This window comes from Akebia trifoliata, chromosome 14 (assembly GCF_017979445.1).
Source record: "Akebia trifoliata isolate Shusen 1 chromosome 14, ASM1797944v1, whole genome shotgun sequence".
NCBI lineage: Eukaryota > Viridiplantae > Streptophyta > Magnoliopsida > Ranunculales > Lardizabalaceae > Akebia > Akebia trifoliata.
In genome coordinates this window covers 11,906,464-11,978,552 of record NC_141388.1, presented here as the reverse complement: position 1 = coordinate 11,978,552, position 72,089 = coordinate 11,906,464, and the positions used below count along the sequence as shown (strand labels likewise).

General features: G+C 35.2%; 5 protein-coding genes across 6 annotated transcripts; 2 read left to right on the top strand and 3 right to left on the bottom strand.

Annotated features, from left to right (window-relative positions):
* Positions 1–5,675: 5,675 nt before the first annotated feature.
* LOC147386286 (trihelix transcription factor GT-3b-like) lies at positions 5,676–7,504 on the bottom strand. Its single transcript, XM_086423959.1, has 2 exons — positions 7,081–7,504; positions 5,676–6,329 (listed from the first exon to the last, which is right to left on the bottom strand). The coding sequence occupies exons 1-2, from the start codon at positions 7,330–7,332 to the stop codon at positions 5,799–5,801; spliced, it is 783 nt and encodes a 260-aa protein (XP_086280085.1). The 5' UTR covers positions 7,333–7,504; the 3' UTR covers positions 5,676–5,798.
* An 8,911-nt stretch (positions 7,505–16,415) lies between these two features.
* DPMS2 (dolichol phosphate-mannose biosynthesis regulatory protein-like protein) lies at positions 16,416–28,531 on the top strand. 2 transcript variants are annotated; one of them, XM_086422960.1, is made up of 4 exons: positions 16,525–16,571; positions 26,085–26,168; positions 28,042–28,153; positions 28,243–28,531. In XM_086422960.1, exons 3-4 carry the CDS (start codon positions 28,064–28,066, stop codon positions 28,393–28,395), a joined length of 243 nt encoding a protein of 80 aa, XP_086279086.1. In that variant the 5' UTR covers positions 16,525–16,571; positions 26,085–26,168; positions 28,042–28,063; the 3' UTR covers positions 28,396–28,531. The 2 variants fall into 2 exon arrangements, with proteins under 2 accessions (XP_086279085.1, XP_086279086.1); XM_086422959.1 differs by lacking the exon at positions 26,085–26,168 and having other exon boundaries at positions 16,416–16,571.
* A 4,611-nt stretch (positions 28,532–33,142) lies between these two features.
* LOC147386284 (putative calcium-binding protein CML18) lies at positions 33,143–34,697 on the bottom strand. The gene has a single exon (XM_086424120.1). The coding sequence runs from the start codon at positions 34,054–34,056 to the stop codon at positions 33,565–33,567; it is 492 nt and encodes a 163-aa protein (XP_086280246.1). The 5' UTR covers positions 34,057–34,697; the 3' UTR covers positions 33,143–33,564.
* A 10,518-nt stretch (positions 34,698–45,215) lies between these two features.
* On the top strand, positions 45,216–58,149 carry LOC147386283 (calcium-dependent protein kinase 13). Its single transcript, XM_086423045.1, has 8 exons — positions 45,216–45,357; positions 45,504–46,223; positions 51,426–51,569; positions 51,770–51,922; positions 52,541–52,656; positions 52,754–52,921; positions 57,170–57,400; positions 57,682–58,149. Exons 2-8 carry the CDS (start codon positions 45,608–45,610, stop codon positions 57,838–57,840), a joined length of 1,587 nt encoding a protein of 528 aa, XP_086279171.1. The 5' UTR covers positions 45,216–45,357; positions 45,504–45,607; the 3' UTR covers positions 57,841–58,149.
* A 2,331-nt stretch (positions 58,150–60,480) lies between these two features.
* On the bottom strand, positions 60,481–65,294 carry AL1 (alfin-like 1). The gene is made up of 5 exons (XM_086423046.1): positions 64,985–65,294; positions 64,836–64,868; positions 64,403–64,625; positions 61,054–61,174; positions 60,481–60,983 (listed from the first exon to the last, which is right to left on the bottom strand). Exons 1-5 carry the CDS (start codon positions 65,082–65,084, stop codon positions 60,729–60,731), a joined length of 732 nt encoding a protein of 243 aa, XP_086279172.1. The 5' UTR covers positions 65,085–65,294; the 3' UTR covers positions 60,481–60,728.
* Between the last annotated feature and the right edge of the window lie 6,795 nt (positions 65,295–72,089).

Sequence of the window (72,089 nt, the reverse complement as noted above, 5' to 3'; positions counted from 1 at the left end):
ACCTATTCCAAAATTTATAACCCATGTAGGACAAAACATGTTGGGCAAATGGTTGGGTGCCGAATGGGACCCATATATATATATATATAGGGTAGCGTTCAATGGCTAACTTTTTGGCAAAACATTTTTCAAAACATGAGTTAGAAGTTTTGGAATTGGCTGATTTTTGGTGAGGATGATCTCTACGGTGAGGAGATCATCCTCACCAAAAATCAGCCCATTCCAAAACTTCTAACCCATGTTTACAAGTTGAAAAATCGTGGACAATTCTTTTTTTGTAAACTATTTTTTATGGGGTTAGAAGTTTTGGAATGGGCTGATTTTGGTGATGATGATCTCCTCACCGTAGAGATCATCCTCACCAAAAATCAGCCCATTCCAAAACTTCTAACTCATGTTTTGAAAAATGTTTTGTCAAAAAGTTAGCCATTGAACGGGACCCATAAGGCCTACGTTGGCTATGCCCAATTCCAGCCCTAACAAGCTTAGATGGATTTTGGATTATATATATATGGGGGGCGTTCAGAGGCCTTAAAGAGAGCCAAACATTGTGCTACACATTTTTTCAATGTATGGTTAGAAGTTTCAGGATGGGTTGATTTTTTGTGAGGATGATCTCCATGATGAGTAGATCATCCTCACCAAAAATCTGCCTATTCTAAAACTTCTAAACCCATCAAAAGTAGTTTACAAAAATTGGACGGTCCACGATTCTTCAACTTGTAAACTAGGGTTAAAAGTTTCAGAATAAGCTGATTTTTGGTGATGATGATCTTTTCATCATGGAAATCACTATCACAAAAAATCAGTCAATTTTAAAACTTCTAACCCATATTTTGAAAAATATTTGGCACAATGTTTGACTCTCTTTAGGGCCTCCGAATGCTCCCCATATATATATATATATATATAATCCAAAATCTATCTAAGCTTTGTTAGGGCTGGAATTGGGCATAGCCAACGTAGGCCTTACAAAGGTGTAGCTCGCCCCTTCAGGAATGTGATAGGGCATAACAAAGCCCAGCCCAAACCTGCCCATTGATATCGCTGATTATTAGAGGAGGATAAGTACCTAATCTCCTTTGTGTCAAGCTTGGATACATTAAGGATAGCATCATGATCCTTTGCCCAAATTGGAGGATTAAACCATACTTTTAAAACTCGACTTGACTCAAGGGTTTGTCAAGTCAAGTCAACTCGACAAGTCGGATTAAAATATTAAATGACTTAATGCACCCTCCTCTTTGGCCTTTTAGCCAAACACCCTAGATTTTACTCACCAAAACCAATTATGTTTAGCCTACCATCTTCTTCAACCATATTATCTATATATCCTTCGCACCTCACGAACAAGATAAGATTTTTAGGAAAATAGAGGATGATGAATTTTAACTCCTCGTCCTTAGCTGATTAGTTTCCTATTTTAGTTTTATCAGGTCTCCTATTTTAGTTACTAATAAGAGTTGTTTCTTGTTTAGAGTTATATCTTTATTAATTAGAGATTGTTTCTTATTAGGAGTTTATTTTCTTTAAAGGATTTGTTTTCCATTAAGATTGTTTCTTTACTATTTGTATAAAGGTGTAATTAGCTCCAGTGAGCTTAAGCAATAATAATCAAGTTCCCCAATAGAACAAACGAAATGGCGAGTCAGGGGTCTTTATTTCAATTGTGACGAAAAATATTTAAAATCTTGTCACCCTTCTTTGAGATTTAATCCATAATAAATCTTTATCCACATAACTATTAGTCTATAATTTATCAAGATCAAGAATCACGTATATATGTATTTCAAGAAACCTATTCATGGTTCTAAAGATTAAAGGTTAGGGCACTTACCTTGTGCCATAAATTAAATCGATAAACCAATATGTCGAAGGTGTGCCTTTTGCAATCCATGTGCTTGTGATCTGATGTATGTTAATCCCCAATTGTGTGAACCTTGTTCCACATTCTCTAATTTTCAGACTCACATTCTCTTCCCTGTCTATATTTGTTTGGACTAGGTCTTTAGTGAGTGATGGAGATCACCACAGTTCAAAATCCTATCTCTCTTATTTGTTTTTCATGTTTCGTGTGTGTCTATTATGGAGTGCCGATCCTCTTAAATAGATGGGAATAGAGGGCCTATAGATCCTCTTTTAATAGGATTCCTATCCATCAAGGTTTCCTTCTAATACTTAAATAGTTATTAATTTATACTTCTAATACAATTTGGATATATCATTAATTATTAACGTTTCTTTAATTGATAGAATCCTTGTGTAAGTCATAAACCTAAAAACATGTAGGTCAATGAGCCACACGTTAATTGGGTTCTAACACCTTCCACAAAGAATTGTTTGCTATCGAAATCCTATTTCAGTTTTATTAGGTTTCCTATTTTAATTACTTATAAGAGTTGTTTCCCATTTAGAGTTCTATCTTTAGGCGATTACTTAGAGATTGTTTCCTATTAGAAGTTTATTTTCTTTTAAGGGATTTGCTTCCCGCCATTAGGGTTGTTCCTTTTCTATTATATAAAGGTGTAATTAGCTCTAGGAAGCTTAAGCAATAATAATAAAGTTATATGTATTTTTGGATGGTTAAGTCGAACTTGAAACCAAGACCTCAAAGTTGTTTTGTAATGTGTCAAACCAACTTAGCTAAGGGTCTAAGCCCCATAATAAAGTTATCTTTCCCTTCTCAAGAACCCTTCTCCATCTTCTTAATCTCCCATTCTCTTCAGCTAAGAATCCTATGAACAGATTTTTGGGAGAAAAATCAAGGGTTTGGAAGCAGGGGCGGAGCTAGTAAGGAGCTGGTGGGGGCAATTGCCCCCATAGAACTTTGAGACACCCTTATATTTTTCAACTAATTACATTCCCCATTTGTCCCCACTCCCTCACCTATCTCCCCATTTGCCCCCACAGCCTCATCTCCCTCCAATTTTTGCCCCCACAGCCTCACCTCCCTCCATTCAAGTTCTTCAACTATACAACTAATCATAGTTTGCCCCCACTACAAGAAAATCCTTGCTCTGCCCCTGTTTGGAAGTGAAGTTTTTTATCCCACTTAATGGAAATTTTTGCTTGACTCGTTTGAGTTTCCAACGCATCTCGTCAAAGTTTTTGAGCTGACTTGACAAGTCAGTTCCATCGATTTTATTGGCTAAGTCACCTCAAAATCCAATCAACACTACGTGAAAATTGAAAAATTCGACATAAAAAATTCACGGGTCAAGGCCCTCGAATTTTAGAAACTGAATTTTGACGGTCTAGGACCGTCAAAATTCTTGATGTTCCGAGATTTGACGGCTTAGAGCTGTCGAATTTCTCTCATCTTTCATTAATTTGACAGTTTCGGCCCATCGAAAAAAAAAATTGACAATGAAAATTTTGACCTCTGGGTCCGTTGAATTTTATGAAATTTGACAGCCCAAGACCGTCAAATTTGGGCTTTCTTCACATTGTGCGAGTTGACTCAATGAAGTTTCAACTCGCAAGTTTTATAACTATGGCTTCAATTATCTTTGAGATGCATTATGAGCATGAAGATTTTATTACAAAATGACTACATGCTACACTACACCAACTTTACACCCCGACAATAATACATCAATTAATGAAAATAAAATTGACATACCAAATAAGAATAAGAGAACACCAAATGTATCTCATAATTTTCTTCTTTTAAGGTTTTCTCTGAAAAGGAAACCTAGAATAAGTTGATCCCCATTTTCTTCTTCAAGAATGAGAAATGGTTCAAAATCTTAGTTAAGTGAGAAAATGCTACTTTTTTAATGACCATCTAAAATTGATCCACCTTAATTTGATTGAAGAATACACCGCCAAAAAAACTTTATGCTCTACTTCCCCATCTCTATTTTCTACATAGAACCTTTAGACTCCTTTCTTCTTTTAGGATTTTTTTTTTTTTAACTTTTTCAAATAAAATCCTCCATATGCTATCATTATCTCTTTCTTTCTTATAACCCATTTTTATCTTCTTATATAAGTTCTTCCAATAAAGAAAGAATCGTGATATTCTAACACCCCCCCCCCTGAAATACACCCTTGACGTGGCATGTGACTAAACCTTAGATTTCCTCGGGATACACAACTACACATCTCCATAAATATGTGCAGTTGTGTATCTCCAAAAAAAAATGGGGATACAATTTAAGGTGGGGAGAGGCAATAGGGTAAGGTTCTGGGAAGCCGTTTGGTATGGTATTTGTTCCCTTTGGGAGGAGTTTCAATCTCTTTACTTCAATTTTTCAAAGAAGGGCATATCGATTTCTAGTTTCAGAAGATTTTTTAATAGTCATTGAGCTTGGGATTTTGGGTTTCGTAGAGCTTTCAATAATTGGGCGTTGGGGGAGCTTAATTGATGGCATCTCTTCTCTCATTTTTGGTCTTGGGAGGGAGGATGAGAGAGTTTGGAAGGAGAGCAAGGATGAGAGATTGTTGGTCAAGACTTTTTACCACACTTTATGTAATGATGATTGGGGAGGGAGGGGGGGTCGTCCTTTCCTCATGTAGCTATTTGGGGTCCAAAAGTCCCAAGGAAGATCGTCTTCTTTACGTGGACTACGGTGGTTGGTAGAATTCAGATAGTGAATTTATTCTTGATGCGGAGGGATATGTGTAGGGTGAATTGTTGCTCGTTGTGTTTGAAAAGTGGAGAATCAATTGATCATATTCTTCTCCATTATAGTTCCACCTCCAAGGTTTGGGCATACTTCTTTAGTTTGTTTAGAGTTTCGACTTGCTTGCCCTAAACAATTAGAAATCTCTTTGTCTCGTGATATTCCCTTGGCTACTTTTTCTCATGTGCGAAGAGGTTGTTGTGGAGTATAACTCTATTTGTAATTTTTTGAGGTGTTTGGAAAGAGCGCAATAGTCAAACCTTCAATGGGGTTGGGAATGATTGTAAGGAATTGGTATTGAATATATTGAGTCTTTTGTTCTTTTGGTCCAAGGCTTTCAAAGAGTTTAGGGGGATTTTCTCTGAGGATTTTGTGGGTAATTGGGAAAGGGTGTGTTGTATTGCTAGTGAGTAGTCTCTTTTGTATTGATTCTCGCTTGGTTGGCCATCTCGGCCGATCTCGCTTCTTTAATGAATTTCTACTAATAAAAAAATAAAAAAATAAAAAAATAAAAAAATAAAAAACTATGGTTCTAATACATGCCACATCAGGGGTGTATGTTAGAGGGCGTATCAATTTATCATTATTTATAAAGAAAATACTTTCTTTGTTCTCTACCTTCACGAAGAATACCTTGATTGATGGTTTAAGGGGAGAAAAAAAAGTTATCCCACCACTTGCATTTTTATGTAATTATATGATTGATATGTGATAATGGTTCGTGTGATAATATGAATCCTCTTTGTATTATTTACTTCTAATTTAGTTTGTAATATCCAACATATACATGTTGCATTAGGGTCTCTACAGGAATTAATCTTCTTCTTCTTATTATTATTATTATTTATTTTATTTTTTATTATTATTATTTTGGGTGGTGGTGGTGGTGGGTGGTGGGAGGTGGGAGGGATCTTTATCTTGTAAAACAATAATTTCTTTGTGTTTTTATTTCTACAGTGGTAATTGTTTTTCCTTTTCATGATTGATATGAAAAGAATGGTATCATGATCTACTTTGGATGAGATGAAAGGAAATGTAAGACACCAATAACATAACCACCATCTTCTCATTTCTAGTCTAAGTACCATAAAAAAGAGAGTTACAAGACAAACCTCATAGCTTTCTCTTCAGAAAAAGGAAAATAGAAGCATATCTTCTCCAAAAATGCAACTACATCTCTTCATATCTAAGTTTGTTTAGAAGAGTTGTAATAAGGGCATCTCTCTTCTCTGCTCTTGCTTCCTCTCTCATCCATCTTTTCTCTTCTCTCTCCCTCCAACTTTTATCCATCAACAACCTCTCTTTCTCCAAAGCTTCCAACTTTTGTCTCCATTCGATCTCCTTCATCCTTCTCTCCTCTTCTCTTGCTTCTGCAGCTTGTCTCCATTGCACCTCCATTTGAATTTGTTGCCTCGTGAAGTCCTCCAAAATTTCTTGCAAATTATTATTAGTGTTACCACTAGTGTTAGTGCTCTTATTGCCCTTTCTCTTCTTCTTACTCCCCTTCTCCTCATCACTTCCTTCATTTTCTTCTTCATCATCGGACGATATTCGCACCCCTTTCTTTTTCAAAATATTGCTTGCTCCACTTTCCGCTTCAAGCCATACCATCCTTTGCATCCTAGCACTGAAGATAGCTTGGAGCTCATTGTAGAAGGGAAATTGTTGTCGGATGATGTCCGGCTCCATCATTTCACATCCCTATGCAGAACATGTGAGCAAATATTTAAAATAATAATAATAATAATCTTAAAGAATAGGCTCATTATCATCATCATCATCTGCATCATATCCGGAAATTGAGTTTTCATTAAGACTCGAGGGTCAGAAACAAGGAGTCTTTTTAGCGGTTCAATCGCGGACTTCTTAAGATGTATTAAGACTCTAGGGTTGGCATAACATGGAGTTTCTTTTACCATTCAATCACTAAATTTGAAAATACTAGGTCCTAGGGTTGGCAACATGGAGCATGTTTACCATTCAATCAACATCTTAGAAAATATTAAGTCCTAGGGTTGGCAACATGGAACAAGATCACTTATAAAGTCATGTGGAGAGATTAACAAAATTTTATGCCGATTGTCGAAATGTGTCTTTTAGGCCCTGAATCATCCAAAATTATTAAGATCCAAGAGTTGGCAACATGGAGCATGTTCTATCAATTAATGAACATCTTAGAAAAAAAAAATACTGGACTCTAGGGTTAGCAATATGAAACTTGTTTCACCAACCAAATTAACCAAAAAAACATGAAAGGTGATATTTTTCCATTGAATCAAAGATTTTGAAAATCATGTCTGAGAGATTGACAAAATTTTATGTCGACTGTTAACCCGAACGAGCAACCCAATCCAAATATGAGTGTAAGAGAATGTTTCGAGGAAAGACTAACAAAATAGTATGTGTGTGTGTGTGTGTGTGTGTGTGTGTGTGTGTTGTGAAGAAGGAAGACCTTGAAACGTGTAACAAGGTTCTTCCACTTGCACTTGCACTGATCAGCACTACGAAGATAACCCTTCTCCTTCATCTTTGTAGAGATTATTCCCCAAAGAAGTTTATTTCGTTTGGTCTCCATGAAGGTTTGATCAAGCTCTGATCTGATGGTTAGTAGTTCTTTTGTTTCTTGAAGGCTCCACTGAGGTACTCTATCACCTATGTCCATGCTGACACTAAGGTGGTGGTGGTGATGATGATACCCCTCCATAACCACACCAATTTCACCAACACCAACACCAACACAAGAGCAGATATAATGAAAAAGATTGAGATTTGAGATGATTTATATGAAGGTGGTGGTGTGAATTATAAGGATGTAATCCACCAAGAGAAGCAAAGGGTTTGTAGTTGGCAAGAGAGATTTGAGAAAGAGAGAGCGAGTTGTTTGTGTCGGTATGTGATGAGTTCTTTAGTCTTATCTGTCAACGCGGAAATGCATATTTTCTATCTTTATTAATTATGAATTTTTGGTGTTTCTCGATTGTATCCTCAATTTCGGTATATTCCCATTCGTTCCCATTACGTCATACTATCGTCACGCACACTAATATGGTACGACTCCTAGTGGATCCATTTTTGTTGGAAAATTATTCAATGGACCCTTTTTCTAAATATTCCTAACTAAACAACTTTAATAAAATCTTTGTTTCACTAATCCTAAAAGTAAAATTTTAAGATTTCCAAAATAACCTTTCTCATCTACTCTAGATCTTGTATGAGTTTTTTTTTTTTTTTTTTTGAGTAGTGATAATCTGACTACCTCATGTGACAAAGTCAATCGACTATTTGACGTGATAAGTTCAGAAATCGTAGACATACGCTCCTCAAGATACATAATTATCTCGAGATACACTTTTTATGGGAAAGTGCAACCTGTATCCCGAGGAGCACAAATCTACGATTCCCAAACTTATCACACCAAGGTAGTCAATTGAGTTTGCTATGTGGGGTAGTCAGATTATCACAACTGTCTTTTTTTTTTCTGGGTAGTGATAATCCGAATACCCTAAGTGGCAAACTCAATCGACTATTTGACGTGACTAGTTCAAGAACCATAGATCTGTGCTCCTCAGGATACATAGTTGTCTCGATATACACTTTTTTTATGGGAAAGTGCAACTTAGTATTCCAAGAAGCATAAATATACCGTTCCTGAACTTGTCACTTCAGGGTAGTCGATTGAGTTTGCCATGTAGGTAGTCAGATTATCATGATTGTTTTTTTATATTTTTATGTGGTATTTACGAAATCATTTGAAGATTTACAGTGACAAACAACGAATTAGAAATGACATATTCATAATTTGAAAGATTTATATGTAACTTTTGATCCATTCCAATGAATTTTGACAATGGATGATGAAAGGAGAATGACATACTCATAAATTTAAAGATTAATTTATATAGGATTAGAATCCTTTGATTCATGAAGAATGACTCATGGAAAAAATACATGATCCCAACTGTATCAATATAAAATCCAACATTTGAGTTGTATCCTCGTGATATGTATCTTAGAGATGTGATTTTACTGAGATTCATACAAATCCTAGCTGATCATTGGATTTTTTATTTACTTGGTCAAGATTATGTGTTTTCTCATGATTCAATCTTCAAGAGTCACTAGTTTTTCAAGAATATGTGTGTGTGTGTGTTTAGTATTTCTAGAATATCTATCTAATAGCACATTCACCGTTGGTTGGATCTCCTCAAAAAAGTCAAAATGATTACTTAATAATGGAGTAAGAATACTCTCATCAGCCCCTCTTCCCCAAAGGTTGGTGAGATGGTCAAGAGCACGCCTCAAGAAATAGAGGTCTTGAGTTTGACTTCCCCTTAGGAGCCATTCTCAAGAATCTAACCTAGAAATTACCCGATACATGTTGGGAGGAGAAAATTGCATGTGCTCGATGATTAGTTAAATTCTTTTAGAGACTCAGATACCTCAATTCTCAAAAAAAAAAAGAAAAAACCCTAATCAGACATTATGCCTAAACCTTCACATTTATAATATGTTATTTTACGTTCATCTCTAGTTATCAAAAATCATTGAAATGGATTTACGCTTAAATCTTTGAAATTATGAGTGTACCATTCTCTATTCATCATTTACTACCATAAATTAATATCATCGGAACTAATTACAATAAAGTTGGAAAATTCATGTAAGATTGAAGAGGTGTGAAAGGATATTTTGGATACCTTCAAATTTATGTTTAGGTGAAAGATTTTAATAAAGTTATGTTGAGGGGAACGTCATGTAAAGATGAAGATCTTATTTACTGAGTTATTATGTTGGGAGCAGATCCTTTGTATCGTGTTTCTCTTGTTCTTTTTTTTGTAGCTCTTGTTTTACTGTCGATAAAACATTAAATTGAAGAAACATAACAACATAGACCTCTTGGGTTCATGATTTAGATCAGATTTAAAAATAAAAAGATAAAAGAAAAACTTCTTTTGAGCTCTAATCTAGTGTTTGAAAATGGACAGTCGATGAACTTCTAAAATTGAATGATTGGATGAAATTGCCTTGATGATGTGGCACACTCTCAACTGTTGATAAGAGCTACAAGAGAAATGCATTACAGAGGTATCTAGTGAATTATTAAGGGGTACTTAGAAAGAAATCTCTATACCTTAGGGTTCATTAAGAATTTTTTCTTTTTCTTTTTCTTTTTTCCCATGTGGAATTGATTGTCCATCTTCTTGGCAGCCGAGTCAAGAAGATGACTAGTCTGAGTCAAGTAAAATTATATAAATTTTAAATTTTATTTATAATATTTTAAAATAAATAACAATATTTATTATTATTTGGATAGGTGATATACTTGTTGTGAGTTGACTTGCCATTTTCCAAGTAAACTCTACATCATCCTACATCCTATTCCTACCCAGTTGAGTTGACTCTGTTGAGTTTCATATCTACTCAACATGTCGACTCTGATTGATCCCTTAAAGAGTATTAAAATTTAAGAGCTAATTTTGATGGAGAATTAAAGATCACCAATCAAGTCAATTTATTGTTGCGTATGGTCTACAATGTACGGGACCGGAAAATTTCAAATGGGCCCAACATGATTTTAAGACAAACGACTAAGAGAAAGGGATATTTATGAGTCCTTTTCGTTGTAAACATTTTATATCAAACAGTTATACAAAAACTTAGTATAACAAATTTTTTTTTTTGCTGTCCTCTATAGTTTAAGATTTTGATGTCAGGACCACTGCACATGATATCACCTAGGACAATTATTGGAGCACAACTCAAGACCCAAGTTCGAGATACAAGTAAAATCTTAGAATCACTGCCGACATCGCAAAACGATAAAATCAAAGGATTGGGTCTCTTGCATGAGCATCATTTTGAGCCAACGTGCATCAAATCTCGAGAATCAATATTGAGTTCCAAACATGATTTTAAAACTCTTTTGAGATCGAGACGTATCACCCAAGTTAACTCGATATCGAAGTTGAACGAGACCAACTTACAAGTCACTTTTTTTATCGAGAGTTAATACGTCATGTTTAATTTTTTGATTTTTTTGAACAAGATGTCTCAAATGTATCAAAAAACTCATCCGAGACGACTTGGTATTGGACCTGGACAAAACGAGAGGCGAAACTGAGTTTTAAAACCATGGTTCTAAAGAACCACCAGTAACTTCTATAAAAGATATCAGCAATGCACATGAATTTATAAGATGGATACGTAAAACGATTCTGTTTAAGCATCCAAAGAAGTCAAATTTCATAAATTAAAACTAAGTGTTCCTATGAAATATGTCATGTCATGCGAAAAAATTAAATTCAAGACATTAAATTAGTTTATGTAACACGATTTATAAAATATAATATAATTAAAATAAATAAATAATATATCTAAAACACCTCCATAAATATATATATATATAAATAGGATATTCCTATAAAAGAAAATGTGGCATTAATCAAAACTTAAATACGATCAATTTTTATTCTAATTTGATTATTAGATTGCTTGTGGAAAAGGCTCACCCATAATTCAAAGGAGAATATCTGAGGCATTATGTCCTTTATAGTTGAAATTGAAGAATGCTTACACTGTAAATTTCTTATTCTTGAGCCTACTTGCCCCATTATGATATTTTCGTGGAATTATACAAAAATAATTAGTATGATAAATTAATTTTAGGAATATTTACGAAAACGTGATTAACTTTCGACGAATTTACGATTCTAACTCACTATTCATTTAAATTATTATCAAAATGTGAACGATAACAAATTCAGAGGTTTAAAGTGATTATCTTACAAATTTCGTTATTTTTAGCGAGATAGTCATTTTAAACATGCAAAATAGTCACTTTAGAATCTTTAAATTCATTGCAATTCACATTTTAAAATGTAAAGTCATCAAATTCAACTCACGAAATGGTAATTCACGCCTAATTTTGTAGATGAACAAATAGATTTCCTAAAGACAAGCCAAATGAATATAGGTCTGTGGGCCCAAAATTGTAGATAAGAAATTATTGATGCCACGTGTTACATGTATGTTGATTTCATATGTTGCTTGATGAGAAAGCTTCACATGAAACATGGCCTGGACCTTAGACGGTGTGAATTTGTTTCAGGGAGTTTAAAATATCTGCTTCTACGCGGGTTGTTGCATGAAAATAATTTTCTGGTCGGGCCCACCTTTATTGTAATCTAATTAAGAACGCGGTTTGTGATGATGATGCCATCTGTTATTATCTGTCTAGCAGCCACGTGTCTCACATGCATGACTCAAGTTTCAAGAATTAAGTAGACCGAGATAAGTAGGCGGTTTTCTCGGTCTAGTAGACTCTTTGGCTGTTTTATACCACCGTTTGATGGTTCACACCTCGAAAATTAAATGGAATAAATTAGAAAAATGTTGAAGTAATATTGAAATTGACAATGTTTTAAACATCGCTGACGTAGATGTATCTATAGATCCATAGATGTTTTTCATTGAGATATGAGATAGAAGCATCTATGGTTATGTGCACACCAATGTGTGAAACGATGTCAAATTCAATGTTACTCCAGTACAACTCAATGAATTATGTAGAATTAGTCGGTGGTTGTGCAAATGCTTAAAACTTAGGATTTATATGTAATTTAAATTTTTTTTTAAAGATAATTGAATTTTGTATTATATTTTATCTATATAATACAAAAGAATTGAATCTTTCACTTTATTACAATAAATGTCTCATTCAATTATAGTTTGCAGGGCTCATCCTATTTATTTTATTGTATTTTCTTTTCAGTTCGTCAATTTTATTGTCTTTCCACTCTTTCTCTCACTTTTTTCAATAATATCCCTCTAATTTTTCTATCTTTTCTCTTTTACTACATTTTCGATAGAGCCATGATTTAGTACGGTGCCATGTTTGCATGACACATTTCGATTAAAGAAAATATACATTGTGCTGTTTGCACATCTTGGTTAGGAGTCTAAGATATTTAAAATTCCAAAAAAGTGTGTTACATAGACACAATTTTTATTTTATAGGATATGAAACTATATTGGATCTTGAATCCTTTTCAATGATACCCCTCTAACTTTACTTTCCTTTTTAATATATTTTATTGTCTTTCCTTATCTCTTTCTTTATTATTATTTTTTTTTTCTGTTTTACCCCTTCAACCTCAATCTTTTTAAAAAAATATCACTCTACCTTTACAATATTTTTTACTTTTTACCTCCTTTAACCTTAAAAAAGATGCAAGTAGACTTCAGTTAGTTCATACATTAGAAAGATCTTCTTGTAATTTAAAATAATAACTAAGGTGATTTTGTAAAAAACACAATAAAAAAATATTTCTATAATTTTAAAATGTTATTTTATTTTGAGAGGTTTTAATACCAAGCTAATCAAATCAAAATATTTACAGAAATTCCTTGGCTATAGTGATCAAATCGTGATCTATAAATTTTTTTTTTTTGTTTTTGTTTTCTTTTTTCGGATCTATGAAATCAAATAAATAAGAAAAAAAATCGTAAAAAAATCAGAATGAGGCATAAGGTATAAAACACATTTTTTAATTCTATCATTGGATTAAGGGAACTATCTATAGTTTCAACTTTCCAGAAGAGCTTAAGCCGTGAAAAAGTCTATTGTGCAAACTAACCCATCCCTCAATAGTAAGGATTATTGAACGTTTCAAATAGGAATTTGAACGAGTCTTTCTTCATCAATTTTGTATTGAATTACCCACCCATGGGTTGCCTTAGTGGTAAGGGCAAACACGTACAGTATGAGTTAGACGCACGTCACAGATTCGATTCCTCTCTAGGATTTTCTCATGATTTAATTGGGGGACCATGGTGGTGGATTCCTGTGATAGTCCTTTCCGAGATTAATCGTGGTGCGCGCAAGCTGACCCAGACACTTGGTTAGCGAAAAAAAAAAAATTATATTGAATTGACTCTTTCAATCTCAACAATTGAATATGGATGGACTTGATAATAGTAAGGTTAAATGTAAAAGTAGAACCATTATTGGTCATCCAAAATTCGGTATTTTGCCTTCTTGCACTACAATAGTAAAGAAAATTATGCCTGACAACTGAGGGAACTCCACCTATACATCATAGGTGGAATCCACAATTTTGTTTTGTTTTATTTTTTTATAAATAATGTTGGATGTTTAAAGAAATATCTAAGAGTGTAATAAGTGGGAATAGTGGAAGCGTTGAAAATACAATAGCATTTCTTGAGAGGCTTTGGACCTATGTCACTAGATTCGTACCTATTAAACCTAACTTCGAAACAAACCAGTTCAATGGTGTGTATCTAGTTCTTAAAATTGAATAAGTCTTACAAGTTTATTATATATTTTATTTAAATATATAAAATTTATTAATATTTTGTAATCAAATTGGATTTGATCCAATCCTTATCGTATTGGTCTCAGATTGACCCGGTCAACCGGACCCAAATCCATTATGTGAGGTGTAGGTACCTTTCATTGTGAGAATGTATTTGTTGCATGGTTAGCCATGGCTGGGTCAAGGTCAAGTGGGTCAACCTATCAACATCTAATGTGATGTTTGGTCGACCCGGTCAAAGATATAGGTCACAGTCAACCGTTCTTACTTGTTTGAATAAGAATTAAAAGTGTCAATATAACGGTTTAGTTAGAAGACATAGACGGGATACTACGATAAAATTAAAGTACTCAACTAAGATATTTGAAAAAGGAAATTTTGAATTTAAAATTATAATTTTAAAAAAAATGCCAACAATAATTTAAAGTTTTAATAAAGAAGAGAGATTAAGACATACCATCGACGCATCGTGATTGTGAAATCAAGATGACTTACCTAGTCAATTGCGAGTAAGTTTTTAAGCTATGCATACTATGACTATTTATAAGAAAGTCTGAAAAAAAGAATAATGATTTTCTGATGCCCCTTCTGACATACTTCTCCTGACGTGGTATGACTTAGAACCATAGATCCTTTCCTTGGGATATACAATTGCACGTATTTATGGGGATGTTCAATTTTGTATACCGAGGAAAAAGATCTATGATTCTAGCCCATGTCATGTTAGGGAGCGCATGAGGGCGTCAAAAAATCACGACTCTAAAAAAAATATAGCCAAAGAGGTCTCTATAGAGAGGATGCGCGTGTCGTAGGCAAGGATGAACTCTAGTATATATATACACGTCATGATAACTTGGGATTGACAACTAATAAAATCGCTTGACATGATTGTTATCAAATTAGATTTGGATCCCAATATTAAGATTTGATAAAACCCAATCCAAATCTTATTGGATTAGTTTTAAGTCCAATTTGATCCTTATGGAATTGATCTCAGATCGATCTGATCTAATCTACACCTAAATCATTAACAATCCCAGTACTTTGTAAGAGGATATATAACATGTTTACTTCTTGGATTAATCCCTTTCACGGAGAAGATTGCGCTAGATCTATTGCCTTTTTGGGATCAAAATCAGAATTACTTTTATCTGACTAGTTCTCTCAAATCTCATTTTTTTGCCCATTTCCTTTGATAAGTTTGCATCGACTCTTAATAATTTTAGTCTAAAATAGGAAGCCAATGAACTCGATTGACCGACATGGGAGGAAAAAAATGCCAACAGTCCATTAATAGTTAAAGTGGTTGGGTATGCATATCTTAAGGTGAACCCATAAGGATTCAAATCCAGCCAACCAACAAAATGCATATAATTAATTAATTATGGTAGTTATGAAAGGACACTTAGTTTTTTAGCAAACGAAATGGGTCCAACGCGTTATGTCGATTTCATTATTGTTACTGTAATTTGTAAATCATAGTTGGTGGGTTAGGTGTTATTTGTTTGCGTGTTACGATTGAGATTCTTGCGTGTTTGATTTTTTTCTCCAGAACTACTTCTCTAAGTAAAAATGGGTATTTTTTTTCGATGATCACATCAACTTCACGAGTTTTGAAGAAGTTGAAAATGGCATTTGGATGGAACGCACGATCAATTGCTTCGAGTGGATGCTGGAAATTAAGTTTGTCAAAATGTATATTGGATGAGATATCCATTTAGCACTCGCGCTTTCAATAAAAATCCAAAAATACCCCCATTGAAAATCGCTTAAATCGATGTACCTCATATTTTTAATGTTCAGGGGAAGAAAAAAGCAGATCAAAATATCTAGGCCTTATTCAATGATGTCTACATCGAATTCTCTCTATCTTTTTACAAATAAATAATTTTACATTATTTTTAATGAGGAGGTAAATAAAAAATTGAGTGTTGATTTTCTAATTCAATCCGTCAGAATAACTCAAAAACTCACTGACGTGGCAAGTGCAAGAATTGTTGATTTTCACTCTCGAGATATACAATTGTACATGTTTTATGGGGATACACAATTATGCATCCAAAGAGAAAAATCTACCATTCTTGCACATGCCATGTCAGAGAGTATTTGAGTTAGTCTGTCAAAGTTGAGTTAGAAAATCATTACACTAAAAAATTAGTTCAAAATGTATTTTTCACTTAAAATGTTAAAACGTATCTTTTTGTACATGTAAATATATTTTAGTCATTTTCTTAGAATTCGATAATTGATAGTTATTCCCAACAAACAATAGTTTTAGGAATCTTTACATGGCACCATAATCACAAAATTCTCCAAATTATAGGAAAAATCCATAAAATTCTTTGAATAAGGGACTAATTAACTAAATCGATGAATTTTCCAGAAATTAACGGACGATTTATCACCTAAGGGCACACGTTAAAGTGCAATAAATACACTTTGGAAATAGTGATTTGGGTCTAGAATTGATCCGAACCAAAGTCAAACGAACCGACCCGTCCCATTACTCCTCTTATTAGGTTTTACAGTTTTACCAAAACCTTTCATGTCGTTATTCAATTTTATAGAAATCTGAAATTCACGATCTTCTTCATCTGCAGGTTTAATGGTACGTTCTCTCTCATGAAGTTTCTGTAATTTTTTATTTTGGAGGGGCTCTGATTCGAGATTACTTTTTGGTTTTAGCCCTAATTCTTCAATTTATGGATTTTTCCCCTTTAATCGATGATGCTTTGGGATAATTGATTATGGAAATATTGTATCGTTTTTCTAAAATTTTAATTTATTATTCCTGTGTAAATTCTATAAGAGATGTTTACTTCATTGTACAGAATTCGATTTGGGGTGTTTGTTGTTGTTGGTGAGATGGGAGACAAGGCGGGGAGAGGGGAGGGTCTGATCTTTAATGGTTTTGATTTTCTGTGTTTTAGGGATGAACCCTTTTTTTTTGTTTTTTTGTTTTTTGGGTTTAATTTGGTTAATGCTGTTTGGAATATTATTGGGGTGCTATTTCTTTTTTAGGTCTAGTTTGGTCGATTGCTTTTTTTTTTTTTGCATGAATAGGGCTGGATTTAGATTTGAATTAATATAGGAATTCTTGTTTGGGAGAGCTCACATAGAGTTCTTCTTGATTAAAACATCAATTTTGGTTCTATAAAAGCAAAATAGAATAGAACAACACAAAAGGGTGATGTGGGGAATTTTTTGGATCTCCCACTCCTCGAGATCTGCAATGCAATTATGTGTCTCTCTGGCCTTCTTCTCTAATGATCTTCTAAGTTTTTGATTGTCTTCTTTGGTGAACTTTCCTTTTCTTGATCGTTGTCTTTGTCTGCCTTAACCTAAAAAGACATCGGAGTGGTGTCGACTAAGGAGTCTCCGACGATCAAGTTAGTGTTTGATATAAGTTGCAAAGCAAGAAGAAGAAATAAGAGCAATAGAGTTCTTTGTGGCATGTGCCTTAAGTTTGAGTGGAAAAGACATCCATATTTATAGAATGGGCTCTTTAATGGGGATGGTAAACTCAGTTGTAACTACTCACCCTTGTTGTCTAGCATCTATGGTAATAAAAGCCCATGATGCTTTGATAATAATGATGATCCACTTCTCATGGTTCTTGTAACCTACATAAGGAGTGACCTTAAATATGGAACTGCTCAAACTCAATAACTCAGTGACTATTTAGTTCCTAGGGTTGATATAGTCAAGTTATGTGTCTGCAACTCTTTCGGGTACTATGTGTGTTTTACCTTGGTGGTAGAGCATGTTGTAATGACCTTTGCTACTTGGGTAGTTTTATGGTGACTAGCTATAGTACTTTCCTATGTTGCTACTCATGTAGTTTTACACAATTCCCTTAGCGTGTCAACCTCCTTAAAGTAATTCCCAAGAGTAGTGGGAGGAGGAGGTAGGGTTGGCAACAGATCAATTCGATACCGAATTAGTACCACTCAAATACCAATCCGAAGATTTTTAAATGTATACCTGATCCGAACGGATTAATGTATATGTGAATTGAATTCGATTCGTTTCATTTCATCCTTAATTCGAAATCGATCTGATCCGAACATATGCCTTATTTTCAAATGATCAATGTTCAAAAAATTTAAAAAATATAAAATCATATAAAATTTTAAAAAATTTACTTTCCAATTATAAATATAGAGGGAAACAAAAAGACAAACATTTTATTTATATGAAATTAAGAATTTAAAAAAATTATTAAAAATTGTTCAGAGCGGATTGGGGTAAATCTGAATCTAATTAGAAATTGTTTCGGATATAAGATTCCAATCCAAAAATCTGATTTTTCATATTTTTTCGGATCAGATTGGTTTAGAGATTGGGTATATTTCGGATCATTATTAGCCTAGGAGAAGTAATAGTAGTAGTAATTACAACAATAGTATCAACTACTGAGCTAGAGAAGGAGAAGAAGCAGTAGTATCAGCTATTAAGCAGGAGCAGTAACGTCAACTATTGAGCAGGAGTAGGAGAAGAAGTAGCATCAACTACAGTTGTTGATAGAACTTGGTCATCACTTTAGTGTTTGAGAAAAGGGTTGGCCATAGTAGTCGAGCCTCTTGCGAATTGATAGGGGGGTTAGACATTATGTTCGAACCTCAAGCGAATTGAGAGGGGGGGTCTAACAAAGAGGTTCAACCAAGGGGTCTATTTGGTTCCTACAAGTGAGATCTAGTGCAATTGAGAACAAATTATCAACATTTTTTTTTATAAAAAAGTTTGATTTTGTAGTTAAAAATTTGTAAAGGATATCTCATTGTAGTCAATGCTACAATATTTTTAGATATTTTCATTAAGCTTATGTATTAGTTTGGATATGATACAACATGATAAGGTTTTGAGATGAAACATGGTTCCTACAGGTGAGATCTAGGTGCAATTGAGAACAAATTATCAACATTTTTTTTATAAAAAAAGTTTGATTTTCTAGTTAAAAATGTTCTAAAGGATATCTCATTGTAGTCAATGCTACAATATTTTTGATATTTTGTTCCTATAGGTGAGATTTGTAGAAATGTTGAATTTATTGAGATTTCTTAGATAAATATTAAAAATGCCCCAATAGGGTATTTATAGACATTAAATCAACCAATTATCCTAATTTAGAAGATTATAAGAATAATCTATAAGGTCAAAAATAATCTATCAACTATCCTAATTTAGAAGATTACAAGAATAATTTAGAAAGTCAAGAATAATCTATTAAGAATATTCCGGAGATATCCTATTAGGCTCCTTCAAGATGGTGATTCAGAGGAGACACTAATCTTGAAGACTAAGTCACGCAGTCGAGTCCAAGAAAGAGGCTTTGTAAGAGCGTCAGCAAGCTGATTAGCTGAAGAAACATGGGACACATGAAGCATAGAGCGTTGAAAAGATCCCGGACAAAATGATAATCAATAGAAATGTGCTTCATGCGAGAGTGAAAAACTGGATTAGCACAAAGATACATGGCGCCAATGTTATCACTGTAAATAACCGGCGGCGAGGGAAGTGAGACTCCAAGTTCAGCAAGTAGAGACCTAACCCACTGAACTTCCGATGCAGCAAAGGCAATCGCTTTGTATTCAGCTTCAGTAGAGAAGCGGGCCACAGAGCGTTGCTTCTTCGAGTTCTAGGAGATGGGGTTAGGACCAAGAAAGAGAACATAGGCCCCTGTAGATGTGCGATCATCAGAGTTCCTGGCCTAGTCAGCATCGGTGAAACAGTGAAGGGACAGATAGGAGCTTGTGCGAAGGCAAAGTCCAAGATCACGAGTACCGTTTAGATAGTGGAGTAGACGTTTAGCAGCACCCCAATGACGTTCAGACGGTGCATGCATAAATTGCGAGTGTTTATTAACCACTAAGGCAATGTCCGGGCGTGTGACAAAGAGGTACTGAAGACTCCCAACAACCTGTCGATACAAAGTGGCATCCGTGGGGGGAGAGCCATCATAAAGTGAAAGTATAGTACCAACTACAAAAGGTGTTTAGAGAAGAGCATGTTATGTCGAGCAAGTAAGTTCACAATGTATTTCCGTTGGGAGAGGAAGCATGAGTGTTGGTGTGAGAGAACTTCGATACCGAGAAAGTAGGATAGCGACCCCAAGTCTTTGATAGAGAACCTGGCAGCCAACTGAATAATGACGCGAGAAACAAAAACAGTATCACTACCCGTAAGAATTAAGTCATCAACATACAACAAGAAGTAAGCAGTAAGACAATCGTGGTTGAACACAAAAAGAGACATGTCCAACTAGGCATGAACAAAGCCCAAGTGGAGCAAAAAGCTACGAAGTTCTTGGTACCATGCTCGAGGCGCTTGCTTAAGATTGTAGATGATTTTTTTGAATTTGCAAACATAAGAGGGAAAATTGACATCAATAAAGCTATGTGGCTGTGTCATATAGACCTCTTCATTAAGATGATTATGGAGGAAAATATTATTGACGTCAAGTTGCCAAAGAGCCCAGCCGTGTGACAGTGCCAGACTTAGAACAAGACGAACAGTAGTGGGCTTAATAACCGGGCTGAAAGTGTCATAATAATCAATGTTGAGTCGTCAGTGAAAACCCTTGGCAACGAGGCGAGCTTTGTATTTGCCAATAGATCCATCAGGATTGCGCTTGATTCGAAACACCCATTTACAACCAATTATATTATGTGAGCCACTAGAAGGAATAAGATCCCACATTCCATTCCGAAAAAGAGCATCAAACTTAGTGGACATAACAGAGCGCCATTGTGGATCAGTAAGGGCTTGGGTTACACTTGTGTGCTCAATGTCAATGTCAGTAGGTAGATGGGAAGAGATAAGGCAATACTTGGGGTTCGATTTGTGAATGTTATTTTTTGAGCGGGTGAGCATGGGGTGGCCATTGGAGACGGGTCTGGGCAAGGTGAAAGTGACCGGGGGAATGGGAGAGATAGAGGAAGAGCTCGGCGGTGAGGAATCATCGTTGGAGGCCGTGGGCAAGTTCAAGGTAATAGGATATCTCCAGAATATTCTTAATAGATTATTCTTGATCTTCTAAATTATTCTTGTAATTTTCTAAATTAGGATAGTTGGTAGATTATTCTTGACCTTTTAGATTATTCTTGTAATCTTTTAAATTATGATAGTTGGTTGATATAATGTCTATAAATACCCTATTGGGAGTATTTGTAATATTTATCTAAGAAATCTCAATAAATTCAATATTTCTACATGGTATCAAAGCCTCAAGGCTAACGTTGCTCATCCCTAACGCTAGCCGATCACACCTCCACCACAAATTTTTTTTCTGAGTCATGGCCTCCACTCCAACCACATGGCCATCTACTACTTCTCACGCCACCATCATTAATCCTCTAAACAACACCACACACCTCATTGCCATTAATGTTTCGGCACAAGCACCTCTAAAACTTTCATCCACAAATTACACTACATGGAGGCTCCAATTTCAAATGCTTCTCATTGGCTACTATTTGCTCGGGTTTATTGATGAAACAAAGCCATGTCCACCTTCCATCGTCATGCAAAACGGTGTCTCATCGTCCAATCCCAATTATCTCATGTGGATCTGTCAAGACCAACTCTTGCTCAACGCCATCATCAGTTCTCTCACACCATCACTAATCCTATTCATTGCTACTGCTAAAATGTCCTATGATGCTTGGACGATTCTTTCCAACACCTATGCTAAGCCGACTTGTGGTCACATTCTTGGTCTCAAGGGCCGCCTCACCAACCCCGTCAAAGGCACTCAATCAATCACTGAGTTTATGCAATGTATCAAAACCACCGTTGATGCACTAGCCCTTATGAACGTCTCGGTTGATTATGAAGATCTCGTCATCAAAATTCTTAATGGTCTCGACGAAAACTATAAAGAACTTTCTAATACTATTCAAGCGCGAGAAACAATCATCTCTTTCGATGAGCTACATGAGAAATTGCTCAACCATGAAGCACAATTGGCGGTCAAAACAGATTCATCTTCTCCTACCCCTGTCACGGTTTTTCTTGCTACTCGGTCTTATCCACAGAGTCATGCTTCATTGCCCCAGCCATCACGTGGTCTTCCCTGCTCCTTTAACCAATCTTGCGGTCAGTCCGCTCGATCGCTGCACACCTCCTTGACATCTCGATCTTCAGTTGTGTGAACAACATGGTCACTTTGCAAAACATTGTTCCGTTTTCAAGCATGTGCCATAGACTTCCATTGCCCAACAGTCACGTCCCCAACCTACACGGCCACTCATCCAGCGGCTTCTCCAACACCATCTGAATGAATCCTAGACTCGGGTGCTTCTCATCATGTCACTACTGATCTTGCGAACCTTTTGCTTCACTCTCCTTATGATGGTTTTGATGACATTGTCATCGGTAATGGTAAAGACTTAGTCATCACTCATATTGGCTCTTTCAACCTACCCACCTCATCCTCCTTGTCCTTCCCAATACTCTTTGTGTTCCAACAATGATAGAAAATCTTATCTCTGTTTTCCAATTATGTAACACTAACAATGTTGTTGTTGTCTTTTCTAGTCTGGCTTTTAGGTGAAGGGTCGTCAAACGGGGGCCCTTCTTCTCCAAGGACAACATAAGGACGGAGTTTATCATTGGCCGGTCACGATGGGCTCATCGACTCCACCACATGTTCACTCGTCTATCACTTACTCCATGTCTTTGTGTCACTCACGTCTTGGTCACCCATCCCACAAAATTATTTGTCATGTAGTCTCATCTAATGTTTTTTCTCTATCTTCCCGTCTTCTATCAAACTTTTCTTGTAATTCTTGCAAAATTAATAGAAGTCACAAGCTTCTGTTTTATGTAGATGAATTGGATATATCATTGTAGTCAATGCTACAATATTTTTAGATATTTTGGATATTTGGTTCCTACAGGTTAGATCTAGATGAATTGAGAACAAATTATCAACATTTTTTATTATAAAAAAGTTTGATTATGTAGTTAAAAATGTTCTAAAGGATGTCTCATTGTAGTCAATGCTACAATATTTTTAGATATTTCCATTAAGCTTATGTATTAGTTTGGATATGATACAACATGATAAGGTTTTGAGATGAAGCATGGTGATTGTTCCACTGAATAAGAACACAACGGGGCCTAGTACAGCCAATAATTCTTAATCCACATTTCTTTTCTTACTAATCTAAAATATTTAAGCCCTCTCACAATTTATGTACCCCAAAAAAACTTATTGTAAACTATGGTTACCTCAAGAAGCCATTCTTTTGATCTTTTTAGGGCTTATGAGTTCGGAAGAAAAATGTAGCAAGATGTCTAGAAAAGAGTAAAGATTGGATCATTTGTATTGATTTGAAAATTTTGAAATCTACAAGGTGTGACTTGATTCATGGTGGGTATTGATATTCTTTAGAAGCCATGTGCGTTCCAATGTTGTGCTCACTACCCATATATCATGCTTGGATTGCAGGATACGACAATTTTTTTTGCCCAATCCTACATATGCTCTTTATCTAGACCTCAAGTATATTGAGAAACTATATGATTTATCACACATCAGTTTATTCCTTTGGCTCATTAGTAAAGTCGCAATTGGGGAGACTTGATCTCAGAACCCTGAGGAGTCACCCCATGGGTTTTGCCAAAGTTAAATTTGCATATAGCTTGTTTCCAATTGCTAGCATGCACCTTAGTGGAAATTGATGGTGTGTTCTCTAATGATGTGGATTAACTCAACACATTTTTTTATTCTTATTCATTGATAGATTCGAAGGAAAATTAAAAAAATATATATATAAAAATACATTTAAAAAAAAAAGCAATGAGAGTGGTAAGTGAAACCAAACATAATCATATTTTGATCTATACTGTAGGTTGGGGCTCTAGAGAATGCAAGAACGATGTCTACAAGTTGCCACGAACTAGAAAAGGGAAAAATTATGCTTGGATAATTCTAGGCATATTAAATAGAATATGAGTCTTGGAATATATGAAGATATAAAGGAATGATAAAGCTTATTTAAAAAAAAAAAAAATTAAATAAATAAGTAAATAATTGAGACCACCAAAGAGTCTTGGGGCTTGTAAGAGATATATGTGAGATACAAGAGCACATATACTTCCGTAAAATTATAAATTTGGAAATGAAATCACCACTAAGAAAGATGAAAATTGGTAAAACTTTAGGACCAGAGGTATTCTGATAGAAATATGGAAATGTATGTGAAGTTTTATATTGTCTTGGGCTAACTAAGATATTCAATAATATTTTAAAGACTAAAAATATGTTAAGAGAAAATGTATTGTCCCTGTATATAAGAATAAAGGAGATACACAAAGCTATACCAACTATTGAGGTATTAAACTTGTGAGTTACATTATGAAACTATGGGAAAGAGTGATCAAGCAAAGGTTAAAACAAAACAAATATATTGGAGAACCAATTTAGTTTTATGCACAATAGATCAATCATCTTGTCAATCTTTCCATTTAGGGTATGTTTGATTGCATGGAAAGTCACTTTCCATGGAATTTGAAATCCATGGAAAATTAGTTGTGGAAAATAGGTAGGGTTGGAAAATCAAATTCCATTGTTTGATTTTACTTGGATAAAATCATGGAATATATGAGAAAAAAGAAGAAGAGAAGGAGGAAGAAGATGAGAGGAGGGGGAGAGGAAGAAGAAGATGACGAGGAAGAGGGAGGGGGGAAGATGTGGCGACGACAACGGCGGCGACTGTGGCGATGGAGGTAAGTGAGGAAGATGGGGGGAGAACGTCGTGGTGGTGGTGACGGAGGAGGTGAGGGATGGAGAAGAAGGAGAAGAAGAAAAAAAAAAAGAAGAGAGAGAGAAGGTGGTTGGAGACGGAGCCGACGGCGACGACGATGGTAACGACGGTGATGACGACAACGACGGCGAAGTTAGTGTAATGGTGGTGGTGGTAGTGGTAGTGGTGGTGGTAGGGAAGAATTGAGGATGGAAAATATGGGTGGATTTCATTTTCCTACCCATATGGGTGGAAAAGTGAAATCCATAATTTAGTGGACTCTTTGAATGGGGTGGAAAATGAATTTCCATTTCCATGTGCAATCAAACACTTGAAAAATGTCATTTTCCATGGAAATTGATTTTCCACCATATTTTCCATGTGCAATCAAACATCCCCTTAAGGTGTGTATGATTACCCATGGAAAATGAGTGGGATTTCTATTTTCAATGGAAAAAACACATTTTTCATTGTTTTATTGTTCTCTTTCCATGGAAAATGGAAGTTCACCCTCATCCAAAAGTCCAATAAATTGTGGATTTCATTTTCCCACTTATCCCCATGAAAAAAGGAAATTCACCCCCAATTTAAAACCTTAACCTCATCTTCTTCTTCTTCTTCCCACCACCATCACCACCACCACCACAACAACCGCCAACCACCACCATTACCATCGACACCACCGTCGCCAACCACCCTCCTCTCTTTCTTTCTAATATTTTTTTCTTCTTCATCCACCCACAACATTTGTCGTTGTCGCCTCCCGATCTCTCTTCTTTTTCTTTTATTCTTTATCATTTTCCCTTTGCCTCACCCTACTCAACCTCCATCCTTGCTCTGCTCTCTCTTTCTTTGCCCTCTATCTTTATCTTTCTCTCCTTCTTCTTTATCCTCTTCCCTTTGCCCCACGCCTGTTTTACCTTCATCCTTGCTCCGTTCTCTCTCTCTACCTCTTATCTTTTATCTTTCTCCCCTCCTCTTCCTCCTACTCATCTGGTTTTTATTTTTCCTTGGTATTTTCTAGATGCAATTAAACAATGAATATTTTTTTTTCACCTTACCCATTTTCCACTACAATTTTTTCATGGAAAATGACTTTCTATGCAATCAAACATCCTTAGACAATTGGTAGAAAATTATAGGGAAATGATGAAAATTTTCTATATGGTTTTAGACAATTGACATAATTAAGGACATGCATAAGAGGTGGTTGCTAATGTGAAGTGAATAGAGAGGAGGCAAGTAAGTTCTTGGTTATAGTTTGTTTCCATCAGGGATTGACTTTGAGTTTTGTATTTTTTTTGCTCTAGTTATAGATGAAGTAATTGCTCATATTCAAGAGCTTGTAGCTTACGGTATGTTATTTGCAGATGATCTGGTATTAGTTGATGAGACCAGAGGGAGTCAACACCATTGGAGTAATGGAGGGGTGTTAAGAGTCCAAGGTCATTAAAGTAAGTAGAACCAAGATCAACTATGTGGAGTGTAAATTTAGTATCTATTTCCATGAAGATGAATGTCTAGTAAAAACAATGGTCTATAAATACCTTGAAGTAACCATTTTCGTTACTTTGAGTTTACTATACATAAGGATTGAGAGATTTAGGAAGATGTTGCCTATAGAATAAAAGTTGAATGTTTAAAGTGAGGTTCACTTTTGGAGTGCATACAAATTAAATTAAAAATAAAACTCTATAAAATGACAGTAAGACCAGCTATGCATTATAGAGAGGTGGTCAAGAGGCATCATGTTAATAGATTGAGCATGTCATAGATGAGGATGTTGAGATGGGTAATTGGAAAGATAAAATTAGAATTGAAAGCATCTGACAAAATGTAAGAGTAGCTACAATAGACTTGAACTAATAGAAAGTCAATTGTGATGGTTTGAGCACATTCAACAAAGGCTGATTATGGACCCATTTAAAAGAATATACAAGTTAAAGTGAAGGCCCAAGAGAATGTGGATTGAGATAGTGAAAGCTTATATGGACTCACTTTCAATAGTAGAAGTCTTGGCTCTAGACAGAATTGAATGAAGTAACATGATTCATTTAGTCAACCCCAAATCTTTGGGATAACATGGTAGGCATTTTTTGTTTGAATACAACGAATCAAATTTCTATGTTGGAGTATAAGCTAAACCTGAAAAAGGTTCATCATGCGAGGGATGTGGTTTCTATTCAGTGATTCTCAATTAGAACTCTATCGGAGTGGGTAGAGAGATTAGAACTGAACAGCTCTCCTATTTCTTCATTGCTTCCGATTGATGGCTATTATGCCTCTTCCTGCTCCTTTGACTTCTTCGACTCGTCTTCTAGCTCAAACTCAAACACATAAGCCAAGACTCCTAATTCCAAGTAACGTTATTTATAGTCCTTTGCAAGTATATAAGCGGAGCGAGAGCGACTAGAGTTCACTTCAGAAATAGGGATTGTTGATGTAGTTGCTTTATGTTTTTTTTTCTTCACCAAGATTGGGTTGGTATTCAATGTACCATACTATATCGAAACAGTGCATCCCAGGTCTTTCTTGGTTGGACAACTCAACTGGCTCCGCTCGGCAAGAACAAGTCTCTGTTTTCTCTTTGGGAAGCAGAGCAATCCGAGTGATTGCCTTCGCGGATCCAAACGCACTCACAAGGCGCACAATAATAATAAGACCAATAGAGACTTCATAAGGGACCATTTGAGTTACAAATCGTAATGCTCCCAGAGAGGCATATTTCAAATATAGAGGACTGGTATTTTTGGTGTCATAGGGGTGGGATTGACCTTTCTAACACATTCTATCGTATTGGTATGGCCCTACGGATTTGTTTTCAATTGGAGCATCAAACAGCGCAACCCGGTTCTACTTGACTAAGCCCTGTGCTCGTCCAAGGAGGGAATTTGCTAAACCCCAACTCCCCTTTTTGATAACAAGGCAGAAACCCCTGAAGCCGCCCTCGCTTTCCTCTCTTCCGAGATCAATTTTTTCATCATCTTCAGGGGAAGAACCGTGCATCAGAAGTTTATGAATAACTTGGTCAAGTAGTTTACACAAGGTAGAGGTGTTGATATTCAAGGAAACGTAAACTGCTTGGACGTGGGATTGAGTTGACAGAACTCAGCTCCAAATTTATTCTATTTTAGTGAAGGGATCTTTTGGACTCCATATGACTTCAGGGTGATGCCTAACTTTTTCGAAGTGTTATGTATAAGCCTATATTTCTAGGAGTATGCTGTGTATACAAGATCAAATTTCAATTTTATGAATGTTTTGGTTTTTCTTTCAAGAAACTTATATGAAGATACTGATGTTTATAGTTTTTTGGTTTATGATCAGCTAACGTTATAAATATATCACGATGGAATTGGCGGACAAGGCAGTTGGGTTTCTATTATCTGTCATAAGCTTATCCATATTCACTTACTATACTTTTTGGGTCGTCATCCTGGTTTGTTTCCCTCTCATTGTTGTTCAATTTGGGTTTCCATGTGATTCATCAATAACTTCTATTTACTTGTACTTTTCATCCTTTTACAGCCATTTGTGGACACAGATCACTTCATCCACAAATACTTCTTACCTCAAGAGTTTGCTATTTTGATACCTGTTTTTGCTGGTGTGACCATTCTATGCCTATTATGCGTCTTCATTGGGTTTGTGAAGCTCAAATCGAAAAAGAAAAAGGCTTGAAAATAAGTATTCTATTTATTAAATTTTGAAGGATTCTGAAATGTTTTTCCTTATATGCTTTGACAAAACCTTTTGGGTGTTGAATGATTGATACGAGTTTTCAAGTAGAGAGACAAAAAGATGAGGTTTTCCTAAATCTTTAGTGTTAAACTCATTCTAACACGATTTGAACTCGATCGACAATCTGAAAGTTCATGGATTTTCTTGACCTGAAGAACCAGAGTTCACGGTAGACACCATGAAGGCTTTTGTGACAGAGATCTTGATAAGATCTCCAAATATTAGATTTTATTATTCGTCTCCTCGTTGATTACTGACTTAAATTCAATCTTTTTTCTAATCCAGGTCCAAGCCCTGATTGGGCTTGATCTATGATTACGTATAAGAAATCCACAATGCAACCCATGAATGTTTGTGTCTTTCCTTACGTGGTTGATCCCATAGGATAAGGCCTTATATTGAATGGTTGTGATGCATCATACTTCTGCTATAGTGGATTGGTCAGGCTGGCCTATTGTTTACTTGCCATAGCTTTGGTGAACTTGAGATGATCAATGTTGACCATTATAATGTTGGACAAGCACTTTGGATCGGCTACAAACCAAATCAATTGATCCAGAAAATCCTTACTGGTCTAGTTTGGAAAATCTATATTAAGTTTAGTTGTGACCAACCCCAAGGGGATGGGCCAAGTGGCAGGCCGAGCCTTGATAAGCTTCTCATGAAGAGTAGTATGTCAAGTGGTCGAAACCCCACGAAGCAATGAATTCTTTGGGGCCACCCTCATCAGTTGCACGTAGGACTTTTCGAGGGGGCTGTATGTGTGTGTGATCATAGGATTAGTCTCACCCATGATAAGAGGGGTGGTGGGGGAGTTGCGACCAATTTCATAAGTACAAAAATATTAAACACATTTTGTCCCCCGAAAAACTCGCACTTCATGGGGCAAACAAATTGATTCTTATCAAATGGTTAATCAAGATGGCCATAAGATTAATAGTAGCACTCGTGCGCAATCAACACAATAAGCATGCACATGTGCGCACGACACGAACAAAGATCTTTAATTTACTGCATTTTGCGATTCAGCGTAATGTTTAGCTGCTCTTTGCTGAGGGTCGGAATTAAGGCATCCAAGCACTCAATTTGATATGGTTAGAGGCTCAGAGCTAAGGGGATGGTGGGGATTATGAGCTCCTGGACTGATTGATATCTATTGGGTGTCGAAGAAGATATGATTAATGAAATGTAATACAGTAAATCAAATCTCAGGCATTGAACAAATGTGTTATATTTATAATTGTCTTATATAATAATATAAATATTTTTACTAAGGTTCAGGCAAAATAAAATTTAGTATTTTAGTATTACCCCCTTATAAAATTGATGAAATTAGTGATACATCGCACGAAATGTGAGATGAGGTCCTCCGTCCTAAACTTTTGTTGACTTGGTCTATTAGTTAACAACATATGTTTAATTGACAGTTTAAAGTCTGAGTATTGAAATTACCCTTATAAAATTTAAATTATCAAAATGCCCTTCCTTTACTTGACGTATCTACACCGTTGGATTGGATGCATTTACACCGTTCGATTGAAAATGTAAAACTCTTTAACTCCATCTTCTTTAAGAAGGTGAAGATGAAGTTTGAGTTTTGCCACTATCACACCTATTGCATTTAGGATTATTGTTGGATTGTTGTTGTGATTGTTACAATTCTATTTGTTAGAGCCATTGGTTTGAAAACCTATCATTAACATTTTTTATTTCATTTTCAATTTTGATTTGATTTTTGGTTATATCAAGTTAAAAATTCCATATTTTATGTAATAAGTAGAGGTTTGGACTCTCTGGTGAGATTTTTTGACTATTCAAATCTTTTCCTTGACAAAGAGAAATTTTACCATTCGACCATATCAGTGCCTTCCTCTAGATCTAGTCCTGGATCCTGATAGATTTTGACACCATGACTTATGTTTTTGGATTTTGGAGGGAGGTAACATTAATATCACCCATTTTGCATGGAACTTTTACTAAAATATCCAATAAACTTCTTATCTTTTTCTAACTTGGTTTGGGTTGGATATGATTTTTTCCAGAGTTATTCGGATATTTTCACCTTTCTGTATGGTAATTAGGAAATAACTCATACAAAGATAGTCTTACATGGGAAAGGAACGCTAAATCTCAACGGTATATATAGAATCTCTAGTTTCTTTACTTTTAATTATGATTAATGGTGGAGGACACCTAGATGTGGTGGCGCTGCATGCCCATAGATGTGTTTTCTCCGAGATATGAGTAAAATACATCTTCAGACATGTTCACGCTATCACGTCAAGGTGTCACCTGTGTGTCTCCCACTGATGTCACTCTAGCACGACTCTTTAATTATTTATGTGATACAAATCATACTACAATAGTGTCAAAGATGTCACCCACGTTCAAGCAGGCGTGTATGTGATTCAGCACTTTGGCACCTCACAAAGTGGTAACTGGTGTACATCCAAAAGGATGCAATCCTTTCTCTTGGATTGTTAAAGAATAATGCTGAAGTGACCTCAGTTTGTAACCTCATACCGCACTTCCTAACATGAAAGTGTACGGGAATCATAGATGCTTTTCATCGAGATACAAGTGAAAAAGCATATGATTCCTATCTACCCCCTGTCAAGAAGTGCGATGTGAGGTTCCAGCTGAGGTCACTCCAGCACAACTTATTGTTAAATTCAGTGCCGACTCAATAGAAGTTGATGCCTAAGGTGAAACTCTAAATAGGCCCTTTTTATATTTTTTTGCAAAATATATTTAATACATTAATATAAATAATATTAAGTAATTATCTATATAATAAAAACAATGGGGATTTTTTTTTCTTTCTTTTGCTAAAATTATCTTTTATTTATTTATTTAAGATATTAAGAGATTTTACTAATGTCTAACAAAATTTTAATTAAAGTGTGATTTGTCAATAGCTTACCTTACACATGAAACTTGGAGGTTTTTATGAAGGAATCTTTAATTTATTTATTTTTAATCTTGAAGTTTCAAGGCGGGTAATTTTGATTATTTGGAAACTATTAATTTCTTATAAGTTAATCATGATCTAGAAGATCTTAATTAACATCTATTTTAATGAGGCAAGGACATATTAAAAAAAATAAATCGTAAGTCTAACGTTATTAACTTAGTAAGATTTAAAATCTCACTAAGGGCTGTTGAACTCATCTTGTGGCATCCAAAAACATGATCCAATGCCACATGATGTAAAGGAAAAAATTATAAAAACCTTGATAATAAAAGAAAAGCTATCTTTCAGCATTGAACATTAATTTTATATTTGAGAGTTCGATGGAATTTCAGTAACCATTCATTTTCAAAACCTTGGATCAAACCAAAAAGGAAATAACCTTTTTAAATTTATTTTCGGATATGAGTTTTTCCATGAAATCTAGACAGTTGTAGCGTTGGATTTGCCAATTTGATAATTCATTCTAATCTTAGTAAGATACAATAGGTGGGACTCAGTTTCATGTTAAAGAATTATTGTTGAAGCTACAGGCAAGGGAATCTAAAAATAAATAGTAAAAAAAACTTAAGGTGGAATTTATGTGACAAACTTAAAAAGAACCTTTTTTGGAGAGCCTTCTTTAAATGTGATCCCTAAGACAATTGCCCTGTTAAATTAAATCTAATGAGCATCCAAGTGATATAGACATCCCAAATTGGGAAGGTAAAATCCAAGGATTATTCAAGAAATAATCTAAACATCCTAAATTGTGATTATTTTGGCAACAATCATGATGATTGTTTGAACAATCACATTTAATCCATGAAAGGAGATCTCTAGGATCAGATCATGTCACTCTAACTTAAACACATTGAAGGGGTGGATTTACCGTGGGGGCGATGGGGGCACTAATGACATTGCCCCTTGACTTAAGTATTTTCTCATAAACTAATAAAAAATGACTTAAATAATTCTTTCTAAAACCACTAACATTAAAACCTGTGAATTTTCGCCTCAAAACCACTCATCTTCATATTCTTTAACCTAATCGGGCAATTATAATTTGCCACTATTACAAGAAAATCTTGGCTCCACCCTTGCATGTGGGGACCATAAATCTCTCTCTCTCTCTCTCTCTCTCTCTCTCTCTCTTTCTCTCTCTTAATTTAGTTGTGTTGAGTTATCTAATAAAAAGATTGTGTTAATAGTGTTAAGTTTAGTTCCACATCCGACACTCATTGTGTTGTCTCTCTTCATATAAACTTTTGGGCCTCTTCACTTATTGTCAATTGATTTTGAATTGGACCCTCAAATATATCATGATATCAGAGTGGACCTTTTTTGTTTTTCACGTCATCTAATTCATATCTCCATGTGCTTTAGTCCAGTCTGGCTCATACGTGCGGAGGCGTGTTGAGTTTAATCCCACATCAGACAGTCATTATCTTGTCTCTCTCCTTATAACATAGTATCTTGTAGATACTTTGTTTAAAGTTGAAACCTGAAACCCTGTTACAAACTTTTTTTTTTTGATAAATAAAACCCTGTTACAAACTTAATTCACATGGAAAGTGAATGATATCATAAAGACAGAATATGCACTTCAAATTTCAACATCTCTAGCTGCATTACTTATTTTATTAGTTTTTCAGATTCTGAATTATTTTTCTCCATTAAAGTCCAAATTTAAGATCATTAATCCATAGTTCCATGCAAAATAAGAAGACTGGATTAACGTCCGTAATTCTCTGATTCTTGGGACAAAGGAAAGTTGTTTAATTGTTTATTTTGTTTATCCATAAAAAAGTAAATGAAAGTGCAAGAAATGTACTCATCATGACTCAGTTTCTTTCCAAAACCCAAATCTGTAAAAGCTCATCCATTGTTGGTTTTTCAAACCCCAAGAACCATCATCTACATCTATACAACCAAAAAAAAAAAAGGCTCAAAAACCCATCAATCTACTTCCCCTGCCTGATCATTCCAATCCCATCTCTACAAACATCAAATCAACAAACCCCACCCATTTTCACAGATCACCAACACAATTCTCTACCGCAAACAATAAAACAAAATGCCAAAAAACAAGAACATCAAGATACGAAGAAAAAGAAGAAGAAACACACCAGGGTCTCAAACTCAATCCGAAATTCTCTTCAAGCCCACGAATTATCAAAGGCGGCAGAGGTGATCGCTTGAGAGAACTCTTGAAAGCTGATACGGCCGTCTCCATCTGTATCAGCCTCCTTGATCATTCCTGTTAGCTCCGCAGCTGTAAGAGCGTGCCCTAATTTGGCCATCGAATGCGCCAATTCTGCAGCTGTAATGTACCCATTTCCATCACGATCGAACATTCGAAAAAGTTGTCTTAATTGCTCCTCTGTGTAAGGAGATCTTGCTGGGAGGAGATCTGGAGCTACGAGAGCTACAAATTCTGAAAATTCAACTAAACCATTGCTGTTAGTATCAGCTTTTTGGATTAGGGTTTCAAGCTGATCTGCACTTGGTTTTAGACCTAGAGATCGAAGGAGTGATCCGAGCTCTAGCTGCGTTAGGCTTCCGTCGTTGTTCCGATCAAACGAACGGAATATCTCCCGGAGTTCCGCGAGTTGTTCGTCGTCTAGCTTCACTGGTTCTTCTTTGCTCATTTTTCCAGAACTCTGTGTGCCCTCCTAATTCAATTTCTACAAATCCTCTATTTCAGCAACGTTTCTGTCCCGATTTCTTCAAATTTCTCTCAATCTACTCTCCTTAAACACGATCTACCAAAATTCGCCTAATCTGCTTTTGCTTCTTTCACTCGATCAACTAAATCTCTTCGTTTTTCTTCCTAAATCGATCGAAAATCGAATTCTCTCTCTTTCTTCTTTCTCGACCTAAATTTCTTCCTTATTTTGATTCAAAGATCCGAAGCTATCTCCTTAGATTCCGTTTCTTCGCTACTTTTCCGGATCTAGATCTTGTTTTTCTCTCTTTTGTTCGATAAATCTTCCGAATTCGACGTGATTAACGATGATATCGGGTCCAATTCGATCGAAACGAAGAAAAAATTATCTTCGTTGTTGGATTTCGGATTGGAGGAACAACAAACGCGTCAGCTTTTGTTTTTTCTCGGGTTTTCTATCAATGAGATTGGTCGGCATTTGGTATTCTGTCAAACAACGACTCTAATCAAATGATCGAAAGTCGAAACCTAACCTAATCCCTATTTCCCTACATAGAAAAATAAAAAAATAACAAAATAAGCGGCGACTGAGGCGGGATGTCCATGAAAGGGGAGTACTTCCTCCCTTTCAGAGGACGGTAAATGTTTTTTTTATTTTTTTAATAGTGATTTTCGATCTTCCCCTCTAACACAAGCTCCTGATGGCATGTGTCAGAATTATAAATTCTTTCTCTAGAGATACACAATCAAGAGATGTATGATTGTGCATCTCGAAAAAAATAATCTATAATTCTAACACATGCCACCCCAGTGATGTACAAAAGCTTGTGTTAACAAAAATTATTAGTAAGAAAGAATATTTATCATCTTCAACAAAGGAGGAGGTACCCCCCTTTCATGGACATCCCGTCTCTATCGCCGCTTATTTTGCTAATTTTTTTTTTAGGAAAATAGGAATTAGGTTAGGTTTCGACTTTTGATCATTTGATTGGAATTGTTGTTTGACAGAATATTTATGAGGATGTACAATTGTGTATCCCAAAGAAAAAAAATCTATGATTCTATTCTATACCACATTATGGGGTGTGTGTCCAAAGGGAACATCAATAAATCATGACACTTTCTTTTCAGAGAGATTTATTGAGTAGACCTACCTATTGTAATTTTATACAAAACTTTTTTACTTTATCAAGTTTGTTACGTGAGCAAATCTTACTTTATGAATTAGACTAGTATGACTAACTTAATAAGATTTGAAATCTTACTAGGGGTTGTTGGACCCACATGGATTATTAAATTAGCAAATCCAATGCCACATATTTATAGATTTCATGAAAAAACTTGGATTTAAAATAAGTTTTTTTTTTTTTTTTAAAAGAACTTTTTGAACCTGATCGTAGTTGCTGAAAATCGATGGCTATCGAACTTCCAAATTTAAAACTATAATTAAATGGTGAAAATTAACTTTTTTTTTTCAAAGTTCTTAAAATTTTGTCCTTTATTATTTTGTATCATCATATATTTTCTACCTATTATTATTTTGTGCCATCATATTATGTTTTTGGATCCCACAAATTGATGCAATTAAAATTCACTACAAAGCATGTTAAGTAACAAATTAATCCCATGAATTTGAATTTTATGATGTGGATCCGGACTCAAAGGTTTTCTAGGTAACAAACTTGATAAAGTTAGTTAGGTTCCCTTGGACTTGTCAAAACTCCAAGGGAGTTTTTGTAATAAAAATACAACAATTAGGTCTACTCGGTAAATCTCTCTTCTTTTTTTACCTTAAGAGATTTGTTAACATGGGCAACTAAATTACACAATTAATTCTAGGGTATACAGTGTGCAGGGTGTAAAAGGTCAAAGAATCCAAGTTCAACCATTTGAGAGTGTAGCACTACTCAACATAGTCATAAAATTCTTCGAATTTTTCAAAATATTCTTCAAATTTTTTGAATTAGGGGAAAGTCGATTAATTAGGAGTTAGTTGAATAATTTGTCAATTCCATCTCTCAATTAATCATGAAATATGGTAACATTTTTATCCTTTACCCTCCAAATTTTAAATTTTTTCAACATTCAAAAATCAAGAAGAAGATAGAATTTAGAAAGAGGTTGAAGACGATAAGTTTTGGTAAGAAATCCAATAAAATATTCTATTTAATCTCCAAAAAAATTTATGAAATTTTTGTCGAATTAACCAAATTTAACCTTCACCAAATAATTGTTGAATCTAAACTTTGTTACTATGCTTCCAAGTTTACGTTGACCTGTGTTTTGAAACTGATAACATGCCTCCCTTGACCTCACTCTTTGAAATTGGATAATAAATATATATATTATTTTGTTTTTTTTCAACTTATTATTAATCATTTGCAAAAATCCTAGATTTTTCTACTCAAAACTTACTTCTTTTTTTTCTTTTTTCCTTCCCCAATATTCCTATTTGATTTGAACCCACTAGAGATAAGCCCAGTGGTCATAGGCATCCAAATTCAATTCCTAGATCGCTTGTTTGGTCCTACTTATGCCCCTCGATTTAAATGTTGCACGTGTTGTGTGGGTCAGTGAGTACAGCCCTAGGTAAATTACTCCCAACAATTGGTGGGGATACTCCATAGAATATCAAAAAAAAAAATACATATTTGATATTTCTTCCCTAAACCTATCATCATCAAGTTCTTCAACCTCCAACCTTATCTTGAATCCATCATTTTCTACTTTGCCTTAATTCTTCAAAGAAAATCCTACTTTTTTCTATCCAAAATTCCTCAAAAATTTTATCTTATTTTTAGGTTTCAAGGTCGAAGAGTTGAAGTTGATATAATCTTAAAGTTGAATACTTGAAGCACAAATATTTTTCAAAGAAGTTAAAGATTCCTATTTTCGAGAAGAAAAATTAAGGGTTTTGAAGTTAGAAAATATTTGGATCTTTTTTTGTTTGTTGATTAAGAAGGTTGAGGTCAAGGGAGGCATATCGTTAGTTTCAAAATATTGGGGTATGTCTAATATTTATCAAAAAGTATTAAAAATAATAATTAAAATATGAAATAACTCTATGATATAACTATTTTTCTGAACTTAAAATAATTATTAAAATATAAAATTAAAAAAAAAAAACTTTTCAATGACTTTGATGTACATACTAGATCAATTTTTTGACTCAATCAATTTTTTGTTAAGTTTGGGACAACCATCTCAATTACTTAATAATAATTCTCCTCCAAGTACCCAGCGTTCGAGACTTATGAATATCTTGATAATACTATATCAAGGATACTTATCTCGAGGACAAATTTCAATCGTTGATTATCGAATTTACACGATTGTGTTCATGTGCTTTTCACATGAGTCATTTTCCATGAGTTACTGAAGCAGGGCCTTTTAATAGTTAACATGAATCGTTAGTATTATTATTAGAATCGTGATAATCTGATTACCCTACGAGGCAAACTCAATCGACTACCCTGACATGACAAGTGCGGAACCATAGATATGTGCTCCTTGATATACATATTGCACTTCCCCATAAAAAAGTGTATCTCGAAGGAATCATGTATATTGAGGAGCATAGATCGATGATTCCAAACTTGTCACATCAGGTAGTCGATTGAGTTTACTAGTCAGATTATCATGACTCATTATGATTATGTTAAAGAGTGTTGAAAATTTGACGGACTTGACGCACATTGATGTGGAAGCACATAACTTATTAAAAAAAATAAAAAATAGAGTTTCTCTCTCCTATCCATAGTGAAAAAAAGAACTTTCAGCTCTGATCACTTTGTGACATTCAAAATCATGATTCGATGAATTGGGGTTGTAGAGGATAAAATTATATGAACTTTAAAATAATAATAAATAAATAAAATAAAAGTTATCTTTCACTGTTGAACTTTATTTTTAATGTGGGTGTTCGGTAGCCGTCAATTTTAAACACCATGGATCAAGCTCGAAAAATAATTGCTTTTCAAAAAATCTATATATATATATATATATATATATATATATGAATATTTTCATAAAATCTAAATGTCTGTGTTGTTGGATTGCCAATGTGATAATCAATGTGGGCCCAACAATCCTTTTTAAGATTTGAAATCTAAAAAAATAAATATGTTGGCAAACAACGGGCAAGAGAGAGAAACTCTCTTTTAATAATAATAAAAAATTATGTTCTTTCACGTCAGTGTGAGTCAAATCCATCCACATAAAGTCCCGTCATACTATCAACATTCTATGTTAAATGATATTTTTTTGTAAATATAATAAAAATAATTTTTATTTTTATTCAAAGAAGGTTGGTTTAACAAAGTATGCAATGGGTTGAGGCATGTTTTGTTGAAGTAATGGGTATTCTTTAAATTTACCAAATGTTACATTTGAAAAATATCTTAAAACATTTTCTATATTTTATAAATTTTGAAAAAAAAATGTATTATAAAAAATTTCTATGAAGTTTAATTTTAAAACTCTTATATAATTATTAATATTTGAGATACCTCTTATGTTTCATGATATAAAATTACATGTTGATGACACAATACTTAAACATGTCAAAATGGGTTACATCATTTACCTAACACAACCTATTTAATAATTGTGTTACACGGGTTGAGACTATTATGACCCAAATCCAATTAGACATGATCCAAATCCATTAATTTCGCGTCGTTTTCAAATCATGTGTTCACATGTCATGTTAAGACTGGCACCCTTAGTTGAAAATTAGAAAATTTTCATTTTAGCATCCTACTCATTTCATTTTCTAAACCATTAGTTCTAGAAAAATTATCATTTTTTAAATTAAAATATTTAACTTAAAGAGGGGTTGGGATTTAATATCCCTACGAATTTTGAGAACTTTGACTTGAGAGAACTTCTATTGTTGCACAAACTTTTAATAATAACACCTCAAGATGTGTGCTAAATTACTAATTCTTTGGTAGCTTCAATTGGAGTGCACTTAGCAAACGTTATGTGGCAATAGAAAATCTCTAACTTTATTATCTTTCCTCGTTTCTCCCTTTCTAAAAATGATCCTCTAATTTTATTGTTTTTCCTCTACTAGTCATTTTTCAATAATACCTATTTTCTCTTTTATTCCCTAAGTGAAAATTAAAATGAATAATACGTTGAAATGTCAGTTTCACAAACCTCTTCGGTAATTTCTCCTTCAAAGTATCCTTTAATTGGATGATGACATAAATGGGCATGGTTTAAAATATCGTATCGATTGAATATTTTAATTAATAATAAAAAATTGATATAGTATCGATCAATACATTTCATACAAATTAATACACTCTGATAAAAACCCGAAGGTCAATGTTTCATATCGGTCTAAGCTGATATCGATACATATCGACCAGTACATGCCGATATTTTAAGTGTTGGACACAATTCTTACTTGTAAATCAAATTTTAGGATGAACTCATCATGGCACAATGACCATATACTAAATGAAACAATAAAATAATAATTCATAAAATAATTTTAACTTAAAAGCTTGGATCCATAAAATCCGGGGGACACATAATTGACTATGATTAGGAGAATGTACTTACATAAAATGTGGGTCCGACCATCAATCATTCTCCATGATGTATCTTATTCTTCTCTATCATTGTTCCTTTTCTTTTCTTTCTCTTTTTTATTTTTTATTTTATAAGTAGACCCTCTTAAAAAAAAAAAAAAAAAATTCCCTTGGCAGCCTAACATGAGTGGATGACAGCTAGAACTTAAAAAAATTAGAACCAATTCAAAAGATTGAAAAAGAAAAACAATAGGAAAACAGATTCTATTTTAAAAGCAATATTGGGAAATAAATAACTATTTGTTCATAACATCACCTTTTGATTTCACCACAAACACATATTTCACCTTCAACCACATCACCTAATAGCTCAAAGAGTGTGTGTGTGTGTGTTTTGTTTTTATATAAATAAATGATGCATGATTTATATAAATTTCTTGATTTTTTTTTTTACTATCTTTAATCAGCCTTTTGGTGGTTTAAAGATATTATTTTCTTTGTAGCACCCACATTTTATGTGATGGCATGATTTTTTTTTAAATTTACTTGAGCCTTATAATATTTGATCCAATACATAGTTACAATTTTTTATTTTTTTATTTTTTTATTTTCATCTTTTGAAAAACTTTTAATTTTGAATTAGACAGGATCAACAACCCTGAATCTTTTCTATTGTTAGTATTTTTTTATTTAAATAATGCTGAAGTGATCTCAAGGTTGTACCTCATATCTTATTTTCCTGACGTGGATATGTGTAGGAATCATTGATGCTTGTCATTGAGATACAAGTGAAAACATCTACGGTTCCTATACACTTCCACATAAAGAAAGTGAGATATGAGGTACAATCTTGAGGTCACTCCACACAAGGGATGTTAAAGGGTACCCATTTAATCAAAATTGAAAATACCAGTTCTTGTTTCCCTTTTATTGGATCCAATTAGAACCGAATCTAAAATGGAATCGAACTAATGGGAATCATAACTGTTAGGTTCTATCCAATGGGTACCTACAAGTACCCGAAACCGATTTATGTTGTCATTTTTTTTTATACTATAGATGATTTAAGGTATTTTCTTATTTCAAAATTAATGCATGTTTTATAAAGTTCTTCAATTTTTCATAAAAAAAAAAAATATGGATTGAGTCTAAAATGAGCTATATTTTCTAAAATTTATCACTTTTAAATAAGATAAATTTTTATTTTTGAAAAAAATCATTAACTTATATATTTAGCATAACAAATTATAACTAAATTAATATTTTGTGGATAATATGCTACTTTTTTTTTAAGGATTTTATTTTTTATTTTTATATAATGATTTGAAACACTTTTTTCTCATTCAATTCTTAAGAACTAGAACCAATAGGTATTTGTGTTTTTGGCGGTTTTGATTCTGATTCCATTTATCTTGGAATCGGACCTGAAACCGATATAAATATAATGTTTATGGTTCTAAGTTCCTTAGGAACCAAACTAGGACCAACCCATTGTCATCCCTACTCCACACAACTCTTTATTTTTCCATTTCAAAAGAGTTTTTATTGGGAATATAAATGGGTGACTTGATTTGCCTCTTCATACTTCTAGTTCTTAGAGAAACTACATATCTACAATGTTCATAGCCTTTTCTCTTTCTATTCTTTTAAATATTTCATACTTTATTTTACTAATCTTAAAAAACTTCATAATTTTCCAAATAATATTTTATTTACTGTTGAATCCACCATAATCTTGAAATATGAGGTGATGTCTTATCACGATTAGGACTATTTAAACTTATACACTGCATCAAGAACAAAATATATTGATTAATAGGCATGACATGAGCCCTTTTTCCATCCAAAATGACAAAACTACTTGTCTTAAATAGTGGTCTTGTTTTGGAATAAGGGAGACAAAATATTGAAGATTGAGGATCCATTTTTGGTAGATGACATGGATGAAATCAAGACCTCAAAAAATGTTCTACAATAAATAAACATATAACAATGTTCCTTTATTGGATCATTTCATTATCCGCAATGATCATTGTCTTTTTTTCTTTTTTAATTGATCATAGAATTGTGCGAGGTCAATAACTCTGGTGAGTATGGGTTTTGAATCCAAGTCAATGTTATCAAGACACATAGAGTTTATCAATTAAATCAATTGGCACATTCCATGACCATTAACCTTAGATAGCTTTCATTTTCACACCAACTTTTGCTAACGACGCCTCCAAAATGTGTGCTAATTCTCTCATAATGTACATATGAATTGGGGTGGTGTTATCAAAAGTTGGTGTAGCAATAAAATCTCTATTATCTTTATCTTTACTACTATGATAAAAGAAGGCATAGTAGAAGTGGTTCAACACCAAAATTTGGATTCCAAAAATGCCCCAACCTTTACTTTTAAACTTAAGATAATCATGGTCTTGTTGATATAAAAAAAAAAAATCAAGAATATTGTGATCACACGTCCTAAACTCACTGATTAGCTTTCAAAATTACAAAAGTATCTTTTTTTTTTTTAAACTATGTATTCTTCAAAGAATCCAGATCATATGCACCTAGGGTGAGGATTGAAATCCTCATTCCACACCTCAATACATACCACATAAGCCAAAATCCAAGGAAATTTAAATAAGGAGATATTTTGGACATTAAATCCTTCAATTATGGCTGACATCTGTTGAGGTGTGGGAGGAGAGTTTCAATCCTCCTCCCTAGTTGCATACCATCTTCGCTATTCTTCAAAAATATTCTTTAATTAATATTTTAAATTACAAATAAACCGTTCATATACATGTTTGTTTACAGATGCCACCCTCTAATTATTATAATGGTGGATAAAGGTGAGTATTGTTGATGCAAATATGCATTAATTAGTGTTTTTATTTATTTAAACAAAGGCAAAAACTAAAAGGTGGCATGTGCAAACACACATGTATGGAAAGCGTTTATTTGTAATTTAAAATATGGATTAAAGGATTTTTAAAGATTACATGGTAAAATGAAAAAAAAGAGAGGATATTTTTGTAATTTTAAAAATGAAGCAATGTGAGGAGTTGAAATTTTCTTGGTTTTTTTTTATCAAAAATGTATGATTATATTAAGATCAAATATAAAATTGGGGGCATTAATGAGCACTCAAATTTTGGTGTTGAACCACTTCTACATTTTAAACTAAATCATCTATTTTCAATTTTTAAAAGAATAGCTCAAATTATATTTACTATTGCAATTAGAGAAGGACGAGTATTATTGATGCAAATTCACATTAATTTATTTTTTATTATTACCAAAATGTTTTCGGAGTACATTACATGACACAACACATTATAAAGTTGAAATATCTACTTGAAATTTATAAAATAATCTCTTTATTTATAAAGACAATTCTAATCTTACTAATTTTTGCAATTCATGTAAATGCAATTGCCACCACTTCTTTTCAATTTATATGAGAACTTCATTAGAATTCATCTAGGAATCTCATCATATTCACATATAACCTGATTTTACCTAATATTTAAAGGGCAATCATGACCTAAAACAACATATTACCATTTCGTGAGTTGAAAATGAGTTAGCTACGATTCCACCTAACTGTTCATTTTAATTACCAAAATGTGAATGATTACGTTTTTGTTATAAAATTAAAAAAAAAAAAAAAAGATTTAGAATAATAAGGAATTTGGTGGTTTTAAAGTGACTATTTACAATTAGTCATTTTTAACTTGCGAAATAATCATTTTAAAAACCTCTGAATTCGTTATCATTCACGTTTTATTTATTAAAATGAACAGTGATCCGAAATCATAAATTCTTCAAAAGTTGATGACTTTTTCATAAATATCCCATAAAATAACACTAGCCTCAATTGAGGTTTGAGATTCCCCATCAAATGAATGACTGAGATGAGATAATGATCTAAGGAGACATGTACGATCCCAATGAAATCTATGCTTTTCCTCTCATCTCAGCCGTATGTTTGATAATGTGTTTCAAGTATCGTTTGAACTTGGAAAAGCCATATTAGGAATCAATTTCATGGAAATAGACCAATCACGATATGCCAAGCCACGTACTTAAGTAGCACTTACTATAATCACTTATACTCAAAACACAAGCAAACATGGAGAAAGACAAGTTGTTAGAGTATCATATGGCACCCACTATAGATTTCCACATTTTATATATATATATATATATAAAAGCATCACTAAACACTAAACACAATGAGATAAACTGGTCCCCTAGATTCTAGTACATTTCAAATAAAAGAGACAACTAAACGCATCTTTCTCTTTACAAGGGAAATGATTTTGAAAAATCAAAAAAAAAAAAAAAATTCGGGGTTAGGATGGAAAAATATTTTTTACTCCAAGGGAGGTCAGAAATTCATTTTCCAAGGAAAATGTGCAATTATGCACCACAAAAGTCATATTTAAAAAGAAGAAAAAGAGAAATTCCCAACCATTTTGTTAGTGAACATTTCCATCAAAAATCAGCTTCACTCACGAGTATAGCCATTGGATTCAAACAAAATTTTCATCAACAGCTTTTGTATCTACAAATGGAATTGTTCATAAAATCTAAGATGAAATAAAGCTCCAATCCAACGACTCTAAATCATCTTAGCAATCTGAGTATTTTACAAGGTGGGACCAGAGATTCATGTTTAGTTGCAACCAAGGAGATCTAAAGTACAAGTTCCCTTACTTTAGGTTTTCCGTTTTGTAGCTTCTCACAAATTACAAACAACCCTCCAAAACAAAAATGTATCCAAAGATTTCAAAAAAAACAAAAAAAAAAATTGATACAGCACCGATATTATATGCCACGTGGCATAATCATGAGGCCCGTCAAATCATAAATACTTGGTAGGCTCCTTAGTGGATTACACACTAAAAGTAATTAATTTGAATCAAGAGAGATTTGACTCGGGACCCAACTGTTGCATTTTTATTATAAAAACTCCCTTGAAATTTTGATAATTCCAAGAAAACTTTTCTTTATGAAGTTTGTTACTCATCAAACCTCACTTTATCAAATTTGTTACATAGCAAACTCTAAAGTGAGATCACATCATAAAATTTAAATTTATTAGGGTACTTTGTTATTTAACATAGTTTGGAGTGATTCTAACAATATGAATTTGGAATATACAAAAATATGTTAGGATGCCACATAATTATAAAAGACAAAAATTTAAAATTTTAAAATTTTAAAAATTAAATATTAAAAATTTAATTTTCAAAGTTAAATTTTAATTTTAAATTTGGGAGTTCGATGATCATCTATTTTCAACAACTACAGTCAAATTCAAAAAAGATTTTATTTTTGAACTTTTTCTATTAAATCTGTATTTTTTTCATGAAATCTACAAGTTTGTACCATGGATTCCTCTTTAAGTTCTCGATTAGATTTATCTGAAAAATAAAAAAAAAATGAAAAAAATGAATCCACGTGGCATTTTGAAGGAATGTGGATCAAAGTTTGCTCATCTGTGTTATAGCAAACTTTTATTCTTCGATTCCCCGCCCATTCCGACCGTTCTAGTCTTTCCGTTAACCGACAAAACTTACAGTGCGAAAGCTGAAAAATAAAAGAAAAAAAAGCCAATAAAACGGATGAACTGTTGGTTTTCTCACCGTTGGATGGTCATTAAATCATTACTGTTAGTATCTCAATGATCATCCAAATCAAAAGACGGGACTCCAATGTCCGACAGCAACCCAGCTGAAAAGCACGTAATCACACCTGAACCGTGACCGTACACATCACTAATTGCAGAAACTCTTTTTACCAGAAAAACACCTTTCGTTTTCTTCATCTTTTCTCTGCTCTCTCTCTCTTTCTTTCTCTGAAGTCTGAACTCTACTTTTCTTCACTTCAGGTTAGGGTTAGTGTTTGTTCGTCATGTGAAGTTAAAACCCTAGCTAGGCTTAGGGTTTCTTCAAGGTTTTTGGTGTGATCTTTGTAAAAATCTGGATCGATTGGATGGGAAACTGTTGCAGATCTCCTTCTGCTGTTGCTAGAGAGGACGTGAAATCGAATTTCTCTTCTCATGATCATGGCCGTAAAGATACGGGAGCGAAGAAGACGATTACAGTGTTGAATGGGATCTCGAAGGAAGGAATTGAGGAGAAATACTTGGTGGATAGGGAATTAGGGCGAGGAGAGTTTGGCGTCACTTATCTATGTATCGATCGTCAATCGAAGGAGCTTTTGGCTTGTAAATCGATTTCGAAGAGGAAGCTTCGGACTGCGGTGGATGTCGAAGATGTGAGGAGAGAAGTAGCAATCATGAAGCATTTGCCGAAGAATTCAAGTATTGTGAGCTTGAAGGAGGCGTGCGAGGATGACAATGCGGTTCATTTGGTGATGGAGTTATGCGAGGGTGGAGAGTTGTTCGATCGGATCGTTGCTCGTGGGCACTATACCGAGAGAGCTGCAGCTGCGGTCACTCGGACTATTGTTGAGGTCGTTCAGCTTTGTCACAAACATGGAGTGATACATAGGGACTTGAAGCCAGAGAATTTCTTATTTGCAAACAAGAAGGAAAATTCGCCTTTGAAGGCCATTGATTTTGGATTGTCGATATTCTTCAAGCCTGGTTTGAATTCGAACTACTGTCATTTTCTTGGTTTTTAAGATTTTATCTTTTTTTAGATTGGATAGGTATGATAGGATTCTATCTTGAAAAGAAAAAAAAAAGGCAGAAGTTAGTGGGAATCTAATCCCTGATATTCTGAGATTCTGTTTACTCCATTTTTAGCCAATGGTTCTAACTAAACATTAGTACTGCCACTAATCAAAACTTTTCTGGAAAAAATTTACAATCTTAGACCAAATATTAGCATCTACAGATTAATTTGCAATTATTTTGAATTACATGATTCTAGAAGAGAATGATTTGTGACCACAAAACTTGGAATGAGTCTCTATTTTGTTGGTTTTCCTGAAGTGAAGAGTTTTTGAGAAAGAAACAATTGCGTCACAGCCTTCGCAATCTGTTGGGGAGTTTGGAAGGAGTGTAATACTTGTACTTTTGAAGGACAATTGCTTGATACCCAAGGAACAATCTTGTCAATTTTGAGTCTTTTATTTCTTTGGTCAAAGGTTTTGTAGGTAATTAGTAGAGGGTTTGTTGTATTGCTAGTGAGTAGTGTTTTCACTTGGTTGGTCATCTCGCCCTACCTCGCTTTTTTTATTTTTATTGAATGAAATCTTCTTTATCAAAAAAAGAGAAAAAAAAAAAAAGAAGAAGAAAGAAGCAATTCTATGGAGATCGCCTACAAAGTATATGGATACATTGTGATTATAAGTTCTTGTTTGACCTTCTTCAAGATGGGTTTTAATCCGCATTCTCGTAGGAAGAATGAAAGACTGTTGACTTGACCAGGCCACTTTTTTTTTTTTTTTTTGCTTTGGCGGACCGCACGTACCAACCACCCTGCACGTGTACAACAATTAATATAGCCACTTTATGTGGAGGGGCATATAGGGATTCGAAGGTGTGACCTGGGGAGCAAACCCAGTTGACCATATACCTATTGAAGTATATGGTCTTATGCACAAGTTTCGAATTCTAAGATGGAATTTTCACTTCTAAGGAAAGCTGCCTCAGGAGGAGGCTTGTTTGTATTTGATTTTCAGATATGTTTGTGGAACATATGTTCTTTGAGATGTGGATGATTACGAGCCAGCTCAACACAATTGCTACCTACTCTCTTGTTTGAGATAGTAGATCCTGGCTTTAGATGGGGATTAAATTACAATACTGAAGCTTTTTTTTACTTTATCTTCACCAATCTTGTTATTCCCACTCATGAATGAACATATTTTACACTGCCATGTTTACATTGTTGTGCATATGAAGACCGTAGAGGAGTATATTCATCTTCTAAGGATCGTCTTCTACATACTTAGAACATTATATGTGACGAAAGAGAAGTATTGTGCATACGACATTGGATTGGAGATATAAGCGCTAAAGATGGGGAGGGGACAACAATGCTATTAAAGGATTTTACACTCTCACCAAGATGGCTAAGCTTAGTTTCTTAGAACTTTCAATTCTAGTGGTTCATCAATGATACACTTAATTGATTGCTACACTAATTGATCTCTTGAAGAAAGTTCGGCACAAACCAAAATATAGGCCTTCATATGGCCAATGATCGAGACCAGGAGTTCTTTAAAGCCACACCGACAAGATGCCATGAAAAAGGTCCCTTTTCTCAAAATTTCTTGGGTCTAGATTCATTAACTCTAAAAAGGTTGCCATTTGACTCAATATCTAATTGGAAAGTCGTTGGATGCATAGGAGAGCTAATTCTAATTTCTGTTGTTATATGATTTTCGGTTAATCCCATACTACTTGAATTTGGAGTCGCCACCAGTCATATAATTTAAAAGTTTGTGCATGATCACCTGGAATCAATTTTTCCTTAAATTTTACTTTAAGAAAATATTGACTCCTGATTGGTCAAACCATGAGATTTTGGCAAGGGAGCTCGATTGAAGAAGGGGGAAGGTGTTAGGCACCCATTCTTCCCACCTTAGTGGTTACCTAAACATTGGCTACTTTTGGGGATTTTAGTGTTAAATTGAAGTGGATTTTGAAAGTAAAATCAGAGTGTTCCAAAATGGGAATTCAAGATTATAAGACTGCCGGTTAGACTACCTCAATGACCTTGAGAAGTCTTGGCCTAAGTCTATCAATGCATTTGTAATGAAAGGATGATGATAAAGCTAAGTGCAAAAAGGTGGAATTAAAATGCAAGTGTGTGCATATGGTGTGGTTGATTTAGGCACTTAGATTTTTGATATATCCATGAGAGGGATTATCCTTGTTCCTTTGCCTTATTTGATGAAGTGTAAATGTATTAATGGTATGTGCCCATGGTTGGGAACTTTATTTTTCTTAGAATTTTAGGGTCATCCCATGAGAGAGCCTGTTTTTAATTCCTTGCACCTTAATGTGTGCAACATGATATGAAGTGAAATGCGTGTGTGCAATGTATCCCAAAGTGGGAAGTAGTGTTGGTAAGGAATTTAATAGGGAACATCTTGTTGAAGAGAACACCCCTTCATTAATTCCTACCCTCTTCTGTGAGAATGATGCACGATAATGTCCCAAGATTGAACCCACCAGGGGTTAGTTTAGATGGTAAGGGCGACTGGGTTTGCTGCCCATGTCATACCTTCGAATCTTTATATGCCCCTCCACATAAAGTGGCTATATTTAACTGTTATACACGTGCAGGGTGGTTAGTACGTGGCCCGCCAAAGTAAAAAAAAAAAAAAAAGAATCTCTAAAGATTGAGAATCACTATGTTGGCCTAATGGCTATGGTAACTATCTCATTGGGAGAGATTGCTTCATGGGTTTTTGGCCTAATTCATGAATGCAAAGCATCCCATGGTTTGAGATTTTAATGTTGGCTATGGTAGTATGGGGATCATTCTATTGAGTAAAAGGTGTTGGATTCTCTTAGGGTTATTCCGATTGCCAACATCATGGCCGTTGTGGCGCCAAATGCAGAGAGAATAGAGTGGAAGGGGCATAATCATAAATGGTACCATCTAGATTTACTTGATCCTTGTGTTAGGTTTTAGGGTTTATTTTTGAATAAGTAGATGTTATGAAGCATACATAGAAACATTTGATTATGGTTCCTATGTGAACTTGGGGATTGTTTGGATCAGCAAGAGGTTTTCCTAGATTTCTCTCTAAGAAATCTTAGCTTTTAGTGCTCAAAGTTCTCTCTCTTATTTTATCCATACCACCTTCTAGTTTCATAGAAAGAATTGTTTATCCCCTTATCAAAGGCCATGCATGAGAATCAATGTACAAAGAGTTTTAGATGGCTTGCAATCAGCCCTTGGATGTGCGTGCATAAAAATCTTTGACCTTACAATGTACTCATGCAAGTGTCACATCCCATGGCTTAAAAGTTTGGTTCAATGACTTTATACTGCTACTCATTTCATGAGGGGTAGATGCTGATGGTTGTGCAACACACTGCTTATGGAAATTGTGACACTACGCATTGGGCTCACAATATGGTGTTAGGTAGACGATGTGGCCATGAATACTTCCGAAGTGGGAATAGATTAAGTTTAAAAAAAAAAAAAACAAAGTAAAATCAAGCTCATTGTCCATACATTTGGGCAAGTTCAGCAATATTGTATCATAAACAAGATAGTGGTAATCAGGCAAGTGTTAATTCAAAAGCAAAGTTGGTCTCTCTAGAGCTAAGGAAGGTAGCAATGATTTCCCAACTTAAAGGAACAATTCTTAGCTGTATGATTGATTGGGGACTTCGTGGCGAAATACTTGGGCAATAACCATAGAGAGGGAAAATCCAGGAGGTTCTGAACTAAGGATGGGCTCTTGATCACTGAGGAATATAAGTTGTAGGTGCCCAAATAGAGGAGCTTGAAAGAAGAGCTCGTAAATAAATTTCTTGATACTTATAAAGCAGCCATTTCAGTCAAGAAAGGACATTGACCATCCTTGAGGCAGATTAGTACAAACAAAAATCGCTCTTGTGGGGGAGCATGTGAGAACTTTTCTTATGTACCCGCAAGACTGGGTAGGTTATAAGCAATAGTGACTCTTAGTTGAGTTCTTACTCTTTTCAGGGAGGTCATGCAAGTATTGCCATGACTTCCCATAGGCTTTAGGTTGGAGAGTTAGGTACCATCTTAGTGGTGCTAGACCAATTCTATCATTGTGTTTCTTGGAGTTGCAGTGGGTTGATTGCCTTGTGAAGAAGTTAACTAGGTTATACCATCATTATCATAAGTTTCCCAAGAATCGTAAGCAATAGTCCGTCTACACTTCTGAACGAGTTTCCATTACCTGCAGCCAACTAGATCAAGCAGATTTTTTTTTTTTTCCAATGAGGAATATTTAGGGGCATTTTGTGGGTGTCAAACAAAAAGGATTGTTTGTTTCACTGGTCTGCTAGGGCTTGCAAAATGAGTTGGGCATCAAATATTGAGTTGCCTAGCGGACAACAACTAGCCCCACACTTGGTGGAATGGAGTTTTAAGCAGTTCTTTGAGACCTCTAGAACAAAATGACCAGAGAATAGGTACTCTAGGATTATTTTATACACATTTAAGAGTACTTCATGGATAACCTCGATATAAATATATTAAATTCTGGAGAACCTTTGTTTCACATGGCACATTATTGTCTGCATTAATTGTTTGTGTTCACTCATGCGTGGGGCTCTACATACACGTGCAGTCTGTTTGTTTTAGCTGTTTGATGAGCTTGAAAACTCTGTTTTTTGATGGTTCATGTAAATGTATGTACTTTCAATTTGTTAGACATGATATATATAAGAATTCTTGGAAGTTAAACTGGACAAGAACAATTAGCCTGATTTTTTATCTTGATTTATCACTCTGTCTAATCTTGTGGACATGGATCACATTCCCTTAGCAATAACCATATCTCACAGGTCATTTCATTGCTCACTGGTAAACTTCACTTAGTGGCATTCTTCCATTAGCAAACTTGATTCTGAGATAATTTCATTTGTGTTCTTTTGAAGCTAGTAGGTTCTAGTGTTGTATTATAGGCCAGTATGAAAGATGGGGGATGTTGTTGATGAGGCATGACATTTTCTTGGTTTTGGTTCCCCTGACTGGATTGTTATGCACCGGTTTTAGTTTAGCAGATTCAAAATAATGATCCTAGTTCTGCACAACTACTTTTCTATTCATTAAATTTGTTGAGCTGAACATGGATTTTACTTTCAATTGATATTTGTATCTAATGCTTTTAAACTCTCTAGGTGAAAGATTCTCTGAAATTGTTGGAAGTCCATATTACATGGCTCCAGAAGTGCTTAAGCGGAACTATGGACCAGAAATAGATATTTGGAGTGCAGGTGTCATTCTCTACATTTTATTATGTGGAGTTCCTCCATTTTGGGCTGGTAAGGTTCTTTCTAGTGGGAGTTGTTGATTTACCTCTTCCTATTTTGCCTACGCTTCTCTGTTGAAATAATCTAAAGATTTCAACCTCACATTCCTTTTTTTTTTTTTTTGTGGAAAAAAGAGCTGGTGGTTGGGGGGGGGGGGGGGGGGGGTTTGCTTTTTCTCACACATTAAATGATTTTTTTTTTCTAAAATGCAGAGTCAGAACAAGGAGTTGCGCAAGCCATTCTTCGTGGACTTATAGATTTCAAACGGGATCCTTGGCCAAATGTTTCAGAGAGTGCTAAGAGTTTGGTTCGACAAATGCTGGAGCCTGATCCAAAACTAAGATTAACTGCAAAGCAAGTGCTTGGTATTGTACATCTCTTTCATATATTATTTACGTACCGACCGTGCAATAACAACAAGCACTTCCTGAAAGAATTTATGGAACATGACACATATCGATCGGGTTATCTTGAGAAAGTCTAATTGTATCTTTCTTCCTATTTTTGGAACTAATAGGAAAACACTATTAGCTTTTGAGTTCATTCTAATGGATAGAGTTTCTAAATCTTATAATTATGTGAACAGTGTTACGTAATTTCATCTTCCGACATTATCCTATAATTGTATGTTTTCCAGCACTACTTTGTTTGAGTCATCATGTACACCTCATATAATAGCTTCTGATATTGTTGTATAATTATATTGATTCAACATGTCAAGTTCACTGCTGTGTTGGAACCCTCCTGTACACATCAGATGCCAATGCATGTGTACGAGTATCTAGCCTATATGTCTAACTGCTAGGTTATTATTTAGTCACCTGTAGAAAATTTCCTTCTGGTTTCTTTAGAGTTTAGACCCTTCTTATGATTTTGAAGAAAATACGTGCAGAAGCTGCTAGATTATAGAACTCTTCAAACATTGAAATTGTAGAATTTTATTAAGCCTCACACATGCAGTGTGTGTCTTTTACTGATTACAGAGCATCCTTGGCTCCAAAATGCTAAAAAAGCTCCAAATGTTCCTCTCGGAGATGTCGTCAAGTCAAGGCTTAAGCAGTTTTCCATGATGAACAGGTTCAAGAGAAAAGCCTTGAGGGTTCGTGTCACATTTCTCTAGTCTTTCTCTTTCCTCTTTTTATGTTACTGGAATTGTCAGTTATATATATCTAATCTAAAGGGTGCTTTTGAAATAGGTTATTGCTGACCACTTATCTACTGAAGAAGTAGAAGACATTAAAGAAATGTTCAAGAAGATAGACACAGATGGTGATGGTATTGTTTCAGTTGAGGAACTGAAAGCTGGACTTCAAAAGCACGGGTCTCAGCTTGCAGAGTCTGAAATACAGATGCTTATAGAAAGTGTAAGCATATACCCAACTTTGTGGAATAATAAGTATTACATTTGAACACAAAGTGTAAACTTAGTTTCTTTTACCATCTTCCACAAAATTCCATGTCCTTGCCCATCTGGTTCTTGCCACAACATAGCCTTATCCCAAAGATTTGGGGTCGGTTAAATGACTCCCGTTCCTCCATCTCACTCGTCTAGAGCCAAGTCTTCTGTTATTGAAAGGGAGTCATATTTGCTCGTGCTGTCTCTATTCACATTCTTTGGGTCTTTCTCTTGTTCTTTTAAAACCTTTAACATGAATATTTATTCATAGAGGGGTGGTAATTGGTCTTCATTGAACATGTCCAAACCATCTCAGTCAACTTTCTCTTAGTTTATTGCCTATTTAGAGCTACATCTGTTTTTGTGAATGCATTTGTTTCAAATTTTCCTGAATTGAGTTCTCACCACTGAATGCCAATTCAATTTTTTGCTTTCCTTTCTGTTAGAATTTCAAACAGCATGTCTCTACTATAACATGCCATAATATATTAAAAACAATTTGTTGTAAATATTTTGTTAACCGCAAATTTCTCGAATCTACCTCGTGATTTGTGAAACAAGATCGCAAATGATTTATTGATTTTGAAGAAAATGAAAGTACAAATCTCAGTATTATCCTCTGATTCACAATCAAGTGCAAAAATAGTGGTGATGATGTATGTGTGCGTAGCTTTTTTTTTTCCGGGCTTCGTTATCGGCCAAGAAGGTGATTTTTGACGTTTAAATAGTTGCTTTTGATGTTTGATCTATTGCAGCAGTTTCTGTAGATTTTCTTTTCTCTAGGCTTCGAGTTTTATTGCCTGAGAATGATTTCTTGATTTTCGGAGAAGGGCTCTTGGGCTTGATCTTCTCTTAAATTAGAATCCAAGTCTCTCTTGAAGAGTTTTGCTTCGTCTCTAGAAGAGTGCTTGAAAGCTTCTTCTTTTCTAGAGGGAGTGCATCTATCTTCTGAGAGAAAGTGATCCCTCGGTTTATTGATGCCCCCAATGGAAGATGAAACATGTTAAGATCGAGAGATCCAAATGTAATTGTCTTTGGTGAAGATAAAATTTCTGAACTTTGAGATGGAGAAGAAGAAGATATTGTATATGGTACTGTCAAAAGTGTCGGACTGAGTGATCCGAATATAACTGTTGTCATATTGGAAGCAGTTACATTGTCGCCAAAATCAAGTTCGATTTTTCCCTGGCATGCTAGCTCCACAATCTTCTCATTCCAAACAAAACATTTCTCAAGTGGGTGAGACTAATCACCCGATGACAACGATAGTACTTCGAGTCTTTGTCACGACCCATTTCCTCTGGTCTTTTGGATGGCGGTAGCTTGATCATCTTAAGTTTCAATAGTTCATCAAACATGCCTAGAACATCAGACTTTGGGAAAGGATATTCCTTTTCTCCGAGTTCTTTAAGAGTCTTCCAGGACTTCGGCTTGTTTTGGGATGCATCATCTCTAGTCTCCTCCCTTTGCTTCTTGCCAAATATCTTGGTTGGTTTGGTGGTGACATTGGTGGTTAAGGCTTCCTTTGCTTTAAAAGACTTGGCTTTTTTCTTCTTGTGCTTCCAAGGATCGTTTGATTGTGGACCTTGATAGACAGCTATACTTTATTCCATGTCATGAGCTTGAGTAGCCAATTCCTCAAATGTACGAGGCTTGATCCCCTTCAAAATGTAAAGAAGTCCCCAATGCATTCCTTGGATGCACATCTCAATGGCAGAAATTTGGGAAAGCCGTTCCATACAATTCAAAGAAAGATTTCTCCAATGCTTGATGTATTCGATCACTTGTTTGTTTTTTCGTTGCTTGACGACAACGAGTTCCACCATGTTCATCGTTCTTCGAGTGCTATAGAAATGATAAAGGAATTTCTTTTCGAGTTCGTCCCAACTATCAATGGAGTTTGGCTCTAAGTCAGTGTACTAGTCAAAAGCTTTGCCACGGAGTGAGCAGACGAACTAGTTCACCATAAAGTCGTCGTATGTGTCGGCATTGTTGCATGACTCTACGAAGTGGCAACGTGCTGCTTCGGGTTACCCTTTCCTTCGAATTGTTGGAACTTTGATGGTTGATATTCGACTGGTAGACGCATTTATTCAATATGTTGAGTGTATGGTTTTGAATAAACCAAAGTTGATTGAAGCACACCCCCGTACAGAGCACAAATGGTGTCAATGATCATTGATTATAAATGGTGAACGGAAAGATAAGCGACAGAAGTATGCATACCGTCCTGTGTAGAATGATGTGAGCTAGAAATGTTTTTTTGCAACTTTTCCTCAGGAAAAAATGGAGGTGGTGTTACGTCTTGGGTGAATCTAAGAGGATGAGAAGGTCCACTGCTAGATTCACCTATTTTATCCTTCAGTTTGAATTTGCTAACAAGAGTAGCAATTTGGATGTCTTTCTCTTCAGCTGTCCCATCTGTCATCTAAGCAAGTTGATCTTCAATGGTCGTAGTTCCGATCATTATTGCAGCCTTAACAGATGTGATCCTGCGATAGAGAAGTGGTAGACAGAGATCTAGATGACCCCTTACTAGAATGCGTATCAGATGTAGAGTCCAAAAAGTTTTCTTCTTCAATCTCAGCGCACGTCTTCTTTGTTGGAAACGTAATTTTGGAGACACGCTTCTTGCAGTGTTGATGGAGAGGCTCTACCAAGTGCGAGCCACCAACTGGAGTTGATTCAGGACTTGAGGTGACGATCTTCTTGTTTTTCTCCGTTATGCGGCTATGACGGTGTTGTTGGAAGCCATCAATTTTGTTTTTGTTGGTGGTGTTGATGTTAACTGAGAGATGAGAGGATGAGAACGTCCCACTAGGCGTGCCAGAAATTTGCTTTGGCAGCAAATTTCTCGAATCTACCTCGTGATTCGTGAAACAAGATCACAAATTATTTTATTGATTTTGATGAAAATGAGAGTACAAATCTCAGTGTTATCCTTTGATTAATAATCAAGTGCAAAAATAGTGGTGATGACGTGTGTGTAGATTTCTTCTCTCCGAGATTCGCGCATGATCGGCTAAGAAGGTGACTTTTGACTTGTAGATGGTTGTTTTTTATGCTTGAATTTTTGTAGAGGTTTCTGTAGATTTTATTCTCTCCGTACTTCGCGTTTTATTGGTTGAGAAGGATTTCTTGACTTTCGGAGAAGGGTTTTTAGGCTTGATCTTCTCTTGAATCAAAATCCAAATCTTTTGAAGAGCTTTGCTTTGTCTTTGGAAGAGAATTTGAGAGTTACTTCTTTTCTAGAGGGAGAGCTTTTGTCTTTTGAAAGAAAGTGATCCTGGATCTTTTTTTGAATGCTCAGGCTTTGATATTTATAGAATCAGGTAAGGGTGACTTTTCAATTTTACCCCCAACTTAAAGGACTTTAGCAAAATGGTCTAAAGATCAAAATGGCTCTTCCCAATTCAGGTAGTTATAAAGACTTCTTAGTGGGTTTAGCCCATCTTTACAACCATAGGGCCCAAGATCAAGTTGTTTAATGATTTATCTTACCTATTTAATGGGTTTTGATGCTGGGCTGGTGGCTGTTTGGTGGTCTGCACAGCAACATAGCCGTGTTTGGTGGTTTGCGATCCCAGATTGAAGGATTGTGACAGCACTAACCTGTTGCTGGGTGATCTGCGACTCTAGTTAAGGGGCTTCTTGATGGCTGTTTGGTGGTCTACACAACACCACAACCCTGTTTGGAGGCCTGCGACTCCCGTTTGGGGGTTTCTTGGTGACTGTTTGTGTGTTTGTGAACTGAGAGCTGTGTTGTTTGGGTTGTGTGTAGATTTGCAACAACAACACTGTTGTGAGGGTTATTGGTTTTTTTTTTAGTTATCCATTTGTCATTGAGAGTTATGATATTGTGGATTAACCCAATTTACAAGTTTGTGGGCCCACAACATGATTTCTATCACTTGAACACGAAAGAACCAATAGATTTTGCCATAAAAAGCAATTTTAACAAACGGGCCCAATTTTGGTGCACAGGGCCCATTAGTAACTTTTAGGAGCTCTTTTTATATTTTATAAAAATAAAATGGGTTATTTGTAATTTTGAAGGAATTTAAGGATTAATGTAAAAATTTTGTATCTACAGTGATGAAAGAAAATGTCATAATATGTTTTTCCAAATTGACAACCAAATATGTAAGTTTAGTTAATTTACTATTTAGACCTCCAGTCTTCGTGGATTCTGACAGATAAGTTTGTTTGAAAACAGGTAGATACCCATGGAAAAGGAACACTAGACTATGGAGAATTTGTTGCTGTCTCCCTCCATTTACAAAGGATGGCTAACGAAGAGCATCTTCACAAGGCCTTCGCCTACTTTGATAAGGATGGTAATGGTTATATTGAGCTGGAAGAGCTTCAGAATGCTTTAATGGAAGATGGAGTCGCAGACTGTGCAAATGTAGCAAATGATATCTTCCAAGAAGTAGACACTGACAAGGTGAAAATCCTATAGAAAAATGCTAAACTGACTTCCAACAACACTGCGTTAGACACTGCGCTGATGTGGCAGTGTACACAGAACCATAGATACTTTCCTCGAGATACTAGTGAAAGCATATATGGTTCTGTGTACACTGCCATGTCAGCGCTGTGGAACGCAGTGTTGTTGGAAATCAGTATAGACTGGTTCGATCCTATATTAATTATCTAATTATCTGTTACCCACAATTTCCCCAGTGTTTCTGTCTCATGTTAATCTTTATATAACAATAACTGCAGGATGGACGCATCAGCTATGATGAGTTTGCAGCGATGATGAAAACAGGAACCGATTGGAGAAAGGCTTCTCGGCATTATTCGAGAGGGAGGTTCAACAGTCTCAGTATCAAGCTGATGAAGGATGGTTCTCTAAACATGGGCACGGTGAGCAATGAATAGTAAATAGCCAAAGCGAGGTTCACTCATGTAAAGCATCGAAGCATTCCACGTGTATCTTGAGCATATATTTTTTTCCTCTGATTTATTTGTCTGGGCTCCATTGATTTGGTGGTTCCCTAGGATCATGGAGACATTAATGAGTATAACGCTGGTCCGTGTATGTATGATTCTGTCCATTATACCACCTTACTTACCCCTAGTGTGAATGTTTTTAATTTGTAGACACACCTTGAATCGTTTAGGACATCTTCCTTTTCAGAAATTCTGCTGATCGTAACAATCAGATTTGTACTAATTTTGTTTTGGATAGTCGATGACTGATCAAAAGAGAAGTATGGAAATCTGATGGTTATGATCATTTCACATCAAGTTTTGCCACAAGAAATTCCTTGAATGCCCCTTACGCAGTTTGTTGATCATAATTGCAGTCTAGAGCATGTGTGTGGTGTGTGGCTAGTGCATAAGGGGCATGATAACTTGATGTCATCCTCACCTTACTCTGGTTTATCAATGGCAGCCTGTCCAGGGTTCCAAGCTCTTAACAGTGATTTGCTGACAATGAAATTTGCATTTCTTATCATCTGTGGTAAACTTGTAAATATAATGGCATTTGATTCAAAGAGAAGGTCATATGAGAGAAGGGTATGCAAAAGTTTGATAGCATCACCGAGGTTCCTACACTCCCATTTGATTACCATTTTTAGGTATCATCTTCTTGGGCTCCAATTTTAAGTTTCAAGTGCCTCTGAAGTCTGAACCTGTTGAATCCAAAAATACCTCGTTCTTCAAGCTCTGCCTGAACACTAGTTAAACATATATATATATACAGGGAAATGTTCAGCACCAAACATTTTCGCAAAATATTTTTCAAAACTTGGGTTAGAAATTTTGGAATGGGCTGATTTTTGGTGAGGATGATTTCTACGGTGAGGAGATCATCATCACCAAAAATCAGCCCATTCCAAAACTTCTAACCCATGTAAGACAAAAATGGTTGGGCAAAATGTTTGGTGCTGAACGGGACCCATATATATATATATATACATGAATAATCTGAGTGGCGGCAATGGTTATTTCATAAAAAAATAAATAAAGTTATAGCCAAAAAACTAGTGAAGTTCACCACAATCTCAACCTTCGATCATTTCTGTACTTCACATCTGTATTTCCAAGATTTCATTAATCTAAGCATTACCACAAAGGCTTAGCTCCATAAAAACCTTTATTTCTAAAATTAAGATAATCTGATTTATTATTTTAAAATTTGGTAGATGTTATGATGTTTCAATTGTGTTCTGAAGTAGTAGGATTTTTAAGAGATCTTAGGTGAGTTTAGATTTGGAATGAATGGGTTAAATGGTACCGAGATTACAACATTTACCCTTTTAACACTATATGCACCATTAATGCCAACCACACACTACACAACTCTCAAACCTCAAGTGTAGATGTCAATTTAAGCCCCAGCTTTTACAAGACTATTTCAAGAAGAGAAAGACGGCTTAAGAGACTATCCCCCGAATTAATTACGAGAGACACAAAAAGTGGAGAAGATGATCTCATAAATGAAGCAAATCTCTACCTTAATACGTTTTATGCAGTCAAGGAGAAAAATTAATGTGAAGGGGCATTGAGCGTTGAATCAATAATCGTAAAAGCTCTCATTGCAATAGCAAATTATGATATTAGTGACCAACATCCGAGTACAAGAATCCTTTCCAAGAGAGAACTACCATTAGAAAGATGTGGAGTTGACAGAAAAAATTCTGGGTGGCAATGTGTTGCTTAAAACCAAGACCAAGTTCTCACCTTCTTTTCGGGTTAAATCATTTTTGAAGAAATCAAAGATTAAAAAGTCCGTGGATTTGATATCTGTAAAAGATGGCATACATGAAGGTCCCAAATCAACCCAATCACATGATCATAACCATCCAACCAACCATTTTTATATGAAAGTTCACATCTATCATATATGTTCATGATTATCCAATTGAGAGAAGATCAAACATGTGAGTCCCAACTCCATTTGAGTAAGATCCCAGATATAAGACAATGCAGGTTCTGTCAAACAAAGCAATAAAAATACATTAGTAGCAAGATCCAATGATTCATAATGGCCCTCTCATCATAAATAAAAAATTCTTAATGTATGTGAACCATTGAAAGTTCACAACCATTGATAATTATCTCATCAAATTGCAGTCACATAAGCTGTGCATGGGCTGGGTACCTGAGACTATCTCCCTTGGCGCTGCACACGTTATAAGTCCAAGCTCATTAGGCCCCTCGACCCGGACTTGGCCTGACACGTCGTCACCCAAGTTTTCATACTTAAACCCTTATTCCAAAGACTTGGGATCAGCTAAATTAATCATGTTCCTCCATTCCTTTCTGTCCAGATGCTCATGTTCTTACCGTGGGTGCAAATGAGAGAACAAATAGCTCAATTTGACCAACCAATTCATCAAACTGGTTGGGTTCTAGTGAACTCTGTATCCCATTAACTGCTAGGTACACCTTCAAATCCGGGTTCAGCTATGAATTGGCCTGCACCACTGATAGGTGGCATCATCAATCAGGATGCAAGTAACACAAAAACTAAGTATATAATAACTATGAAACTCGAAGATCAAACACAGATTATAGGCAAGCAAGAAAATACATCTCAATTGATCATCATTCCTGCAATTGAAATCTACAATATTTATAGAAACAAACACAGCATCCTGTGAGGTAGAAGAAAAACTATTCCAGCCAATTTAAAGCATCAATTGTAGATAGATAAATGTCACAAAAGAAAAAAATCTCTAATAATATTACTAGCACTGTAATTACTACAACATCAGTCACCGAAACTATGTTACCACCCTATCAGTTTTTAGGGACTATTACTGTCTGCCTCTCTTCATGCTGCTGCAAGAAGGGCATTTGTACTGCTTTATATTCTCAGCCTTCGCAGGTGTTATCTTCACACACTTTCCATGGAACCACCTCTCACAGATGTCACAGCCAATCCAAAACTCATCGGCATTGTAATTACCACCGCAACTTCCACAGAGAGTTTCACTGTGTTCATCTTCATCTTCCCCATAACCCTCATCAGCCAATTTTGAATTGTTTTTTACCAGACCATCACTAGATCTCTGCCAGCACAAAGGAAAGTTATGTTAAGAGTAGAAGCACAAAATTTGATTCAATTTTAATCAGTCTCACCTTTGTGTTGAGTCTGTTTTTGCTTCCAGTATCAGCACTGGGCTTGTCTTTCACCGGCTTCCTTTCAGTCACGACTTCAAAGACAGTGGGCAGATCGTTGATCAGGCTAAATAGACGCTTCCTGTCATACTCATTAGAACACAAGACTTCCATAAGATTGACAAAATAGAAAATATCAAAAGTATAGACATGCATGGAAATGTAATTGTACATAGATACAATGCATTTATGGTATAAAGATCCCCCCATGCATTTTCCATTTCTAACATTTAACTCTAACGTGCTAAATTTTCCATTATTTTAATAAAAAATGGTCCAGTGTTCAGACTACATAATCTGATGATAAAATGTCATTGCAGTGGACTCTGGTGGCTTTGTGAGGTTAAAACTATGGTTTGAACTTTGAAGTCTCTTTCTTGATGTATGTCTCAGTCAGATTGAAAAATGAAATGTCTCAACTGAGACATTAAGAAACAAATCAAGATATATCGAGATAAACCTCTAATGACATTTCTGGTCACCTCCGAAACTGGGCTCTCTCGGCTAAGAATCGAGTTTATCACTCAATTATGTTTTAGTTGTAACTATGCATTTTCACATCTTAGACAAACTCAGTAAAATTGTTTAGTTTTATATAAATTTACTATGCTGTTCTCAATTCAATTGAGTTCAAGCCAATTTGTCCACTCACCCTACCATCTCCCAGTAAAGAAAAAGATGAGACATTACTTTTAAAACCAATTCTTGAAAAGAAAAAAGAAAAAAAAACAGAACATAATCCAAGGAAGTCGTCAATATTTTGATTCCTGCCAACTAGTAAGAAATTATATTCTCTAAGCATGCCAAGTCAAATAAAAAATGTAAATTCTCATGAGAATAGAAGTATACAAAATTCACTAAAGTGTGGTCCTTTTAATTCAGTTTGATGGTTTGAAGTCTCAAAGACACGTAAGGAGCTCCTTCTACTTCGCTTTCTTCTTGGTGAGTAGTACTTCTTGCCGAGTAAGCGAGTCAAAGAGCACTAAATTCATGCCTGACTTTTGGAAGGGAAGACGGAAGGTTTAAGACAGGTTGAAGGAGGTGTGCCCTATACGGTGTCAGACTGGTTTAAGAAGGTGCTTTATTCATCCGTTAGTTGCTTTAAGACTGACTTGACGGATGTAGTCAGACTGCTCTAAGGAGTTGCCTAAAGAATCCGATAGGTCTTTTTTAGGGGCTTAATCAACCTAATGACTCATCAAATGCCGGTTAACAGGAAATTTTGACATCACTGAATCTAAGAGCATGTTCCAAAAACCCACTCCACTTTAACCCTCTCATTGTGACTCTGTGGACAACGTGCTTCTAAATCTCTCTATTATTATGGATATATAACCAAGGTAACAAAAATAGTTGCTTCATATTATTTCTTGGCTATCAATTTTTACCGACCCTTCCTCTATGAGTGTTATTACTAAAGTTGGCACTCCACATACCTTTTCTTGGTTTTACTTATTATTCATCCATTGGGCCCCAAAGCCGCCCTCTATAATTCTAGTTTTGCATTTAAGAGTCTCTTTAGCCTCACCAACTAACACTATGTCATCCACAAATAACATACACCAAGGAACATGTTCTCTAACCATGAGCAATTACTTCATCTATAACTACAACAAACAGATATAAAATCAAAGTTGATTCTTGATGTAAACCAAGTGTATCTAGGAACGCATTTTTTCTCCTTGTCATTTGTTATCACACTAGCCAAGCCACCACAACTCTCTCATACATATCCTTAATTATGTCATTATATCCACTTGAAACTCCTTTTATTTTCCAATACCTAGTAAAGTTAACTCTCCAGCAACTTTTTCATGTAGCTCTTCCAAGTCAATAAAACCATGTGCAAATTCTCTCTTTTTCCCTAGACATCTCCATCATTTGTCCAAGTAGAAAGATTGTCTCAATAATTGACCCCCCTCCCCAGCATAAAACCCAACTTTGTTATCTCAGTTCTTTGTTGCCCCAATATTAACGTAATTCAGTATGTCCCTTTTTTCCTTATATAGACAGGTACTGCAGTACTTTTATTCATTCATATGGCATCATTTTCGTATTACTTCTCATGCATTTTGATACTTTTATCAGAATACCATCTTGAGTACGGAAATTCATGGAAAATATTGGATGGCCTTGCCTAGCTCCTATATATTGTTTTTTGAACACTACATTTCTGGTCCCAAGCCTAGATATAGGAGGGTTTCATCAGGTTGGCAACGAGTACAAAAACTTAGCCACCTTTAAACATATCTTTAATTTTGATGAAATAACAGAACCATAAATAAACTACCTCCTAAGCTTTGCTTCACCTGAAGAACCCCTAATGCTTAGCGCCTCAGACTTCATTGAAGTTTTACATCTTGTGCGAAATAGTATTCCTACAAGAACTCAATACTCGGTCCTAATCCTCAGAGGACTAAGGCATTTAGACCAATTCTAGGTCCAAGAACATAATAAATAAACATGATTGGTCCATATGGGACTCTCACAAGTTGCTCGTCTTAATATTGAGCCAACCACCCACTACTAGCTGGACAAATATCTTTGATTAAGAAGTCAAATACCAACTCATGATTCACCAGAGAACTAAGTTAAAGGAAAAAAACAAAATAGACTTGCTCAGTTGTTATGCCTAAAACAGTACTTTAACATTATCCAAGAACGGTCTAACAAAAACATTCAAGTGAGCCTCTTCAATTTGGCTGTATAAAATTTTAATTTCAATATCTCTTTGGGTATATTAGTTATCCAGATCTAGGTAGTACCATGGTTTAGAATATCAGAATGTGTCAGATGATACCTATCGGTATCGGCCAAGACCGATACGAAACATTCGAAAATGTATTAGGTATGTAATGGAATGTATAGAATGTATCAGCCGATATCATATCAGTTTTTCATTTAACAGAAACATTCAATAGATACGACATATTAAACCTTCAGTAGTACAAAGGTGACATTCTCTATGAAATTACTGAAAATGTGGGTGATATTCTTTCCAATTACAATTATGGCTAGTGAAACCTTATTCTCTGAATATTTCATAAATGAAGCATTTCGCTGCATTAATAATTATGGTACAAAACCAAACTCATGCTCAAGGATTCACGGGAGAACATCAAAGAACAAATTAGTCCTACAATCGTAAGTATTTGGGGACTCCACAAAAAATAAAGTAAGATTTTTCCAGATAATAGAGGTTTCAATCAAAATTAAGCAAAAAAATTCTCAAATGCAGCCATATAGCATTGAATCATACTAATTAACACACCACAGTTGCGACAAAACGATAAAATGAAAACTACCAAACCTTTCATTGCGATTAAAGGGGGCCCCAAGATAGAAAGCCACAGAGAGCAACCAAGAATCGCTGTGCATGGCAACCAATGAAAGCCAATCCCTACGAACCATCCCATCTCTAGCGAAATTGATACCCAACGCAGGCTCTGGAAGCTCTGGCGGAACTTCTTCAGCAGGAAGAGTGACTTCCCAACTCTCATTCGGGTGTCCATACAGACACAAATTTTCCTTTTCTGAGACAAAAAACGCAAAAAGGGGGAAAAACAGAAAACCTATACTTATCTTCTTATAAAATTAGGCTAATATAATATAAGAAAAATAAATTAAAGTAATAAATCTCAAATTTGAGATCACAAGCTCACAACCAAACCCTAATCTAAAAAAATAAAAATAAAAATTACCACATCCAACATGAAATCGATCTAAAACGAAGGAAAAATTACCTGGATCACAAAGCGAGTAAAATTCATCGACATCTGAGAGAATAATAGCAAACAAAAATGATGCGAAATTCAGAAAAAATCGAGAGAGAATCAAATTTCAAATTAGGTTAAAAAAGAGACAAAGAAGAAAATTTTGACGAGATGAGTACCATTAGTTAATGCTCGAACGATACCAGCCCTTCGACCGCTGTAATCTTTGAAGATCTCTTCTACAGTACGCGGAGGAGAAGACATTGAGGCCATTTCCATGGCGAAAGAAAGATTTGCTTCCAAAAGACTTCGTTTTTCGGAGTTACAGACACAGATCGATCGTTTCAGAGATCGAAAGTTTCGATTTTTTCGAGTTGCAGAGGCTGTACGGATACGAAGCAAGCATGGTTCGCGAAAAAGCTCAGCAGACGAGACCCATCGAAGAGGGATCGAAACAGCGAAGACTATTTTTTTTTACAAAATTTTCGCATATTTTTAATTTTACTGGAAAAATGGGAGTAAGAGTTATTGTCAGCTCAGGTGAACCGTTATCCTGAGTACGGCAACAATACAAGATTTCCTCGATCTTTCAACTTGTGATTTCTGAGGATTATCCATTGGAATGGACCTAGGGATGACAGTCTACCATGGGTGACGATATTATACTCCTCTTTTGGTGGATGGAAACTGAAACATGCTAAAGTGCGCTGGGTGGGTATGGGTACTCCGAAAAGAAAAAAATTGGTTGTTAAAGGGACGATCTTTACGCTGTCACTCTCCAAAAATGCCACGTTGCACATATTTTCGACCAATTGAGTTATTAGTGGGTCCCACTTGTAGTTGTGGGTGGACCAAAAGCGTTATTTGTAAATGAACAGGCCCATTAGTAGGTTTTAAGCCCATGATAGATTAACGACTAAAAATGATAAATCATCTTAGCATTTCATGGCATATTATTAGGACCCAAATATTTTTTATTTGGTCTGATCCGACCATTAGATGGGCCAAGTTTGGGTAAGGATTTTCACGCCCAATTACCCATTAACAGTCCACAATAAATTTAAGAGAGATTTTATTGCCACACTAACTTTTGGTAACGCCACCCTAAGATATGTGGTAATTATATAGTGATTAACATTTGAATTGGGGTGGCATTAGCAAAAGTTGGTGTGACAATAGCATCTCTCTAAATTAGTGGCCCAAAAAAAGCCCCTTTGGCATGTATTTATGGGACTCATAAAAGCAACCCGACCTAAAAAATAGTAATAATTTAACCAAGACGTGGGAGTAATTGTTGCTTTTATTTACATCTAAACACATAAATAAATAGGATAAGTTATGGATTATCCTACTCATCCAAATAACTAGTGGGGATAATAGCCCAAGATGTTCTTAATGACCCACACAATTAACTTATTTGTATACTGATGTTTATAACTTTATAATTATAGTAGCTATTCAAAATCAAGTAAGTAATCTAATGGTTAGGATAGTTTGATTATGTGATATTTGAGATCTAAGGCTTGTTTGGATAGAAAGTAGAAAGTAATTGTACAAAAAGTACTTTTTAAGAGAAAAGAAGTATGTTTGGTATATAAAAAAAAGTTAAAAAGTATGTTTGGTATATATAAATACATTTATTAATGACATAATAAATGCTATGAACATCTAAGTATTTTGAATTAAAATTCTGTGTTGTAGTAAATGCTTTAGCAATCAATGTCAATATAATAAATACATCTATTAATGACATAATAAATATACTTATTGTAAATTAATGATATGTAGTATGCAAATCTATTGGTCTAGTATATTAATGTTCCCCAAGAAGGTGATGAAAGAAATTGAAAGAATATGTGTTAGTTTCCTATGGGCAGGGCTGAAAATGGGGAACAAGATGCATTGTGTGAGCTGGAAGAGAATGGCTAGGGGAAGAGAAGAAGGGGGTTAAGATTTCATAACCTTGATTTTCAAAACAAAGCGGGTATTACTAGACAAATATGGGATATTGCCTCGAATAGGAAAAGCATATGGGTGGAATGGATTCAAAAGAATTTGATCAAAGAATACCATTTCTGGACTATGAGTATCCCCAGTAATGCGTCATAGATGTAGAAAAAGTTGTTACAGATGAGAGAGGCTACCAAAGACATGATCGATCATAGAATCGGGGATGGCAGCAACACTTTTATATGGCATGACCCTTGAACTACTAAAGGAATGATGCAACAAAGGAACTCCTATGACACCATACTTCACAACTAGGCCAGGTTCAACAATCTGGTTAAAGGAGGCGAGTGACACCTTCTTGCCCACCTAGCTACCTAGTTAAGAGGGATATGGGATCTGATCAAAGTCATAGATCTCGATTGCTTAGAATCAGATAGAGTCATCTGGTCAACTGATCCTAAAGGGATTTACTCCATGAAGTCTGCATTCAAAGCTCTTAAAGAAACCAGACCTCAGGTTGGATGGCACAGCTTGGTATGGTTCCTTAACAACATCAAACAGCATAGTACCACTGCATAACTATGTCTTAGCAAGGGTTTGAAAACTCAAGACATGCTCAAGGCTAGAGGGGTCATTCAAAACTCATGTTACTACTTCTGTAGCAACCATCCTGAATCAGAAGATCACTTATTTCTTGGATGTAATTTCTTCCACGATTTGAGACAAAGAATGCTAAGAAAATCCAACATAGCCTAGTCAAACAGAAACTAGAAAGAAGAGGTCGAGTGGGCATGCAGCAATTTCGAAGGTAAAACTTTATAGGCAGTCACTAAAAAATTGGCATTCAATGCTTTCATTCACCATGTGTAGGCTGAGCGATGTAGGAGGATTTTCCAAAACAACTACAACCGCTCTGAGTTTGTAAAGACTATGATAGTCAAAGATGTCCAAATAAGACTTCAAAACATCGAGGCCTCTATGGAAGACAATGCTTCTTTTAGAGCCTTTATGGACTCGTGGAACCTGGGCCCTAAGTACATGGTCAAAGAGCCTCTAAATTGCAGATTGACCAAGCTTCAAGAGTACTAGTTTGTGCTCAATACTGATGGGTCTCTAAGAGGTGATAGGGGAGGAGAATGGGCTACTCTCAGATACAGTAGTGACAAGAAAATGAAAGTTCTAGCGGAGAAAAACCCAGGAGGGACAATCTTATACCATGAGCTTCAAGCAATTCTCAAGGAAATGACAATGGCAGAAGAGGAAAACATCAAAGTGTTAAAGGTCAAAACTGACTCTAAAATGGCTCGAATGCATTAAGGGGGAGGAACAATCCCATGGAGAGATGAAAGACTTGTTAAAGTCATTGAGATGAAAGGGAGCTACTTCCAAATAATCGAGTTCACCTTCTACTATAGAGAATGCAACAAAGCTACCAACTTTTTTGTTTCACTCCTTCCTTTTTTAGGCAGAGTTATTCTTGAGCATAGGGACCTCCCCTCAGCGGTTGGTAGACATTATATGTAAGGATGCTTCTGGGCATGCCTATGATAGGTTAAATCATGTTCCTTCTAGTTGGGGGTCTGCCTAACCCCCTGTTAATCGACAAAAAAAATGTACTTATTGTATAAAAGACTAACATACCTTTATTTTTTGAAAAAAAAATAAGTGTTGGATAGTGCTAACCTCCCCATGAGGTCTTAGATGTTAGCATTCTCCTACCGTCCAACACTTCATAGGGACATTAACATTGTCCAACACTTTTTTCTTTTCAATAATATTCCTCATCATTTTATCTTTTAGTGAAAAAGATAAGGGTATGTTAGTCTTTTTACACAATAAATAATTGTTTACATAATAAATATATGAGCGTTTAAGTATTTTGAATTAAAAGTCTTTATTGTAGTAATGCATTAGCAACCAATGTCAACATAATAAATGTACTCATTGTTTAAAAGACTAATATACCTTCGTTTTTTTCACTAAAAGATAAAATGAGATTGTAGACACCCCAATTTGAACGGGCCCATACTCGAAAGGGCCCAAAAAATAGATTTTTCAATAAAATTGCTAACGGGCCTCAAAAGTCTAAATCAATCGAAATATGGCATTTTTGATCGAATCAAGGTCCTTAAGACCCCCTAAGGGTCTAGGGGGTCCACTAAAAGGACTCAGTCTACCTTATGCTTTCCCAATATTTACCGCACCGCTTACAAAACAAAAAAAAGTCAAATTTTCGATAAAGTTCACCAACGGGCCTAAAAAGCCCAATTTGCCAACACGTGGCATTTTGATTAATTCAATAAATTCAAAAATCTCAACAAAATTTTTTTTTTTTTAAATGTGAAACTTGGGATGCCTACCCCTTCTCTACTACCCCCGCTTCGCCTCCGAATCCGCAAAAATCTAAGCCCACTTATGGTCCATAAACCTTCATTTCTCTAAAATCAATTTCTCACCTTATCGTCAACCTAAAATCCATCCCATATCACCTAAACCCTAAAATGAACCTACCCCCAAAAATCCAACTCAAAACAAATCTCATTCAATCCAAAATAACCCACAACCTTCATAAAACCCAAGCCCAATACACTAAAAGCCCACAAACCACTATACATACCCAATTCATTATCCAACCCATAATCCTAACCCACAAACCACTACCCACATCAACCAATCACTATTTTTATCATCAAAAGGTGATACATGTCATCACCCCATCTCACCTCCCTCACCCAACTACCTACCCCATTAATTTTCTTTAAACCTCATCTACCTACACATCAACCTATCACCTTTTCTCTCAAATCAAACACATCTACCCACACCCCTAACCTATACCTCCTCTTAATCTACCCCCATCATTTCCTACAAAACCTACATCTACAATCTAAACCTACACCCATTCCGCTTAAATCAAACACTCATCATTTCCCATCAACTCATCTCAACCCTTCATTTCCACCCACTTTGACACATGTCATCATCTCCCTCACCCTCCCAAAATATCATCAACCACCTTTTTAAATCCTCCATTCTCTTAAATCAAACACCACTTAATCACAACCACCAATATCATCTTCTCAACCACTCTCATCAATTCTCTCCCATCTAACACTCAACTCAAATGGGTAGAAAGATCCAACTCATTTGGGTTGTAAACAACCCATTTAACCTCCCTTCCCTAAATACCCTCTTATCTCTCCCAAATTACAACCACTCCTCTCTCAAACTCATAACCATTCTATCATTTTTCTTCACTTCACCCCATTATACCCCTAAAATAACTCCTCAACATCTATAAATACCCTCATCCTCTTCCCAAAAAAGGCCCCCAACTTTTCACAACAAAAATTCTCCCCCCACCTCTTACTACCAACCACTATTTCCAATTCTCACCACAAAAATACTACCAATTCTCTCTCCCAAGTCTCATAAAAAAAATTACTATACTCCACTCATCTCTCTCATCATCTCTTCTCTACTCCTTCAACCATACAAGAGTTGTATTTTTTTAAATCATTAAGGACTCAAGAAGACTCAAAGAAGAAGAAGAAAAGAAGTTCAAAGATACAAGGTGGGTGCAACAAAATAACCCCCTTCTCTTCTACACCCTCTCCTCCTCCTTCTTCTATTATCCCCTCCTCTCTTCTCAAGGCAAAGGTTTATAAGGATCATCCCCTTCAATGGGATGATCCTATAATCAAGCCAAAAATAAATCCCTACTTAGGGTACACATTATCAACACGTGGCACTTCATTTTTATTCTTGTATTTTCGATTAAAATGAGTGAGTTGAGTTGAGGTTACCACTATTTAGTGGGGAGAAAAGGGTGCCTAACACCTTCCATTTTCTCCAACCGAGCCGCTTACCCCGAATCTCAAAGATTTGATCCGTACCTTATCCATCGAGAGTCACTAAACGTCAAAATGTCACTTTTTCAAAAAATACACATCGGGTGACCATTCACACCCACTTACAATATGAATTGTAGCGACTCCTAACATTAGTAGATGTGGTCATCGTAATGACGAAACCACGTATCTACAAAGATATATTATTATAAATAAAAAATGCTGGACAATGCTAACAGCCCCATGACGTAAGCATTTCTCTATATATATAAACACACAAATTATGAAAGATTATTTTGCCACACCAACTTTTGTTAATGCCATCCCAATTCATATGTCAATCATCAAATAATTACACATATCTTGGGGGACGTTAGCAAAAGTTAGTGTGGGAATAGAAACTCTCATTATTAATCAATATCAATGTTGATGAAAAACATGACAACCTCATCATCTACCACTCCTAACATTATAACAACTACCACGACCTAAAAGAATAATATGTCAAACAATAAATTAGAGTAAGAACATGGACATAAAAAAAGTCTTCAAAGAAAATGCATTTTAATTCCTTAAAGGTCTCTATAAAAATATAAAAAAATTACATAGGTACGAGGTAATGAATGAAAGTCCTCCTACATATCTCATATCTCATCGTCTTCTCTAGCTCACATCTACATTTATAGATGTTTGATCCACTTCATCATCACCTTCACCAGGAACAACCATGTCATCACTTGCATATGTTTCAAACATATCATCTATGAGAGTGTCTTCTAATGAAGTTGTGTACACATGCGACGATGACAATATTCTATTGTTTGCGAAGACTGTATACTGGCATCATCTTCAAGATGGAAAAATGATTTTTCAATACTCCAAAACACTTCTCGATCACATTCGAAGTGACGGGTGAACATAATTGAAACGCTCTCTTACAATTTTTGTTACTCTATCATGACTTCGATATTCATTAAGATGGTATCGCTCTCCTTAGAAAGCCTGGCATATTGAAATAGCTAGAGTCAATGACATAGTATTTTCCTGCAAAAAATAAATAATGATTAATATATTTTATAATACAAATATTTTCTCATTCAAATATAACAAAATTACCTTTTGGTAGATGTGGGAACTTCAAATGAATATTCGTGATTGCTTCATTTAACACCCTAGAGTCATTTGTTGTGCCCTCCCAACCATCCAAGACATATGTGTAACACATATCAAAATCACAAGCGCACATGATATTCTGAGTGGGCAACGATTTTCTTCCTTGATATGGTATTTTGACTTACTTGCTGGTACAAATACACTCACATGCGTCTCATCTATTTCTCCAACACAATTCTATAAATAATAAAAGTATTTTAATTTAATATTATATCTACAATATTAAAAAATAATTTCTCACTATCAATCAATTCATACCTGAAACCATGGGTAATATTTATATCATTTGCTTTTTATGTAGGAGTGTTGA

Coding starts and splice junctions, on each gene's coding strand:
- LOC147386284 (XM_086424120.1), bottom strand. CDS start 34,056: ATGAGCAAAGAAGAACCAGTGAAGCTAGACGACGAACAACTCGCGGAA.
- AL1 (XM_086423046.1), bottom strand. CDS start 65,084: ATGGAAATGGCCTCAATGTCTTCTCCTCCGCGTACTGTAGAAGAGATC. Junction 64,869..64,984: donor CGTTCGAGCATTAACTAATG/GTACTCATCTCG, acceptor TTATTCTCTCAG/ATGTCGATGAATTTTACTCG. Junction 64,626..64,835: donor TTACTCGCTTTGTGATCCAG/GTAATTTTTCCT, acceptor TTTTTGTCTCAG/AAAAGGAAAATTTGTGTCTG.
- LOC147386286 (XM_086423959.1), bottom strand. CDS start 7,332: ATGGAGGGGTATCATCATCACCACCACCACCTTAGTGTCAGCATGGAC. Junction 6,330..7,080: donor ACCTTGTTACACGTTTCAAG/GTCTTCCTTCTT, acceptor TGTTCTGCATAG/GGATGTGAAATGATGGAGCC.
- DPMS2 (XM_086422959.1), top strand. CDS start 28,064: ATGGAATTGGCGGACAAGGCAGTTGGGTTTCTATTATCTGTCATAAGC. Junction 28,154..28,242: donor CTTTTTGGGTCGTCATCCTG/GTTTGTTTCCCT, acceptor ATCCTTTTACAG/CCATTTGTGGACACAGATCA.
- LOC147386283 (XM_086423045.1), top strand. CDS start 45,608: ATGGGAAACTGTTGCAGATCTCCTTCTGCTGTTGCTAGAGAGGACGTG. Junction 46,224..51,425: donor GTCGATATTCTTCAAGCCTG/GTTTGAATTCGA, acceptor TAAACTCTCTAG/GTGAAAGATTCTCTGAAATT. Junction 51,570..51,769: donor AGTTCCTCCATTTTGGGCTG/GTAAGGTTCTTT, acceptor TCTAAAATGCAG/AGTCAGAACAAGGAGTTGCG.